This window comes from Pleurodeles waltl, unplaced genomic scaffold, assembly GCF_031143425.1.
Source record: "Pleurodeles waltl isolate 20211129_DDA unplaced genomic scaffold, aPleWal1.hap1.20221129 scaffold_67, whole genome shotgun sequence".
NCBI classification, from domain to species: domain Eukaryota; kingdom Metazoa; phylum Chordata; class Amphibia; order Caudata; family Salamandridae; genus Pleurodeles; species Pleurodeles waltl.
Genome location: NW_027150384.1, coordinates 3,115,086 through 3,187,174, shown reverse-complemented (window position 1 = coordinate 3,187,174; position 72,089 = coordinate 3,115,086). Strand labels below are relative to the sequence as shown.

The 72,089-nt window shown below is 46.4% G+C and overlaps 1 long non-coding RNA gene and 5 other non-coding genes across 6 annotated transcripts; 1 reads left to right on the top strand and 5 right to left on the bottom strand.

The window, feature by feature from the left end:
* Positions 1-24,681: 24,681 nt before the first annotated feature.
* TRNAA-UGC (transfer RNA alanine (anticodon UGC)) lies at positions 24,682-24,753 on the bottom strand. Its single transcript has one exon. It is a non-coding gene; the product is annotated as a tRNA-Ala (tRNA).
* Positions 24,754-25,439: 686 nt separating this feature from the next.
* Positions 25,440-25,525, bottom strand: TRNAY-GUA (transfer RNA tyrosine (anticodon GUA)). Its single transcript is given in 2 exon segments — positions 25,440-25,475; positions 25,489-25,525. It is a non-coding gene; the product is annotated as a tRNA-Tyr (tRNA).
* Positions 25,526-27,788: 2,263 nt separating this feature from the next.
* TRNAA-UGC (transfer RNA alanine (anticodon UGC)) lies at positions 27,789-27,860 on the bottom strand. The gene has a single exon. It is a non-coding gene; the product is annotated as a tRNA-Ala (tRNA).
* A 674-nt stretch (positions 27,861-28,534) lies between these two features.
* Positions 28,535-28,620, bottom strand: TRNAY-GUA (transfer RNA tyrosine (anticodon GUA)). Its single transcript is given in 2 exon segments — positions 28,535-28,570; positions 28,584-28,620. It is a non-coding gene; the product is annotated as a tRNA-Tyr (tRNA).
* Positions 28,621-40,187: 11,567 nt separating this feature from the next.
* LOC138278843 (uncharacterized) lies at positions 40,188-60,935 on the top strand. The gene is made up of 2 exons (XR_011200868.1): positions 40,188-40,437; positions 59,940-60,935. It is a non-coding gene; the product is annotated as an uncharacterized lncRNA (long non-coding RNA).
* Positions 55,806-55,891, bottom strand: TRNAY-GUA (transfer RNA tyrosine (anticodon GUA)). The gene is given in 2 exon segments: positions 55,806-55,841; positions 55,855-55,891. It is a non-coding gene; the product is annotated as a tRNA-Tyr (tRNA).
* Positions 60,936-72,089: the final 11,154 nt, after the last annotated feature.

Here is a 72,089-nt window from a genome sequence, read left to right as displayed (position 1 = left end):
AAGCACATTGTGAGAATTCCATGTTTTTCCTGTGGTCCCGTATGGGGAAACACAGCTTCCAGCTGATTTGTTTTGTGCGCTATCCGGAACAGAATTTTCTCTTGTTCTGTGGGTACCTTACCCATGATAGAATGTACTGTTTGTGGATTAATCCCAGTAGTAGCCAATTGGTATCCAGCAGGTGCTGGTGGTGCTGGACGCGCTGGTGTAGTATTCAGAGTTCGCCTTACGAACTGAACAAGACGTCTGTAAAGTGTTACCATATCAATATATAAGTTGCACAGATCAGCAGCCTGCATGTTTTGTATACGTGGATGAGGTGTGTACGTGGCAAACATAGGCCACGTTGGTCCGTCATTACCTAAGGGACCTAATCTTACGTGTTGTATTACATGTGGTAGGGCGCCATTAAACCAGTTCTGATGCTCCTGGTAAGTGAGCGGTATTTCATGATACTGGTATGCTTGGTACCGTTGAGGTACATTTGCAATTCTGTATGTGTGAAATGTGAACGTAGTGTTGTCTTCCTCAGGAAAGTGAACCCAGGAGTAAAATGTTTCTGTTTGATAAACTGCACTAGCTTCCACTATGAATGTAACATCGCCGTCCTCTTCTCTTAAGCCATGCCCCACTAAATATAGTGTTAATGCTTGTCTAACATTCTCAGGAATGTCTATGGTGTTAGCCATGTTGTGAAATGCGTAAAGAGATGGATCACCCAGTTGGGAGTAAAGTCCTTTTAATAGTTCGGGCACGAACAACCAACAGCCTAATTAGGTGCTCCCTGTTCAGCTGAGGAGGATCTTCGCCAAGACCATGGACGTCTCTGTATAATGGTACTTAGGGTACCTGTTGTATGTGAGACAGTGATAGTCAGGGTATGTGTACATTAGTGCCTAAACACCATAGTTGGTGGTGCCATGTCGTAGTTTGACTCTTGTTCTAGGCAAGACTGCTGGTTTAAAGATGACAGTACATATGTTTGTAGGTGACCATGCCTGTCTTACAACCTTTCGCAACTGTCGTCCCAACCCTCCCGGCTCACAAGCAGTACCTCACCAAAAACCCAAATAGTAAAAGGTGATTTATGGCAGCCTTTACGCATGGACTCAAGAGTGTAACATCTCAGGGAGTGTTGTAGTTAAACGGAGATTACCCCTTTCTCACATGTTTTCAATAGGTTTTATTAACAAAACTGCAATCTATGATAAGTTGCATGGGCTGCAACGATAAGGATAATGAATGATCCAAGGAACAGAATTGTAAAGATATGAGTCATTTATATAAAGACCCCCACCATCTTGCAATAACATGGAATGACATGAGGTGTGAAATATGTCCTAATACCCTAATAATGTGAACCTAATCTCTAACCTCAAGAGAGCTAGGTATGTTAAACCTAATCTGCCAATGTGGTGTCCATGAGAAGAGCCCCCCAACCCTCATTACCTTGGAATAAGGTCTCTAGCTCAGACTCCGTAGGGACACAACTGGGTCAGCGTTAAGGCGACGTGCAGCATCAATAGCAGCTATGGCATCTGGTCGGAATCCCTCTATCTGTCTAATTGAGGTGCATTTATACAGATCTGCTCAGACTCTTGACATAGGTCTTTTCCCTAACAACATGCTTGGGACGGCAATTTATGTAAACAATTCCCTCAAAGGCGTGAAGAGGGAAAGTACCTAATGTGAATACCTACAGTTTGTTTATCTCTGTTGCTTGATAGTGACGCCTTAGTGCAGTGGCACTGATAACATGAAATTAAAACATTGGCCTAACTAGAAACAAGGCAGACATCTTGAGATATATAATTAAATAAATGTGCTAAAATAGAGCAAACTAAGTAGGTTAAAAGTCACTGGGTGACGGGGGGCACAAGTATACAAGCCAGAAGGCTGAACTCCTGCTACCCATCAAAACAAGATAGGATTCACTACACAACCAATATTCATAGCCTTCTATAACCGAATGGGAAACAAAGGAATCTGAATAAATACATTTTTCACAATGGGCCTCAATGTGCTTTGCAGGGCTAGCATCAACATTTTTTAGGCTAATCCTGCAAAGCTCTGGACTAGTGTCAAAAATGTTGACGCTAGTTCCCCTAATTACTGCCATGGTGTGCAGTATCTTAGATATGGGTCACACATGGTGGCGTTAGGGAAGCGCTAAGGGGTGCAGGAAAAGTGGTGCTGCACTGGGTGCAGCACCACATTTCTTAAATCCGGCCCTTAGTTTTAGGCCAATTGAACAGTGTTATATCCGCATGCTTAGACTGGGCGCGTGGAGGGAATGTAGAATGAGGGGATGGCGTGATGGAAGCGAATGAGGAGAGACGGTTTCTGTGGGAGGTGGAGGTTGGGATGCTTTCTCTTCCAACGAACATTATTTCTCCACAATAAATATCAGAAACTCTTACCTTGCGCTCTGCTTCCAGTGTTTATTTAGCCACGGTATTGGCATTCAACACTGGCAACGAGGGACTTTCCTTCGCGTCTTTCAGGAGGCATCCCGACCCTGCGACCAGTACCTCGGCGGAAACAGTCTTTCTTTCTGATGTTACACCGTAACTGTGACTGGCCCCTTTCGCCCTTTTCATACTTTGGAGGGAAATAGTTTTCTTTAACGGTGTTTTACTTCTCGCTGCCGTTACGGTGTTTTCTGCTCGAGCGTCGTCACGTGCTTGGACTTCAGCCTCAAGCTCCCGGTTTCCAGGACAACGCGTCACGCCGTCATTGACTCTAACGCGCTTCAGCGGAGCGTCTGGTTTCCAGGGCAATGGCTCTCTGACTTCAACACGCTTCACCTCAGCGTCTGGTTTCCAGGGCAACTCCACACGCCACTTTCATTCCAATCTGCTATTGACTTTACATGCAGCGCAGCACAGTTTAGACACTTATACACCCAAACTCTACTTTCATGCAGCAGCAGCATTAGAGCTTATGTCCAGTGGAACATATGTGACAAGTTCTCCTTCTTTTGGATTTCTACAAACTGAGCCCGGTGTCCTGCTTTCAGAATACAAAGGAAACGCAGTAGTTTTACATTTCATTTCTAATTTCAGCCTGTTGATTTTGTTCTTCTGCGACAGGCACGCAATTTTCAACTGCGACAGGCACGCAAACTTACTTCTTTTGAACCTAACATCAGCCTGTTGATTTCGTTCTTCTGCGACAGGCATGGATTTTCTACTGCAACAGGCACTCAAACTCACTTCTTTTGAGACGCTGAATTGAGACAGTACATTTCTTAGTTTTTTTTTGTCTCCTCTTTTCTCCGCTAATAATGCAGAATGTTGCTGCTTCTCCTTTCTTTCTCTCAACTCCGGGTGATCCCCCAATCAAGTGGGGCAAGTGGAAGAAAGTGTTTGAGAGGTATTCTAGAGTTTGTGGGACTTCGCTTAGTACTGAGGGGAGAACTGCCCTATCACTTCATTGTCTAGGTACAGAGGGTCAAGAAGTTTTTGACCATCTCCCTGACATTCCTGACAGTGAAGCCATCAGTCTAACTGAGTATGAAATTTGTATTAGGAAATTGGACTTGCATTATTTACTGAAGCTCAGCACTATTTTAGAGAGGTACTATTTCGGTAGGAGACTGCAGTTTGATTTTACTGATTTAAGACATTTGGCTTCCTCATGCAAGTTTGGTTCTTCTATTGATGAACTAATTTGTGACCAATTTATGCTAGGTTGTAAAATTGATATAATATGTGATGAGTTATGGTTGTTGGATGATCCCCATCTAGATAAGGTGATTGTACTTGCGAAAAGAATCAAACACTCCTTGAAATGTGTTGAGGTTATGAAGAAACATGATAAGGAAGTGTCTGTGGTGAGGAACGGTAAACTTAAAAGTCCTACTCAGGGTATCGTCAAGAGGAAAACAAATTTCAGGTGTGGTAAAGAGGGGCATTTTGCTAATGATAGGGTTTGTCCAGCTATTAACAGTTCCTGTTCTTACTGCAAGAAGAAGGGTAATTTTGCTGCGGTGTGTAATCAACGGAAGTCTAAACAAACTGTAAACGCCATTGATAATCACACGGAAGATGTTAATGATTTCCAGTGTGGTCAAATTGTGTTACAGGTACCTGACTGCGGCGTCAAGGGCCCTGTAGATTATGTTTTGGTGGAAGGGGCAAAGACCTTGATGCTCTTTGATTCCGGTGCCAAAATCACAATAGTATCTAACCAGTTTTTCCAGGAACAACTAAGAGGGAAGGTCCTATTATCTGAACCTGATATTAGACCATGCGCATATGGTGGAGAACCAACAGAGTTGCATGGTTACTTTCTAGGCTTGCTCGAGTATGGTCAATGTTTTGCTTCGGGCAACATCTATGTTTCAAAAAAAGGGGACAGCATAATTAGTTGGTGGCATCAAAGAGATTTGAGGGTCATGCTTGACCCCAACAGTTCTCCTCCTATAATTCTTAAAGAGCAGTCTTGTGTTGGAGAAGTGAGAAATGTGAATTCTGATATGGTGACTGCTCTTTATTGTGACTTTGGAGACCTTTTCAGTGACAAAATAGGTTGTATGAGAGGATATGCCCACAAGATTAAGTTGCTTCCTGGTTCCATTCCTTTCCGCAGTAAGGTTCGGAGTGTACCTTTCTCCGTAAGGGATGACCTTCAGGCTGAGTTAACAAAATTAAAAGACCAAGGAGTAATAGAGGAAGTAGAAGGCACAGAGTGGTTGGCTCCCATTGTTATTGCAAGAAAAGCCAATAACAAGATTAGACTTTGTGTGGATCTTTACAAGCTCAACAAGTGTGTTGTGGTCAACAGGTATCCTCTTCCCAATATTTCCGAATTGCTGTCCATAGTCCCAGGAGCTAAAGTTTTTTCTACAATTGACCTCACTTCAGCTTATCATCAAATTGAATTAGATGGGTCGTGTAGGAACTATACAGCTTTTATTACTCCCTATGGTACTTTTATATTTGTTCGGTTCCCTTTGGTCTAATTTCTGCTGCCTCTATATTTCAAAGATTGATGGAACGTGTGTTGAAAGGAATATGTGTTGTGTGTGTACCAGGATGACATACTGGTATATGGTAGAGATACTGAGGAACATGAGGCGAGACTTAAAGAGGTTCTAGGTAGAATAATGGGATGTGGTTTGACTATAAAAGCTGATAAATGTAGGTTTGGTGTGAATACCATTGATTATTTAGGGCACACCATTTCTGGTGAAGGCGTATTGCCCAAGAAAGAACTGGTTGACTCCATTTGTTGCCTTTCTTCCCCCACCTCGAAAGAAGAATTAATGCGATTCCTTGGCATGGCTGAATTCTACAATAAGTTTGTCAAGAATTTTGCCAGTTCTTGTTTCAATATGAGGAGTTTGTTAAAGAGAGGGGCTGAGTATACCTGGAATGAGAAATGTGAGATGGAGTTTTGTGATCTCAAAGAGTCACTCGCAGTGGCACCTGCATCAAGAATTTTAATCCAAACCTCTGTTCCATTTTGACCACTGATTTCAGTGGTAAAGGTTTAGGGGCTGTCCTACATCAAGGAGGGTTGAATCCTGAAAACACCATTGCGTTCATTTCTAGAAGTCTTAAAGGCGCTGAGACCAAGTATTCCGTAATAGAGAGGGAGGCTCTCACTGTCTTTTGGGCCATTAAGAAATTGAAGAAGTTTTTGTGGGGAGGCTCTTTTGTCGTGAGATCTGATCACAAGCCATTATGTGAAGTCTTTTATTCCAAGGTGATTGATGCGGTATCCAGTAGAATCACTAAATGGATTGTTGGACTACAGGAGTATGATTTTGTTGTAGAATATGTTCCTGACTCTTACAATCTGCCGGCTGATGTCTTATCCAGATTAGTTCCCGCGGAAGCTAAGGACCAAAGAGATGAGAACTTGGATGATGAGTTGGAATGTTTTGATGGTGTGTGTGAGATTAATTTTGAAATAATCCTGGAATCCAAATGGCGTGAAGAGATCTTGGAAGATGTTGTCTTGCAAGAGGTCATCAAGTTGTTACGAGATGGTTGGAAGACAAAAAATCAAGGTAGTGATGGAAGTAGTGAATTTTGGAATGTAAGGAATGAACTAGTGTGTGGTGATGATCTACTAATGAGGGGTACAAGATTGGTTCCTCCCTCAAAGGTGAGAGCTCAATTGATAAATCAAGCTCACGACAGTCACATGGGCATTTCAAAGACTAAAGAGAGGTTACGTTCCTCCTATTGGTGGCCGGGTATGGATATTCAGGCTGAGAGGGTTGTGAGAGATTGCCTTCTGTGTGCTGTGAGTGAGAAAGCCTTGAAACCTAGGGTCCAACCCATGGTGAATAGGGATGCACGACAGGTCAGAGGCAAGACATTGCTTTAGACATTTCTGGACCCATTCATGGTAGTAGTATGACTGAATATGTGATTGTGGCTATTGACATGTATTCGAGGTGGCCTGAGGTATGTTTTACTGGGAGCATTGAGATGAACAAAGTGATGGAGTTCATTAAGGATTTGATAATCAAAGAAGGCATTGCCTCTACTCTCCTCACAGATAATGGGGTGCCGTTAGTTTCTGGAGAAATGAATGATTTTTTGAATGGATGTGGAATTAAACACAAACTGTGTGCCCTGTACCATCCAGAATGTAATGGCATGGTAGAACGTTTCAATTGAGTCCTCAAAGAAACTATCTCCATTGCTAAAAACAATCAATTGAATTGGAAGAAGGAGGTGTTGAAAAAGGTCTATGTATATAGACACACTCGTCACTCGTCTACGGGTCAGACACCTTTTGCTCTGTTTCGGGATAGGCGTGGTAACACTGGTTTGGAACCCAATTGAGTCAATTATCTCCTTGATGGCAGAGGTAGAGTGGTGATGAATGATAGTTGGATGCAGAGGGAACAGGAGAAGAAGGTGAAGAGTAAAATTAATTTTGATAAGACACATGCAGTGAAGAAAACTGTGATTAAGGTTGATGATTGGGTTCTTATCAAGAATCCTCTCATGAAAAGCAAACTGGCTGGTCCTGTGAAGGTTGTGAAACTATTTACCAATGCCGTGAAAACTGATGACAATAGAATTTGGAATTTGAATAGAGTTGTTAAGTATGGCGGTGATCACAATGACTTGTATAAAGATGATATGCATAGAAATGCTTTTGATAATTCCTCAGAGAATCCAGACTTAAGGAGACTGAAAGATTCCGCTGAAGCTTCGCCAAGGAGTTTGGGAGTGAGGAGATCAAACAGACTTGTCAAGCTACCTTCGCATCTCAAGAACTATGACCTGTTGTACAGAGTTTATGTTTTTTGATTTTTTTTTTTTTTTTGTCTCACATTGAGGGAGGGAGAGGTGTTATATCTGCGTGCTTAGAATGGGCACGTGGAGGGAATGTAGAATGAGGGGGTGGCGTGATGTAAGCGAATGAGGAAAGACGGTTGCTGTGGGAGGTGGAGGTTGGGATGATTTCTCTTCCGACTAACATGATTTCTCCACAATAAATATCGGAAACTCTTACCTTGTGTCAGGATACTTCAATTCGATTTCCTCAGAAGCAGAAGATAACTCCTCAGTCCCGACCCGAGCTACTCACAACGAATATTAATCCTTCGTGCTGAGTACCCCGGAGGGGGAAAGGGGAATGGGATGGTAGAGAGACTGCCACAGAGATGATGAACGCCAGTACTCAGTCTGCCTCTTCACATCTAAGATTGGATACAGCACCTGCAAGAGTCACAGTCGCAATTACTAGGGACATACAACATCAGTTTTTCACTTTCTACTCTCAACACTTAATTCTCTTTAATTCTATTATTTCTTCACTCACCCTGAGTTCTCTGCAGCCTTGCTTCTCTCTATAAATGATAGCTCTTCTTAAAAAATGCTTATTACTGATTCTGGAAGAACTTCTCAACCTTTGTTAGAGATTGGTTTTATGTTGCTATATATATATATATATAGTTGGTGATAATGCGTTCTTCAAATCAGCTGATGTTATTTAATTTCTCCTGTCGTATTGTGACTTCTATCAATACTTGTATTTGTAAATGCTTGTTTATTAAAGTTTGTTTCTCCTTTCTTACTTCGACATTTGTTGATAACTTGTATTTGTAAATGCTTGTTTATTACAGTTAGTTTCTCCTTCCTTACTTCGACATCTGTCGATAACTTGTAGTTGTAAATGCTTGTTTATTTAAGTTTGTTTCTCTTTTAAACTCTATTTTGGTTTATTACCATTCAATTTGTAAATGCTTATTTGTTAACAGTTCGTTTCTCCTTTAAACTTGGCCTTTGTTTATAACCTTGACATTTGTAGATACTTGCTCTTTTAAAGTTCGTTTTTTCTTTGACTTTAATATCTTAAACAAGAACCTTGTAAACATAGGGTTAATTCATACATTAACTCTGTAGCCTTGCCGACTTCCACGGAAACGGTCTACTATCAAACTCTTCGAATAAACCTTGACAATATTTATCCGTTTTCTGTAATATAATCTTCAAATGTAATTTTACCTCACAGGAGTTTCTGTTCTAAAGCGCGCTCTCTCTCCACACAGCTGATTCCTGTCAGACCTCAGTTGAAGTGCAAGGCTTCCAGCTGGAGAGCTCGTAACCTAGCAACCAACCGATTGCAAGACTAGAACTGTAACTAACCTTCAGGACTCACAGCGGCCGTCTTGGATCTTCTCTTCTTGATTCTTCCTTTGAAATAAGCGCAAGATTACTCTGCAAACCTTCTTCCAGTTTGGGCTTTGCTGTCTCCACTGAGGATATCTCTTTGCTTTTCTCATGCACTTCTTTGATTTGACTTGGCAAGTTTGTGTGGTCATGACACCTTGCGCTCTGCTTCCAGTGTTTGTTTAGCCACGGTATTGGCCTGCAACAAACAGCTTATGTGATGTTGATACGGGTGCTGCAGAAGACGCTGAAGAATTTGAAAAGGGATCTTTGGTGTTGGCAAAGTACCCAAAAGCAGTTCATGCCAACACTGGAGCCAGTGTCAGAGAAGGAGAATTGGCAAATGTATCCATTGGTGGTTTATAGTACATGATTCCATCCGTTTGTGTTGAATTTGAGTAATATAGCTCGAACTTTAGGCATTTCTTATCGTAGATGCAGTGACAGGTACTAATTAAAAGTTCATTTTCCACCCACCCCAAGCTCAGAGAAGTGTCATCACTGTTGTTTAAAATTTGTAGAGGTACATCCTGATTGGCAGTGAGAGGGGTTCAGGAACTACCCTGGAGTTCTCGTGGTTTGCTCTGCAGGACTGGCCACATGGTGTAACTTGACATTGTAAATTGAAACAAAGAGGTTTCCATAGAACCAGGCAGCGGTGGTAGTATGACAGCTCTGTTACCATGTATTCCCAGGAGCGGAACCGGTGCTTGATATAAAGGGCCAAAATAATTTTTTACAGCAATCTTTTCTCATACTAGATCCCTAGCCTTTGGAATCCAGCCAGTTGGTGTTCTTGGTGAATCCTTCATTCCCAAGGTGGCAGCACATGTAGATGTGTTTTCATCACAGAACTGCTGTAATTCCTCAAGACAGTGACACGTTCATTTATGTCAAAAGGTGTGTTTGCCGCTACTGCACCAGAGCCATCAAGATCTGGCACACACATAGTTATGCCAAACAATACCTCATATGGGGTACGCCCTCCAAAAGACCTTCCAGGCAGATTATTAAGTGCTCTGTGAACTCCATACAGGTGGTTAAGCCAACTACGACCCATACCTAGTACTCTTGTTGTAAAGGATTGCTTTAAGTCTCGGTTTTTCCAACCCACAACCATGCTTCCTTCGGGTTGGTAGGGAGACGAGAAATGGAGTTGAACACCCATTGTTGCCATGGTGTGCCTGAATGCCCTAGAGGCAAAGGCAAGGCCCTGGACTAATGGAATGCCACAACTGCATATGTCCCGATGAAGACTTGCAGAACTTTAATAACAGTTTGAGCATCAGCTGATCGTTGTGTCCATACCCATGTGAGCCATCAAGATCTGGGACATACAGAAGTATGCCGAACAATACCTCATATGGGGTACGCCCTCCCAAAGACCATCCATGCCGATTATTAAGTCCTCTCTGAACTACATACAGCTGGTTAAGCCAACTACGACCCATACCTAGTACTCTTGTTGTTAAGGATTGCTTTAAGTCTCAGTTTTTCCAACCCACAACCAGGATTCCCTTGGGATGGTAGGGAGACGAGAAATGGAGTTGAACACCCATTGTCGCTATGGTGTCCCTGAATGCCCTAGAGTCCCTAGAGGAAAAGGCAGGGCCCTGGTCTAATGGAATGCCGCAACTGCATATCTCCCCATGAAGACTTGCAAATCTTTAATAACAGTTTGAGCATCAGCTGATCGTTGTGTCCATAACCATAGAAATTTGAAGCAAGAGTCAACAGCGACTAATACGTATTTGTATGCACCATCAGTTGTTAGGGCACCACAGTGGTCCAGGTGCACATATTGTAGTGGTTTGTTGGAAATTAGCAGAGGTATCTGCAGTGGGCACTTCACAGTGGACTCTTTGACTTGTTGGCAGATGTCCCAACAAAGGATATACTGTTTGGTCTGCTTATACAGACCTGGCCACCAGTAGATTTTTGGAAGTAAGGAAATAGTAGCCGTCACACAGGAATGGGCAGAAGCAACCCCTTGTGCTCTGCTTTTATGAGATTTAATCTTTGGTCTTGGTTGGGGATTACACGATCACCTACCCCTGGTATTGTTGCTAATGCAATGTTTTGGGTGCTTAGACCGTATGAATATTTAGCTGATACGCCTTTGGCAAGGACTTGCCATCAGCTGAAGCTTTCACTGCAGCTAGTGTTTCATCATCCAGCCTCACATGAGAGCGAGTAATCGTAGCAGCAGAAGCCGTTGCTACTGCTGACTCAGCTGCTTCATCAGCCAAGGTGTTTCCTACAACATGTATATTTACACGTTGATGGCCCAATGTGTGTACTACATGGACGTTTGGTAACGTTTCCTTCAGATCTGCTACTGTCCCCCACAAAAATCTGTGTTTGATGATTTCCCCTTTGTAATCTCTGAACTGATTTTGGCGTCAGTAATGCAGATATTTATTAAAGGACTGTACGCAATAGTACGAATCACACACAAACAGTGTCAATAGTTCAGGATCTGTATATTCCAGTGAAAATATTAGAGCCTTAGAGATTTACGCTAATCCTGCAAAGGTCCGAATTAGTGTAAAAAATGTTGATGGTAGTTCGCTAACTACCGCCATGGTGCAGTGGATCTTCGATACAGCGCACACATGGTGGCATTAGGCGGATGCTAAGGGGAGCAAGAAAAGTGGCTCTGCACTGGGTGCTGCACCACTTATCTTAAATCTGGCACAAAGTGTTCAGCAGTGGAATACAAATGTGATTTGTATGCTATTGGAGCGTTATCACCATCATTGAATCTTGTTGTGAGACTCTTGCTGTTTGAACGAGACTGCTGGGTTCGAGGTGGCAGTACCACCGCTTTTGGGTGACTGAGTCATTCCTTCATCAGTTGGTGGCTGTCGTTCCTACCCCTCTGGCTTGGTAGCAGCACCCCACCCAACCCAGAAAGGAAGAGTGATTTGTGCCAGCCTATCGAATGACACTCAGATGACCTCTCAGGGAAGTCGCGGTGAACGGATCTTACACCTTTCTCTCATTGGCAAAAGGTCTCATACACACACAGGCAATATAGAGATGCAGGATGGTTTTCACTACATTTATTGAAAAGACTGCAATCTCTGATAAAATATATGATAAAATATATGAGGTGCAATCATTAGGATAATGAGGAATAATAAAACTAGGATTGTGATGATTAGTGAGAAAAGGATGAAGAATCCCAATATAATGCAATAAACATGTATTTAGAATTCCTACCTAATGCCTAGAATCTAGCTCCTTAGCTAGAGCACAGCAATGTGTCCATACATACTCTATGAGAGTAGCACCATCCCCATTACCTTAAAAAGAAGGTCTGTCTTCCGTCTCCTTTGCTGGCATTTAGAGACAAGGTGGAGGTCCGCTGTAAGGTAGCATGCAGCATAGATGGAAATCCAGTCTGGAACAACCCCTCTCAGCCCTCCATTGGCCTACATGGTGTTTTTATAGGAACACGTTTTCTTCTGCGAAATAGGCTTGACGTTGGCATGTGGTTAAGTGTTAGACTGCACATTCATGTGGTGGCAATACCAAACATTATCTTGTGTTGGTCTCGTACTATTCCCTGTCAACCTTGAGCAAGGAACATGATGAGAAATGTTGTGCATAGTAATAATAAAAACGTTCTCACAGAATAGCAACTTATTATGGAAAATACAACATCGTCACTAAAAGCAAGCTATTCTAAAATGAATAAAAAATAATAATGAAAACACAGCATATTATCTAAGTAACAGGGCACAGACCACAGGCCGAAGCTGAAATGTATGTGCCTGAGTAAGGTACTACAATGAACCCACAACAGTCTTACACAGGTGATTCTGATGGCACCAGCAATTACTCTGATGACCAAGTTTGTTTTGTTATCATGTTTTGCTTCAAGCTGCAATGCTCTAAGGATGCATGTATGTTCAACTGTTCAATATTTGCTAGAAAAGTCTGAAAGTATTAAATCATAAAGTGGTTTTATATGTTGTGCGTGATCTGGAACGTATGTTCTGCTAAAATTGAAAAAGCCCAACAATAATTGTAGCTTTTTAATAGTGTTTGGTGGTTGTAACGATGTACTTTTTTTCAGAAAGTGGGGCGCCAGGCTCTTTCCTTCATGTGATTACTTGTATCTCAGAAACAGGACACTGAGAAAAGCAATTTTTGTCTTCTTGAAATTAAATTTGTAGCCTAGTTCAGCAAATCCCACCACAATGCGATCCACCCATCTTAGGTATGTGACAATGTCATCATCTGTAAGATAGATATCATCTACATAGGACAACGCCTCAGGTCAATATTGTGCAATATTGACGTTAAACACACTGAAAACAATCCAGGACTATTCTTACACTCCTGTGGGAGTCAACAAAATGTTCTTTGAGAGCCAAGTGCATCTAAGGGGCTTAGATTCCATCTTATAGGTGCTAGATTTTGGTAGAAACAAACGTTGGAAATATCCATGGTTGTTCTGTATTTTTGTGCACTATATTTTTAATAAGTGCTGTGCTGTGTGCATTTTTTATAGCAAATGTGCATGTGTGACTGTTTAAATGTCTGTAATCTGAGACTATTCTATATGAATGGCCCGGCTTAGCTACTGGGAACAAAGGTTGTTCATTGGTGATACGCAGGTTTCTATTACACCCTGTGTGAGAAATTAGGTCTTTGGTTGGCAGTCAGGATACCCCCTGTCCAAGCAAGGACCCTCACTATAGTCAGGGTAAAGGAGAATCACCCTATGGTAACCCCGCTCACCTCCTTGGTAGCTTGGCACAAGCAGGTAGGCTTAACTTCAGAAGGAAGGTGTAAGTATTTGTACCAACACACACAGTAACCCAGAGAAAACACTACAAAATGAGACAACACAGGTTTAGAAAAATAGATAATATTTAGCTAAAGAAAACAGTGAGAACACTGTTAGCGCACAAAAGTACCTGGGTAGGGTCAAAATAAAGCCGCCCGGGCGAGTGTATGTAGAAAAAGGCTAGTAATGCGTAGATTTCTCACCCTCAAGCGAGAACGTGCGTCGTTCCTCTTTGGGTCAGGTCAGCATGCATCGTTTCTTCTCTCCCGCAAGAGAGGCATGCGTTGATCTGGACGGGCACCTCAAGGCCGGGCAGGCTTTGTGTTTATTTTCCGCACCCAGCGCTGTTTCGTCGAACCCGGTCGCATGGTGTCAAGAAACAGCGCTGCGTGGGGGCTTGCTTCGTTAACAGCAGTCACTGTGGGTGATGCGCATTATTTCTTCAGCCGTGTTGCATCGATCTCCCAGCCACGATGCAGGTGAAGCGCCGATTTTAGCCTCAAGGCCGTCGGCGCATCGTTTCTCAGCCGTGAGGCGGGTGGTGCATCAAGTTTAACCGCCTGGTGGTGTTTGCGTGGATTTCTGTCCTTTTCACCAGCTGCACCTTTCAGGGGCCCCAAGACAGATTAGGGTACCACTTGGCAGGAAGGACTCTCAGAAGAAAGTTCAGGTGCTGGCAGAGAGATGTCCCTGAGACTTCAACAACAAGAGGCAAACTCAGTTCAAGCCCTTGGAGATTCTTCACCAGGGGGAAGTCGCACAAAAGTCAGTCTTTGTCCTCTCTCAGGCAGAAGCAGCTACTGCAGCAGGCCAACCTAGCAAAGCACAGTCACAGGCAAAGGGGCAGTGCTCCTCCTCCATCTTCCAGCTCTTCTCCTTGGCAAAGGTTCCTCTCGGTTCCAGAAATAATCTAATTTAAGGGGACTGGGTGCTCTTCTTACACCCCTTTCTGCCTATGAAGTACGACTACTTCAAAGAGAAGACTTTGTTGTTTACAAGATCCTGCCTTGCCCAGGCCAGGCTCCAGACACACACCAGAGGGATGGAGACTGCATTGTGTGAAAGCAGGCACAGCCCCTTCAGGTGTGAATGACCACTCCTCCTCTCCCCTCCAGCACAGGTGGCTTATCAGGATATGCAGGCTACACCCCAGCTCCCTTTGTGTCACTGTCTAGAGAGAGGTGCAAACAGCCCAACTGTCAAACTGACCCAGACAGGAAAACCACAAACAAGTCACAGCATAGTTTAAGCAAGAAAATGCTTACTTTCTAAAAGTGGCATTTTCAAACACACAATCTACTATACTAAAATATGTATTTTAAAATTGTGAGTTCAGAGACCCTAAACTCCACATTTCTATCTGCTCCCAAACAGAATCTGTACTTTAATAATATTTAAAGGCAGCCCCATGTTAATCTATGAGAGAGATAGGCCTTGCACAGTGAAAACCGAATTTGGCAGTGTTTCACTGCCAGGACATACAAAACACAATTAATATATGTCCTACCTTCAACATACACTGCACCCTGCCCATGTGGCTACCTAGGGCCTACATTAAGGGTTCCTTAAATGTAAGAAAATGGAAGGTTTAGGTCTGGCAAGTGGGTACACTTGCCAAGTAAAATTGGCAGTTTAAGCTGCACACACAGACATTGCAGTGGCAGGTCTGAGACATGTTTGCAGGGCTACTTGTATGGGTGGCACAACTAGTGCTGCAGGCCCACTAGTAGCATTTGATTTACAGGCCCTGGGCACCTCTAGTGCACTTTTCTATGGACTTACTAGTAAATCAAATATGCCAATCATGGAAAATCAATCAACAGTACAATTTACACAGTGAGCATATGCACTTTAGCACTGGTTAAAGTGTCCAGAGTCCTAAAGCCAGCAAAAACAGGTCAGAAAAAAATAGAAGGAAGGGGGCAAAAAAATTGGAGATGGCCCTGCAGAAGGGAAAAAGTCCAACACCCTGGTACTGAAGATGTGTAAGTAGTTCTCTCACTGGTGCTTTAGCCTCATGTTTAACGGGGTATTGTGGTTGAGGTTTTGGTGTCAATCTAATGGGTATCAAATGGTAGGAGGAGCCTTTATTGCATCCTACATGATTGTGATACAGTGCTGGAGCTTGTGCTAATGCCCAATCTACTGTGTAAGCTTTTCCTAATTCTTCAGGAACAAGGAATGAGAATGGCAGCATGATGACAACTTCCCCTTATGGGAGTCTATAGACAAATTCAGCTGGCCAATCATTTTCTGCCATGAGGATATCATAACTCAATGTTAATCTTCCCCAAAATACTACTTGTGTGCTCTGTCTTTCTCTATTTCTATTTTCGCTTTGTAAACCCTGTCCGGACGGGGGGGCGAATGGGGGAGATATGCCTGTCAGCAGTTTTGACTTCTAATAAGTTGTTAGTAGCTGTCACATCCAGAAGCTCTTGAAGATTCTGGTGAACGTTTGTGACCCCTGCCGTGCTATCTAGCTGAGTCACTGCCCACGTCCGGTTCTTGAGTAAAGTTCTCATTCTGTGTGGCATTTTTAACTGAAATTTCTGCCTCTTTTTTCTTTTTTAATTGTTGTTTCTGTTGGGGGAGTTTCTCGTCCTTGTTTATGGAAACTTCAGATGAGCGTTGTGAGTCTTTTCTCGGTTTCAAACACTCGTTTTGTTGTTCTGAATGCCCTCCTCTCTCACTGCGTTTATCCGGTGAGTCCTGAAAGGAATGAGAGTGGCGTATATCAGTATATTGGTATCTATCAGGAGTTTTTAAAGTGTCCCTATTTCTAAAATTATAGCATTTCTCTGATGTCTCCAAACGCTGAGATCCTCGTCTTTGTTTTAGACTCTCTTTATTCTGTTTTTGTTTATCCCAGAATTTTTAGAACTCTCTATGAATTGCTTGGTAGAATCCTTATTGTATTTACCTTGTAGTTGTGGTTTATCTGGTCTGGCTCCCAGACTATCCTGGCCTATACTAGTATGTTTCTTTGCGATTATCTTTGGCAGCTCACGTTGTTGATCCTGTACGAGAACATCCCATAGCCGCTGGCGTACTGCCAATGCTCCTGCTTCCTTTTTAAGATTACTCAATATTATTGAGGATACTGTGGTAAAATTGCCCATTAATTGCTTCCCCAAGTCTAGGGCCCGGTTAGGCCCGAATTCATCTTGAATCTGCTTTAACACTTCCAGAAGATTTGCAGGTGTTTGTGTACCATGTACAGTAGTGTAGCTGTGCAGTTGTCCACTGATGGAAGTATCACCAATGGCAAGCACATTGCGAGAATTCTATTTTTACCTTGGGGTCCTGTATAGGAAAAAACTTCCTCCAAAGCGTGTATTTTTTGTGCTAACAAAACTGAATTTCTTCACATTTGGTGGGTACCTTACTCATAATTGAATGCACAGTGGCAGGGTTAATGCCCACTGTGGCCACATGTGGGTGCACTGAAGCAGCCTTTGCTGGGGAGGTGTTTAAAGTTTGCATTACAAATTGTATTAAGCATCTATACATTTCTACTAAATTAGTGTAGAGGCGGCACACTTCTGCTACTGTCAGTGTACCTGCATTTGGGTGTGGTGTATGGGTAGTCAATTCCGACCAAGTACAACCGTCATTACTTAAAGGACCTAATCTAAAATTCGGTGGTACATGTGGTAGGACGCCATCAGGGCAATTTTGGTGTTCTTGATAAGATAGTGATATTTCTAAATACACATAAGGTCTATAATGTGCGGGTGCATTTGCTGGAGTGTAGTGATGAAATGTGTGTGGGTTCTCATCTGCTGCTGAAAAGGTGACCCAAGAATAGAACATTTCAATTCTGTATGCAGCATGAACCTCAACAACAAATGTAACTTCTCCTCCTTCATGTGTGAGGCTATTTTTTATTAAATGTGTTGTGTGGGGGAGTCTCATGTTTGCTGCAAGTGCGACCCGTTGTTGGTAAACCATGTTTAAGGTAATATTGTTCAGAGACAGAAACACCAATTGAGGAGATCCTTATGAAAGTTGAAGCTTGAACAACCTACAGCGTAAAGTAGATGCAACCTATCTAGCTGAGGTGGATATTCCCTAATACCAAGGAGGTCTCCGTGTAAGGTAATTAGAACGAGACTCCAGGATTTTGGGCAGCAGCACCACTGAGCGTGGGGGACTGAGTCTGATCCACATCGTATGATAGCTGTATGATAGCTGTCCACCTAAACCTTTTGGCAGCTACCAGCACCTCACCAGAACCTGAGAGTGAAGGTGATTTGTGGCAACCTATCGCATGACAAAGACTCCTCAGGGAAAGTAATGCTGGACTAGACCTTACCTCTTTCTCTCAGTTATACACGTCTCAGACATGCAAAGACAAACAGAAGCAGGATTTGGTTCAATACATTTGATTGAAGCAACTGCATTCTATGTAAAAAGGCGTGTATTGCGTTTATCAGGATAATGAAACACAACACTATTAGCACGGTGACCTGAAAAGTGAAGCAGAGAAGAAGTCCCAAAATACTGTGACAATCTTGATTCTAAAATCCCTACCTGAATTACTAAGATTCTACATGAGAGCGATAGCAGTGATAGCTCTTATCTGCAGGTCTAGTCCCTGAAGGGAAACACAATCTCCATACATGTGCTACAGGTAGAGAAGAGGTCTGTTGATCTGCTGGAAGAACGGGAGTCCTCCCACTTGGATGAAGAGATGGCGCACAGTTTCAGCAGAAACCGCGACAACAACATGCGGCATAAGATGGCTGGCTGGGTGGAATGTCCCCTCTGATGTGGTGAGCATAGTGTGGTGTTTTATAATAAAACGTACTGTTTGTTCTAAGAATTTTCCTGATGTGACAACATGTATTTTTCTGTGTAGGATAGACATTGTACTCTTTGGACTGGCAATACCAGGTAAACTATTGTGTGCAGCCTTGGGTTGAGCACAGGATGAAAATGTTGTCTGAAGAAATGAATAACAAATTCTCAACTAAAAAAAACCTGTGTAAAATGCCTGGAGCTAAACTAATGTGCCTGTGTAAATGCTAAAATAACCTTGTGACACAACTTTGATAAGGTGCAGAGACTCACAGTAGGTACAAGGCCTCCAAGGTGTAGAGACTCACAATAGGTACAAGGCCTCCAAGGTGCAGAGACTCACAGCCGGTAAATCACCACCAAAGGGCAGGCACTATGATGGGAACACACAAGTCAGTCTCTTAACTTGGTTCCTAGGAGATTCACTTCAATCTCTGGAAGCAGGGGTTCATAGTGGTGATGGGACACTAAATACAAGTTGTCACAGTGATGTCACACTTGCCCGCCTCACCCATGTAGTGTTTTGTTGCTCTCGATCATGCCATTTTGGATGTTCTGCTTCTTCCAGTCAGAAAGAGCAGCAATGCAGAGACTCTGGTGTCCGCCTAGCTTAGCAGCAGTAAATATCTCTTGGCAATGCACTGCACAACTGGGGCTCGGCCTCTGGCACTGCAAGATTCTCAGTGCTCCAGGAACTGTGCCTCATTATTGAGCAGTGCTCAGCTCATAGTTTTTGTCCTTGCTGATAGGAGTATGAACCTTATCCATCAAAAGCAGACAACCATAGACTTGATGGAGCATTTCTTGTATGCTCTCAACTTGAGGTTGACTGTCTTTTTCCCTGAAGGATTAACCAGGAAGTTAGGCAACAATCACACATCGAAATTTACAGTGTAACTAATTTGGCCACACAATGAAAACCCAAATGGGTAATAAAGGTAAAGGGTTTTATTACAAATTGTCTCTCACGATAATATAAACAAATCTCAAAAATATGCTGTAGAGACACAGAATAACCAACCATGGGGTAACCAAATCTTCTGAAGAAATTTAGAAGTGTCAGCATAAGGCAAATCAATAGTTCAGTGACAGCACTACAAAAGATTAACAAAAGAATCTGATGTTGTGAAAACAGATGGAAATCCTTTGTAAGTAAATGCCTCCTTGGCATGGTTACCCCCTGACTTTTTGCCTTTGCTGATGCCAAGTTATGATTTAAAAGTGTGCTGAGGCCTGCTAACCAGGCCCCAGCACCAGTGTTCTTTCCCTAACCTGTACCTCTGTTTCCACAATTGGCACACCCTGGCATCCAGGTAAGTCCCTTGTAACTGGTACCCCTGGTACCAAGGGCCCTGACACCAGGGAAGGTCTCTAAGGGCTGCAGCATGTCTTATGCCACCCTGGAGACCCCTCACTCAGCACAGACACACTGCTTGCCAGCTTGTGTGTGCTGGTGGGGAGAAAATGAATAAGTCGACATGGCACTCCCCTCAGGGTGCCATGCCAACCTCACACTGCCTATGGCATAGATAAGTCACCCCTCTAGCAGGCCTTACAGCCCTAAGGCAGGGTGCACTATACCATAGGTGAGGGCATAGGTGCATGAGCACTATGCCCCTACAGTGTCTAAGCAAAACCTTAGACATTGTAAGTGCAGGGTAGCCTTAAGAGTATATGGTCTGGGAGTCTGTCAAACACGAACTCCACAGCACCATAATGGCTACACTGAAAACTGGGAAGTTTGGTATCAAACTTCTCAGCACAATAAATGCACACTGATGCCAGTGTACATTTTATCGTGAAATACACTCCAGAGAGCATCTTAGAGATGCCCCCTGAAAACAAACCCGACTTCCAGTGTGGACTGACTAGTTTTACCAGCCTGCCACACACCAGACATGTTGCTGGCCACATGGGGAGAGTGCCTTTGTCAATCTGTGGCTAGTAACAAAGCCTGTACTGGGTGGAGGTGCTTCTCACCTCCCCCTGCAGGAACTGTAACATCTGGCGGTGAGCCTCAAAGGCTCACCCCCTTTGTTACAGCACCCCAGGGCACTCCAGCTAGTGGAGTTGCCCGCCCCCTCCGGCCCCACTTTTGGCGGCAAGGCCAGAGGCGATCATGAGAAAAACAAGGAGGAGTCACTGGCCAGTCAGGACAGCCCCTAAGGTGTCCTGAGCTGAGGTGACTCTGACTTTTAGAAAAATCCTCTATCTTGCAGATGGAGGAGTCCCCCAATAGGATTAGGGATGTGCCCCCCTCCCCTCAGGGAGGAGGCACAAAGAGGGTGTAGCCACCCTCAGGGCTAGTGGCCATTGGCTACTAACCCCCCAGACCTAAACACACCCCTAAATTGAGTATTTAGGGGCTCCCAGAACCTAGCAAGATAGATTCCTGCAACCTAAGACGAAGGAGGACTGCTGACCTGAAAGCCCTGCAGAGAAGAAGGAGACACCAACTGCTTTGGCCCCAGCTCTACCGGCCTGTCTCCCCACTTCAAGAAAACTGCAACAGCAACGCGTTCCCCAGGGTCCAGTGACTTCTGAAGCCTCAGAGGACTACCCTGCATCTAACAGGACCAAGAACTCCCGAGGACAGCGGCCCTGTTCCACAAAGACTGCAACTTTGCAACAAAGAAGCAACTTTTAAAGACAACACGTTTCCCGCCGGAAGCGTGAGACTTTGCACTCTGCACCCGACACCCCCGGCTCGACCTGCGGAGAAACAACACTACAGGGAGGACTCCCCGGCGACTGCGAGCCCGTGAGTAGCCAGAGTTGACCCCCCTGAGCCCTCACAGCGACGCCTGCAGAGGGAATCCAGAGGATCCCCCTGACCGCGACTGCCTGCTTTAAAGAACCCGACGCCTGGTAAAGACACTGCACCCGCAGCCCCCAGGACCTGAAGGATCCGACCTCCAGTGCAGAAGCGACCCCCAGGTGGCCCTCTCCCTTGCCCATGTGGTAGCTACCCCGCTGAAGAGACCCCTGGGTCTCCCATTGAACTCCATTGCAAACCAGACGCCTGTTTGCACTCTGCACCCGGCCGCCCCCGTGCCGCTGAGGGTGTACTTTTTGTGCTGATTTGTGTCCCCCCCAGTGCCCTACAAAACCCCCCTGGTCTGCCCTCCGAAGTCACGGGTACTTACCTGCTGGCAGACTGGAACCGGGGCACCCCCTTCTCCATTGAAGCCTATGTGTTTTGGTCACCACTTTGACCTCTGAACCTGACCAGCCCTAAGCTGCTGGTGTGGTAACTTTGGGGTTGCTCTGAACCCCCAACGGTGGGCTACCTTGGACCCAACTTTGAACCCTGTAGGTGGTTTACTTACCTGCAAAACTACAAACACTTACTTCCCCCAGGAACTGTTGAAAATTGCACTGTCTAGTTTCAAAACAGCTTATTGCCATTTGTGTGAAAACTGTATATGATATTTTGCTAATTCAAAGTTCCTAAAGTTCCTAAGTGAACTACCTTTCATTTGAAGTATTACTTGTAAATCTTGGACCTGTGGTTCTTTAAATAAACTAAGAAAAGATATTTTTCTATACAAAAACCTATTGGCCTGGAATTGTCTTTGAGTGTGTGTTCTCATTTATTTCCTGTGTGTGTACAACAAATGCTTAACACTACCCTCTGATAAGCCTACTGCTCGACCACACTACCACAAAATAGAGCATTAGAATTATCTCTTTTTGCCACTATCTAATCTCCAAAGGGAACCCTTGGACTCTGTGCATGCTATTTCTTACTTTGAAATAGTACATACAGAGCCAACTTCCTACATCCTTCAAAGAGCCTAGATTATTGCAAAAATGTAATTCCATGTAAGGACATAAGGGGAAAAGGTGAGGAGCAAAAATAGGACAAAAAGGATTTGGAAAAATGAAAAAGAAACCGGAAGGGAAGGAGTCAGCATCTCAGAAGCTTGGTCAAGAGTCTTCTTCATAGAAATTCAAGTGTAAGCCTGAGCCACACTCAAAGAAGCATGGGGGACGAAGGGATAGTCAGAGGTCTGTACCTCTCAAAGTCCAAGGAAATCTAAGCTGCAGTCATCCATTGTGAGTGTGCAAAAAGTCCATCAGGTAGCACCCCTCGGATCTTACTATCACATGCTTCGTTGTATTCTCATGTCCAACGGTAACTTGTAACATCATCACTCGATTCCACAGCAGTCCTCAGAACGTGGTTGTCCTTGGTCTTCTGGACATCATTTGCAACATGTATGAATATGGGACAATCATCCTTTCTCTCGCTGTCTCTGTGTCAAGGTTCTGCTCCCAGACTCTCTATGAGTAAAACAATAGCACATCTATTCCCAAACCAACATTTCGTGAGAGTGCTCCTGCAATGAAATGACATGTTAGCTGAAAACCAAAAACAGTTTCTCATGTTAAAGAAATTCAGTCCTAGGAATGTCAAGTTAATAATAATATTCACTAATGCACTTTTGATAGCAAACTATACCGTGCACCTATTAATTCTGCATTCATATAATGTCACATATTCAATTTTAATTTCGCATTGCAGTTAATATAAATGAAATACAACTGTTAATAAATGTACTTCAATATAATGGTGAACTACATTTCTCAATGTTAGCCATAAACATTAGTGCACACATTATATAGATTCTTATCATTTCTAGTGCAAATACATTCAAGTAACATAAGAATGATTATATAAATGTATCATGTGATCATATGTCACTTAATAAATGAAGGTACTCAAAATGCATTTCTCTTACTACTACAGTGAATGCACTTCATACTTGAGTTTATGTGCCCCACTTTACATTAGAATATTGGAATGTCAGGAGCTCCATTGAAAACAATGGAGTGCTCTGGGCTTCTAATGGTTGGTAGAAGCCTAGAGCTCCACCATTCCGGTGTTGTCAGGTTCATAGCTGTTGCTATGAACAAAGGCTTCACCGAGCCAAAGGGGATTCCAGTCCCCTTGGGCTCGGTGAGGCCTTTGTCTTATTTATTAAAACATTCTTCCCTCTAGTGGCGGAATGTTCTAATAGCCTTGTAGCCCTCCATAGCTGGGCTATACCGGCCTTAAAGTGCTGCTCCCTTGTTAAAGGACCTCGCCTTCGGCTCGGGCCTTTAACACTATAGCGGGCCTTTAATGGACAGTATAGCCTGCTACAGTGGGCTATAAGGCTATATTAGTTCAATATTAGTTCACACATTATGCTCTATTTTATGGTCACATATAGATCAACATTGTGACGTCAGGGGTTGCAGCAAATCTAGTCTTCACCAGACTGCATGTAGTAATCACATTCCTCCACGGACCCAGTACTGGGGCTGTTGGCTCAAATCCAACTGTTCAGATAAATTAGAACTTCATCTCAAATTTTAGAGCACTCTGTACACTGAACGTTTATTGATCGTGTGTGCCACAACTCCATGGCAACAAATCAGAGGAAAACTGGAACTCCTATTCTGTGATTACTTCTAGATACCTCCTGTAGCCAGGCAGGTGTTGTTGCTGGCAGCACAGACCTGAGCCTGTGGGCATGGGCAGTGACCCCATTCCTTTGGTGCAGGTGTGCAGCAGTGGCCCTACCTTTGGGTCCCTGTGTTGCTTTGCTGTTGACACATTCTGCTGCACATAGAGAAAGAGGAAAATGCCTCCCAGGATTGTTTTTGTGCAGGAAGGTGTCCCTTCCAGCACAAAAATAATCCCACATTCACGCACACACTCTTCCACCGTGGTGCAAGGGTGCTTGCGTTGGCGCTAGGCAGCTAAGAGAGCACCAGCCCAGGGTGAAAACAAGAAGTGCGCCTTCTGCCATAGATACCGCACATTCCTGCCCTTTCGCTTTGACACCGGGCAGCGCAGCACGGTGACTATGCCCTGTGCCAAATCCCCATAAATATGCCCCTTAGTTTATGTGTTTATGCCGCACCCCTTCCGGAGGCGCCCACTTTTCCATCCCACCTAAAATCCCTGTGTTCTCTTCCCTCTTCCTAGTTTATAATGTCATTCAGGGGGGGGAGACCAGGAAGTGTCCCTCAGTGGAGGGGGCGACGTCAGCCCCACAGCTGCGTCATGGCGCGTTACAGGCCTGGTAGGTACATTAATAAATGCTTCTAGTGTAGTTGGGGGCACTTAATTTCGCTACAGACAGTTCTTTAAATGGGCCGGTGCTGTCCGTACTGAGTCCTGGCACTTTTTTTTATTTTGAGAGGGAGAGCACCTGCACTTCTCAAGAAAGAAGCAGGTACTGTGGTGCAGAGAACCTGCTCTTAGATCACCACAGAAGGATACAAAGCACTTTGCGGGTTGTTCTATGAGCCCACTGCATGCACCGCTCTCTCACTAACACTGAAAGATAATTTCACATTTTGCGAAAGACAGAATTAAAGTTACATGAACAAGTTACATTCTAAACTCCGAACTGAAAAAAAATAACACACTGTAACTGGAGATGCCGGGGATTGAACCCGGGGCCTCATACATGCAAAGCATGCGCTCTACCACTGAGCTACATCCCCTGGTGCAGGATGTGGGAGTCGGTGTTATTCTCAGCTCAGTGCACAGGGTGTCTCGGTATTTCCTTCCGCTCCTGGTTTTCTGGCCGGACCCCCGAGGCGCGTCCCCCGCACCGCTTCCCACACACACTCCCTCTCCTTCCCCATCCGCCGCTGCCTCCGGCTCCTGCTCCACACCTTCTGCCCGCCCAGGCTCCGGGGAGCCTCGCACCGTGCCAGCCGAGGGACAGGGGGGACAGAGGTCCCCGTTACTTCCAAGCCCCCCCTCCTGCACTCACTCTCTGCACCCCCTCCTGCACTCACTCTCTGCACCCCCTCCTGCACTCACTCTCTGCAACCCCCTCCTGCACTCACTCTCTGCACCCCCTCCTGCACTCACTCTCTGCAACCCCTCCTGCACTCACTCTCTGCAACCCCTCCTGCACTCACTCTCTGCAACCCCTCCTGCACTCACTCTCTGCACCCCCTCCTGCACTCACTCTCTGCACCCCCTCTTCTGCCCACCATCCCCCGCCCTCCTCTCGTGCACTCCCCCCACTAACCACGAGCTGCCCGGGGAGGAGGGGGGAAGTTACACACGCACCTTACCGGGTAATTAATGAGAAACCTTACAATGTGCCGGGTTGATAATGGTCTCACAGTATAAGAAAGACGGTAGAAGCAAAAAAAACTATAAAAAGAAAAAAATGTCCTTCGAGCCGGATTTGAACCAGCGACCTAAGGATATCAGCTTCACCACTACAGTCCTCCGCTCTACCAACTGAGCTATCGAAGGTACACGCTGATCACGGGTGCCTCATGTTTTGTACTCATTCACGCACACCTGGTGATCCTGCTGAAGCATTGGAGCTGTAGATCTGTGTTTTAGAAAATGAATTGAACACCAGATGACTCCAGAACAACTAACACACACACTCGGGCATGGACTTTACTTTCATTCACCAAACTAATGCATTTTGGGAGTTGTAGTCCTTCACTTCTTCTGATACAATTGAATAAACACATCTGAAAACAATGGCTTGTGATTCAAACAGGGGTCAAAGTGCATTGAAAAAAATATGAGAACAGTGATGCTGCGACCATTAAGGTGCGTTCAGTGAGTGTGGGTGACCGGGTGTGAAAAAAAATTGAAACCTCCTGTTCGTTTTTTGGTCTTTCACCTTCAGGTATCTACATATAAAATAACATGCAGCTTAAATGTAAAATAAATTTAGTTAAAATATTTTTACTGCCACGATGTCCCAGCCTCTGACAGAAAGCACTGTGAATATGTCAGCCATTATTTTAAACTTGCATTATACACACTATAACAAAGACTGCTACAAAATGTGCAAAAGCAGTTAAGATAAAATGGTGATTCCAAAATGTAGATTTTAGCAAGTTCAGACTGTACATAATGCAGTTTTTATATATATATATATAACAGTCCTTTAAAAGCACACACTTGACAGCTCAGCTAGTAACTCCCTTGCAATACCACTCCAAAACTATCAGTCTGTGTATTCAGGAAACTCCAGTGGCTCCATCAGTTAAAGCCAATACTTGCATTTCTTTCAGGCCAGCAGGCAGCCTGGCAGGGAGACTTGTTTTTTATTTAGATATTGCCTTAGGGTCTCCTTTTTGATTTCAGAAAGTGAAGATATTCTTCCAAACAGAACAGTGGCATCAGGTTAGAGGGGAATAGAGCAATCAAATTAATGGTGAGGAGGTACGGAGAATTCCTTAGTTTTCTGAATGAACTGGAGCTTCCTGTATGCCGCTAATGGTACCACATTCAGTTCCCTTGGTCCTGGAAGTTTCCTTAGGAGCCCATCAGTCTTCTGTGACGTAACAAAATTGATGACAAATTTGGAAAAACAAGAATATGGTTCAAGTCTATTGTGGCTGGTCAGCCAAGGAAGTCCTAAGATCATAATGTGGTTAGGAGAGGTGATGAGGTCAAAAGATAGGATCTCTTGATGTTTTCCAAAGGCCAACCTTAAGGGAGTGGTCATCTCTTTACCAGGTCCAGAGATCAATGCTTTCTATCTACTGCATGGACCTCATCAGGGGATTGCTTGGGGACTTGGGATATTTGCCATTCTTGTGGCCATGTTTGAGCCAGGTACAACAAATAAGGCCAACACCTTTTCATTCTGTCCATTAGGAAGTTCCAGAAGTATGGCCAAGAGGAACAGGGGAGTAACCAGTTCTCTGGAGGAACAAGTACAAGGGTTTCCTGACTTTCCCATTCTCCCCCTTCTGACAGAGGACAGGATCTAGAATTTCCCTGAACTTTCTGTAGACTTGTGGGACAAATGGGGATTAGATGACCAGAAGAGATGCAGCACATACATTATCCCTGCCTGCTTCTATGTTCTCGTTCTGCCACAGACAAAGCTTCGCAAGCTAGCCCAATTTGCATAGGCTCCTCTCCTGAAGATGAAGGATTCTCGGGAACAGGAGTGTCAGTCTTTAGATCTCTGAGAGAAGTCGTTGCTGGGGTTTGCTGAACCAGTGCCCTCAGCCTTTCATATCTGAGTTCATGGAGTCGGTGTTCAATGGACAGGGCCTGATCCATTAACGCTGCCATTGTTTCTGCAACGGGCGAATGTACCAGTTCATCTTTTATTTTCTCAGAAAAGCCCCAGTGAAAGAGAGTAACCAGAGTTTGGGAATAACCATGGAAAAAAGGCCATTTCCAACAACAGTGCTTTAAATTGGCCGGTACTCTGTGCAACTGAGTCCTGGCACTTTTTTATTTTGAGAGGGAGAGCCCTGCACTTCTTAATAAAAACATAATACTTTTAATTGGAGAGTACCAGCACTTATCAGAAACAAGCAGGTACTGTGGTGCAGAGTACCTACCCCTACATTTTCCCATTTCAAGCGCTGGCTGTAAATCACCACAGAAGGATGCAAAGCACTTTGCGGGTTGTTCTTTGTGTCCACTGCATGCACCTCTCTCTCACTAACACTGAAAGATAATTTCACATTTTGCGAAAGACAGAATTAAAGTTACATGCATTGATGCTCAAAATTGACAACAAAAATGCTAATGGAGATGCCGGGGATTGAACCCGGGGCCTCATACATGCAAAGCATGCGCTCTACCACTGAGCTACATCCCCTGGTGCAGGATGTGGGAGTCGGTGTTATTCTCAGGTCAGTGCACAGGGTGTCTCGGTATTTCCTTCCGCTCCTGGTTTTCTGGCCGGACCCCCGAGGCGCGTCCCCCGCACCGCTTCCCACACACACTCCCTCTCCTTCCCCATCCGCCGCTGCCTCCGGCTCCTGCTCCACACCTTCTGCCCGCCCAGGCTTCGGGGAGCCTCGCACCGTGCCAGCCGAGGGACAGGGGGGACAGAGGTCCCCGTTACTTCCAAGCCCCCCCTCCTGCACTCACTCTCTGCAACCCCCTCCTGCACTCACTCTCTGCACCCCCTCCTGCACTCACTCTCTGCACCCCCTCCTGCACTCACTCTCTGCACCCCCTCATGCACTCACTCTCTGCACCCCCTCCTGCACTCACTCTCTGCAACCCCTCCTGCACTCACTCTCTGCAACCCCCTCCTGCACTCACTCTCTGCACCCCCTCCTGCACTCACTCTCTGCACCCCCTCTTCTGCCCACCATCCCCCGCCCTCCTCTCGTGCACTCCCCCCACTAACCACGAGCTGCCCGGGGAGGGGGGGGGAAGTTACACACGCACCTTAGCGGGTAATTAATGAGAAACCTTAGAATGTGCCGGGTTGATAATGGTCTCACATTATAAGAAAGACGGTAGAAGCAATAAAAAAAAATGTCCTTCGAGCCGGATTTGAACCAGCGACCTAAGGATATCAGCTTTTCCACTACAGTCCTCCGCTCTACCAACTGAGCTATCGAAGGCGCTGGAGAGCTACCGCGGACCCCTCTCTTTACCGCGTGCAGTGACACCGCGGGAATATGAAAACCTTGTATTTACTCCCCCCGCCCATGAGCACATAGTTTACCGAGCAAGTGCTTGAGAGCTCTTCGGGTGCTTCCAGGTGCTGTAACCACAAGCAGTTAATGCTCCACAATTTAAAGCTCTGTAAGGTCCCCATACAATTGGGTACAAAAGACTTAAAGCAGCAGTCTACATTGAGAACAGCCACATTTGTAAACGAAAAGCAATTCTGTGTCAGGACCAGGATCCAATTAGGCTTCTCAATCTTTACTGCTCCATAAACAGCAGCCAATAAGAAAACAGTAAAAACAGAAAACACACTATAAACCATGAGGCTTTAACCACGCCTCTCATATGACCCACCAATAGTAGCCCAACACAGTCTACAACAGAGGTCTAAACCTTTTGATGCCGGGACCCCCTCTCAAAATGTTTTAAGTGAAAGGACCCCCTCTAACACAAATTTCTAGAACCTGGTACTCCTCATCATTGACAATCATAAACTGCTCCAGTTTACCTGATTTTGCATATCTAAGGTAGCGTAAAAATTCATGGGTGTTGCATGGGACCACCCACCACAACGCCCATGGAACGCCTTCTTGACGCAAAGTAAGGCAACGCAAGGACTTGCGCTGCCTTGTCTTACTCCATATCTATGAGGCCATTCAAAGCCATGCAGGGTGGCTTTGCGTCACCTCATACATATGATTGACGGGCCTGTGTCGCTGGAGCATAAAAAAAGTGATGCTCCAGTAGCGCAACCTTCTCATAAATAAACCCCAAAATATTCTGTACGTTTTTTTAGTCTTTCACCATCAGGTACATATAAAATGACAGCCAGCTTAAATGATAAATAAATAAAAGAAAGTTGTTACTCATTGGGAAATGCCCTGTAGTGCATTAGGAAACCTTTATTAGTTAATGTACCGCAGAGGTCTGTGTGTAACCAGTCAGCAACAGAATTAAATCTTGGTCGGTGCAGTGGAGAATAGTGACTTGAGTATTTTTAGTGCCACAAGGTCACAGCCTGTGACAGAAAGCAATTTGAATATGTAAGGCATTATTTTATACTTGGGTTGTGAACACTGGCACAAAAGCGTTTTTAGCTGTCTGTGTGTCTTTATTTCACAGCACAGGAGACTCAGTAAATCAAAGTTCAGCTGAGGCATTTTAATGATGGGAAGAAGTGAGGCCGGGGGAATACGCGACCCCCTGCCCATGTCTCCATGGCCCCCCTGGGGGTTCTAACCCCTAGATTGAAGACTTCTGGTCTAGAACATAGAGAGGCACCATCTGACTTCCTCTTTCTTTGCTACTCCGCAGTCAAGCTCAGTGCCTCTCTATTTAGTTTTATGGTCATTACATGAGAGTTACTTTGTATCACGATATTCATACTTGCCGGTTTGTTTGATTTTCTGCGCAGCAACACACCACTTTTGTCTCACGACCCCTTGGGTCAAGGCTTTTCAGTTTCTAAGCAAGTGCGTGTTGAGTCTAGTTTCTCGATACACCTTTTTCCGAACCCCTCTTCTGACCTCTCCCCGCTTTTGGCTTCAGGCTCCCTCAGCCCCGTAGCACCGTCTGCTCTTTTCAGCTGGACCTTTCCTGTCCAGGCAGCTCACTGCTTGGCTTTCCTAGGCCCGCCACAGTGTGAAGACGCGCAGCGTAGCCCAATTGGGCTACATGTGCATGCTGTTTCCGGGAGGGGCAACCGTGACGCTCCACACGCTCGGCCGACCTCTCTACATGCGGCAAGATGCCTCTCCCCGGGCTGCAATAACAAGGGATTTCCTTCACGTAGAACACCGCAGAGGATCAGTTTGTCTGCATAACAGGGACATTTTCATAGCCATTTAATCCCTCGAGATTATATAGTAATTTTTGGAACCATTCCTCTTCTGTCTGTGTCCAGCTTCACTCCCACCGACGTCCCGGACCTAAAGAAGGCTGGGGCTGCCATATTTGGATTAGTTCATTCTGTATTTAACTCTTGCACCCCTGAGTTATCTTGATTCAGAGTTGGAGGACCCTTGCTTTCCCTTTGGGACTGTATTTGGTGGAATTTGCCACTACTATGTCTGACTATGAGTCCTATCAGCAGGGCCTTGAGCTATATGGCTCTTATGAAGATGAAGATTATTATTTGACCCCTGCATGGAACAAGTAATAGACTCCTCTGTTAAAAAATCACTAGATAAGACGATTTCCTCAGCACTTCAGCCTTTATCCAAACCTCTGGATGAGATTTCAGGGCCTATAGTCCCCTCTCCCTCCTGGGGATCTCTCTTCCACTCCTTCTAAAACCCTGGCCAAACTGTCCCAGCCGTCTCTCCCCGAACATACATAAACAGCATATTCTGCCCCTAAAAAGACTATCCCTCTGTTCTCCTCCCCACCTTCGGATTCTGATTCCGACTCTTCAGCTTCTTCACAAGAATCCAGTAAGACTCATAAACGATCCAAGAAATGCATACATTCCCCCTCCCCTTCCACCCCTTCCCACTTCACTTTTGAACCCTCTGACTGGGCTCCGGCCCCAGAAGTGGCAGAATACATGAGAATGAGGTGAGATCCAGATTAAAATCCGAATGCCCTTGACCTGACCTCTCTCATAAGATGGCTGTCACCCCTGAAACTGAGGGCACCATGGTGACTTTCCTTAAAAAGTACTTTGTTGTACTTTGTTGGCCCTAAGAAGGGTATAGATAGGGCCATAAGGACATGTCAGGACAAGCTCCTGGATGTTTCTGGCCCATTGGCCAAGATTCTAGAGCTGGCACTTCAAGCCAAGGAAACAGGAGCATCCATTCACTCAGATGTGCTGGCCGGATGGACACAATGAGCCATCTGTTTCTTCGGCAATGCGAACTGTGCCCTGGCCTCTGAAAGACTTACATCTGTCTTACTTCGCATTGACCCTCAACTTGTTGACTTTGCGCCTGCCGAAGCAGGTCCTGTTGCCGAGGGGTAGTTGTTTAATGATCACTTCATAAAAAACATTGAGAAATTCGTGAGCACTTTCACTTAGTTAGACAAGTCCCAATCATCCCTCAAGCGTATGTTCAATCCCCTTTTTGGAAGGGCTGGTCGTTTTTGAGGACGCCCGACCGGCTGGGGCTATCAACAAAGTCCTTTGAGAGGAACCCATCCAAGGTGCAGAGGATATTCTCAAGATCCAGCACAAGCAGGTTTCTACCATCCCAGAGCTGGAGGTGCACGAGGCTGCAGCTTCTGGGGCTCTGGCAGAGGTTAGAGAGCCATTGAAAGCTCCCCCACAAGTAACAAACCCTTTTTTTCCTTCTCTTCCTTTGGGGGGCCGACTCACGCACTTTATTCACAATTAGGTCAACATTTCCTCAGATGTCTGGTTGTTAAACAGAGTTCAAGGTTATGCCATAGAGTTAACTGCTACCCTTCATCAACTAAATCCCCCCCTCTCCTTTTTTCCCAACAAGACAGCTCCTTTATCGACTGCAAAATTCGAGAACTGCTAGCAAAACAGGCTACCGCCCTCACCTTTAACACCCAAATGGTTTCTGCAGCAATGTTTTTCTAGTGCAAAAGAAAGGAGGCGGTCAGAGGTTGGTCCTCAACCTCAGGAATTTCAATCCTTTTGTGGTTTACCGCCATTTCAAGATGGAGGGTATCCACCTGTTGAGAGATCTCCTCCAGGAGAGATATTGGATGGTCCATCTCGATCTCAAGATTGCTTATTTAATGGTTACCATTGCTCCTTCCCACCGGAAGTTTCTGCAATTCCACTGGAGAGACAAATGGTACGAATATCTGACTCTCCCATTTGACCTATCTTCAGCCCCATGGGTTTTCAACAAACATTTGTGAAACGGTTGTGGAACACCTGTGCGGCATCACCTCGACTATATGATTCTTTTAGCACAGGACCAATCTCTTCTGCTAAATCATCTGTTGTGGACAGTATCTTTATTGCAAAATCCGGGCTTAGTGATCAATCTCAAAAAATCTTCCATGATCTCTTCCCAACAACAGGAGTTTTTGGGGTTTCAGGTGGACTCGGTCAAGGTCCAGCTGCTGATCCCTCTGCAGAAAATGAAGTCGATCAAGAGAGAGTTGAGGGTGACACTGTCAAATCAGGCGGTCTCTTTGAGGTCCCTGGCTCGTATTGTGGGGTTACTTGCTTCCTCTATTTAGGCAGTATTTCCGGGGCCTTTGCATTACAGGGCCTTACAGAGATTAAAGATTCATTATCTTCAACAGGGTCTTTCTTACAATCACCTGATCCCCTTATCTCTCAAAGCCCAGGAGGAGTTCCATTGGTGGCTCTCCCACATGGAGGCCTGGAATGGCACAGCCATCTTCGGAGCCTCTTCGGAGGTGGTGACAGAAATCAATGCTAGCTGGTGGGTCTGGGGAGCGAGATGTGGACAATTTTCGACAGATGGTAGGTGATCGTCCGAGGAATTACGGCTCCCCATCAATAGCCTGGAGCTCTTAGCAGGCTCCTTCACCATCAGGTCCCACTCCACTATCAAGAGCAACTGTTGCATCCTTTTGAGGATGGACAATGTGTCAGGGGTTCGTTACAGCAACCGTCTGGGAGGGACCAAGTCACGCCTGTTGGTGACCACTGCCAGGGAGTTCTGGCACTTTTGCCTGTCGCAAAAGATTATGATGCTGGTGGAATTCCTTCTGGGGAAGGACAACCCTGTGGCAGATTGGAGCTCTCAGTTCCTGATGGACTCCAGCGGACTTTCTTATTTCCAGGCAGACTAAATGTATATCTACATCTGTTGATTATCTGGCATTTCCACACAACGATAATCTTTGTGTGGTCAAGTGTTTAAAAGTGTATGAAGAACATACTGCTAGTTATAGAAATGATCCCTTAGGTCCTTTTCTGATTGCAATTCAGAAGCCTTTTCACCCAGTGTCAGTTGCTACCTTGGCTCGTTGGGTCCATTGGGGTATGCAGGCATCAATGTATCTGTGTATGGTGCACATTCCACCAGGGGAGCCATGGCTTCAAAAGCTTTTATTTTGGGTTCTAGGTTGGAAGATATTCTTCGTGCAGCTGATTGGTCAAATGATTTCGTGTTTAAACTGTTTTATTACAAACCAATTGTACATGTTTCTTCTTAGGTTTTTGATCAGCTTTGAACCAGCATAATCGGAGCCTCTGGTCCTGACATAGAATACAACATTTTCTAGCTTTGCAACAAGAATTTTAGATTCTATTAAGGACATGGAGGCAAGGATTATCCCACCCGTTGGCAAAAGTGATCTTGCAGAGTTTAATAGTGCTTGCATTACATTGATCTGTTAATTTGTATTTTGCCCTCACTCAAATTTAGCGTGTTGGGGCCGAATTTCAAACTCATATTTTCTTTCTTTTTAGGAACTGATTCTAAACAGACGTAATGCTTCGTGGATCTCCTGTTCTCTGTTGATTGCAGGGGTCGGTTACTAGGTTCGGCTGGAGTTGAAGACATCCTTGGTGTTTCTGGTCGGATCCCTTCATCTTCAATAGCCGTATTTGGACTGTTTTGCAAAGAAAGAGGAAGTCAGATGGTGCCTCCCTATTTTGTAGACTGTGTTGGGCTACTTGTGGTGGGTTATATGAAAGTCATGGTTCAAATCCTCATGGTTTATAGTGTGTTTTCTGTTTTTACTGTTTTCTTATTGGCTGCTGTTTATGGAGTAGTAAAATATTGAGAAGCATAATCCTCGCCTCCTTGTCCTCAATAGAATCTAAAATTCTTGTTGCAAAGCTAGAAACTTTTGTAGTCTCCCACATGAAATTGTGATATCTGTAGAGTCACAGCCTCAGTGACAAAACTGAGGTGCAGATGCTACCATCCAGGGTCCGAGCCAGAGGGGGATTCCTGGGACACCTCCCTGTGCTCCACACTGTTAGTGGAGCCCCACCAGAGTCACGTGCTTTAGCTAATAGAGAGTGTGCCTGCTAGGCGAGGTCAAGAGTGGTGTGACGGGACCCATCCTGGCAGCACACATGAATCTATAATAGTGTGTTCTAGTATTTATTGCACAGTGCGAGCACCCACTAGCCCGCATCAGTCAGCGACATAAACCTGCCGATGAGGGAGTCCCGCAGTGCCTCAACAGCACCAGAAACCGCACTACTGTCCATGCGGAGTCGCTATCATTGAGCAGACAGCCCCGCTTCCTCGAAGCGGCCCTACTAGTCTGCATCTCGCGCTCCCTCCAGAGGCGGCAGAGGAAGGTGTGGCCTGCCTGCCCGGAGCACCTTGCTGTTCAAGTGCCACACACTCACCTCTCGTTCCTGTGAGCGCCATCTCCGGTATTCAGCGACTCGACAGGGGCCCACCCAAGCTGGAACTACTCGCTGTGCATCAGCCCACAGAGCAGGTGAGCCTAACACTGTGTTGTTTGCCCTCCATCCCCAGGCCCATTAGCCCCCTTTGATGCTGCCTCCCATCAGTGCAACACTCCATTATCAAAAAAAAGAAAAAGAAGGAGAGAAGGCAAGCAATGATTAAAACAGCTCACCATACAGCAATAATAACACTAGCTAAAGAGAGATCCACAAAACTGCGAAATTGCGCCATACCCTCAGAGGGCACCAGTAGATCCTACGGCCTACCACTCATGTGCACAACGTGTGCCATCGGACGGCATGACCACACCCCAACTGCTGCCAAAACGCCAAGTTAGCTAAAACCGAGTACGATATCCACCATACCAGCAATAGAGCCTTTCATCATTGAGGGCACATCCTCAGCTCATGCCTCCAGGTGGAAGGATTGGGTGAAAAGAGCACTACTATTTTTTGAAGCTACAAAAGTAGAGAATGCACAGAAATGATCAATGAACTGGGTAGAAAGCACATACATAGGATCTCCAAAACAATCAACAAAGCCGCCCCCAAAACTCACCTCACTCTGATTGCAGCCCTCAATGCTCATTTCGATCTCATGACTAACACTGATTATGAAAGATTTGTATTTTGCCAGGCGCGGCAGCAAGCAGAGCACTCAATAGACACCTTTACATGAGGCTGAAAGAACTAGCCAGCACGTGCTGATTCACAGATGAAAATGAGGAAAACAGAGGACAAATAATACAACGGTGTGCTTCGGCGAAATTGCGAGAAAGAATCCTAGAGGAGTCAGGGAGTCTCTAGCTGACATACTGACAATGGCAAGAACAAAAGAACTGAACAAGGCCAGAGCATCACATATGGAGGCTGCATTACATGGACCAGTGAAAGTAGAACCAGTAAACGCAATCACACCGACACCCAGCAAACCCAGACCCAGGCGAGGTAGCGCCGCATCCAGGACATGCGGCTACCGTAGAGGGCCAACCCATTGCCCTGCGAACTGCCCAGCGAGGCGGAAAAGATGCGCCGGGTGTGAGAAGATTAATCATTTCCTAAAAGCATGCAGAGCGACAAAAGGACGCACCCGGAGTTCAACCGTCAACACCGCCTCCGAGGTGCAGGCCCAAAACAGTGACATGGATGACGATCATGAAAGAGAACACTCCATACACTCCATTTTCACAGTGGGCACAGCATTCCACACCACACGTCGACTACCCAGATGCATTATACAAGTGGGGGATCACTCAAACCCAGCAGTATTAGACACAGGAGCCTCTAAAAACATAATGGTGGTCATTACAACCCTGGCGGTCGGTGTTAAAGCAGCGTTAAAACCGCCAACAGGCCGGCGAAAAAAAAATTGAATCACGACCATGGCGGAAACCGCCAACATAGACAGCCACTTTAACACTCCGACCGCCACGGCGGTACAAACAAACACCGCGGCGGTAACCGCCAACAGACAGGCAGAAGACAGTGTACCGCCCACAGTATTACAACAGGCCAATCCGCCACCTTTTCCGGGGTGGATTCACAACAAACAAAAACACGGCGGAAACGGGACTTGGAAGGGAAAACGCTCACCTCTACACACCCCACGAGGAACCAGGACACCATGGAGCCAGAACTCCATATTCTCCCTGCCATTGTCTTCCTGCTCCTCTACCAGCAGCACGAACGCCGGCGGCGAAGACCACGGTGAGGACTCCACCTACGACACATGGGAGGGGGGAGGAAAAAGAGAGTGACACACACACGCAACACCCCCACCCCCACCCTACCCACTACAACACACACACTAATACATATTGATACATTACAGTTACACCCATCAACCCCCCCCCCCCCCGGAAGAATGCAAAGACAAAAGAAAATGATTTTAACGTTTGTAATCTATTAAAATCCAGTACTCAAAAATATATATACACTATAAACAAATATGTACACCAATAATACAAGTCCAGGTATTGCACCATTAAAGTCCGTGGACCACTGAGCCCAAAATGCATGGCGAGGCCCACACTCAATACCCGATCAAAACGGAGAGAACACTGCAGGGGCATCAGATAGAAATACAACAGGTACCTCAGGGGGAAGGGAAGGGGGGGCACCTCAGCCAGATGAGTGCGCGATGCCAGATCCACGAGGGGACTCCATGCCCACTGCTGTATCCTGGGGAGTGCAAAGCCACAGTCTCTCAAGTCTCTCCAGTGGGTGGGTTGCCCACTACTTAATCCTGGGGAGTGCAAAGCCACAGTCTCACAAGTCTTTTCAGTGGGTGGGTTGCCCACTGCTTTATCCTGGGGAGTGCAAAGCCACAGTCTCACAAGTGAATAACAGTGTCCACTGGTTCTGGAGGGGGCTTTGTGCCCAGAATGCTTCATCCTGCTTGTGGCGGCCTCAGTAGCCGGAGTTTTTGGCGCTCATTGGCCTGTGGTGCTGGTGACGGCGGTGTCCTTGGCAGCTAGTGAAGTGATCCCCAAACTTGAAAAAATCATAGCCACCCACGGCCTGATGCAAGAAATAAGGACGGACAATGGACCTCCGTTTCAGGGTCAAGAGATAGCTTCTTACCTAACTTTGCTGGGAATCATCCACAAGAAAATAACCCCACTCTGGCCCCAGGCCAACAGAGAGGTTGAGAGGTTCATGAGAACTCTAAAAAAGATCGTTGGAACTGCTACAGCCTGCCAAAAAACCCCGACCTAGCCATCTACTTGTTTCTTTGAAACTACCGCCTCACCCCTCACGCCTCCACCGGGCATTCACCAGGGCATCTTTCAATGGGGCTAGTGGTCGGAGACTCCATTCTACACCACCTGAAATGGACACCTTATCCAATTGATGATTAAAGGACCCAATGACAATCGTACGACGTCAAGGCACCCTCGTTTTTGCCCTACGTGGGACTGAGGAATTTACTAGAAACATATCCGCATTCAAGTGCTACTACCCTGTGGTATCCCTGTCAAGTCCATCACCAAGAACGGAGCCATCCCCTATTAGCCCGGCATGCCCCACGGTGGACACCTAGATGCCCCTCAGTCAGACAATAGCACATACCCAAGAGGAGGTCCCAACGCCGCCACAGGATGACTGCATGAGAGAACCACTGCTCGTGCCATCTGAGCCCAAGGCAGACCACGCCACCAACACCGGCTACGCCCTACGACAAAACCCTGCACTGTTCACCAGGCTGATGAACTATGTGACCTGAAAACAACCAAGCTCACTCATTTGGCCCCTAACAAGCTGCTGTTGACTTCCCCATGGGCAGCTGTTGTGTATGTGCATCCTGTTTTATGTTTTGCTTAAATTTGATGAGGAATGTATAGTTGCAGCCCCAGTGACACAACTGAGGTACAGATGCTACCATCCAGGGTCCGAGCCAGAAGGGATTCCTGGGACACCTCCCCGTGCTGCGCACTGTTAGTGGAGCCCCCCCCCGAGTCACGTGATGTATCTAATTAAGAGTGCGCCTGCTAGGCGAGGTCGGGAGTGGTGTGGCGGGACCAGTCTGTTGCAGTTATAGATATCAAGCCAGACATGGTAAGTCTCTGGGCATGTTTATTAGTAAACAATATATAGGAGCCACCTTAAACAATAACAAAACATTTTCTATATTATTCTTTTTCTTTTTAAGACTCCACCATAAAGTACGTGAGAGACTCCACCAAAAAGTTTGTGAGTCCCTAAACATGACGTCTCACACATCTGATCTTAGCTTCCACAGTAAAAAAAAAATCTGGGTAGACCTGTGTACACACATCTCCCCAGAGTCCGTGGCTCCCCTTTGGGTACTTGAACTAAACAAATCTTTGACCTGTACAGTAGGACCGTTATTGCAACCTCTTTCACATTCTTTACTACAATCACTCTCACATTCAACACCTTGGGAAGAGTCTTCAGATATCTTTACAACCTTGGACAAATTCCACCACCGACCTCCATCAACCATTACTGCATTGCCACAAATTGTTTTCACCCTAACAGGTTCACTAAAACAAGCATCACCTTTTTTAACAAACATACTTTTCTTTATCCGCACTAAATCCCCCGGGCAAATCATACGCAATTTGGTGGCTTTGATGAAGTCGTATCGCTTCTTCATACGTTCCTGTCCTAAATCCACATTTTCCTTTCACTCATTCCCTTACCTTTCATTGAACTTGCTAACCAGGACGGACACAAAATGGAAGTTGGTTTGCGACCTCTTAACGCTTCAAAAGGAGACACCTTAGTCAAGGAATCAGGTGTAGAACGATAAAACCATAACATGGTCTTAACTGCCTCTTGGATGTCAAAATGATTGTGTCTAGCCCATTTTTTGCAATCCCCAATCACTCTATTCATTCATCTATTCTGTTGAGTTGATCCCAGAATGCTCCAAACTGGCATTGTGCACCCAATTTCCGAAGTGCACTAACAAACTCATCAATTGACTCACTCTGCAACTGGGATCTCATGAAAAATTTGTGGCGTAATACGACGAGGCTCGGCTGTTTGTCAAATCTCAGAACAAGTTTTTTTACTGTTTCCTGGTATTCGTCCAACTCTTCGCCTTCTGCAACTTCAACATCAGGGAGATGTTTTAAAGTTTTTCGGCCTTTAAAGCCTAAGGAGTGCAGTAACAGAATTTATTTTCTCTCAGGTCTGTAGCGTGAGGCACCAATAGCACCCAAATAAGTCTCAAATGTGTCAAACCATTGAGACCATAAAACTGGAGGTTCTCCAGGTGACTCTAAAAATGGCGGAGGGGCAGTCACAGATTGCATAGTGCTGGACACGTTATATCTTTGTTTTTTAATACACTTTGATTTGTGTATTATGGAGTAATGTCTGCAAAACCAGTGTGAAACTGCACTCCAAATATGTATAGCAGCAAATAATGCAGGTAAATGTCTAAGCGACCGGCAAAGGTGCTCTCCACTATGTTCTGAATATGCAGCGTTAAATATAGTCACCAAAATAAAACGGATGTTAACCAAATGAAATGAGAGACACGGCAAGGATTTCAGGCGTTGCCTAGCAACAGATCCACACAATGAGGCTCTTCCGTAAGAGCTCTCCTGTTGCTAGGTTACCCAGTAAGAAGCTCATAGCGTATGCTGCTTTCGATGAGAACGCGCACGCACACTCTGCTCGCGCACACTCTGCTCGCGCACACTCTGCTCGCGCAGGCAGTGAGTGTGGCAGCACGCGCTTAGTAAGATTGTCAGCCAAAAGTCATAAAATACAACTTCCGATGAAGTCCCAAAATGGATCTCACCGCTTCAGAAAGCAAGATAACTCCTTCCACGTCGTCCGTTCCGCGTTTTTTCCGGGAAGTGCAGAGACGTGCTAGTATCAGTAACTTGAATGCGCAGGTCCTGAGGTGGCTCCAACAGCTCGTCGCCAAAACTATGTTGCAGCTATAGATATCAAGCCAGACTTGGTAAGTGACTGGGCACGATTATTAGTTAACAATATATAGGAGCCACCTTGAACACGGCATGTCGTCCCTCCACCAACCGCCGGTCCTCTGTCTCCCGTCTCCCCGACAACCCCCGCACGAGCCCATTCCAAGCCCTGCATTCCAATAGCTCCGCATTCCAATAAGCATAACACAGTCCTGACAGCACAGATGAATCTATAATAGTGTGTTACAGTATTTATTGCACCACGCGATAGGCTGCGCAAGTACGAGCTAGCCCGCGTCAGCCAGCGACATAACGATATCACCCAAGCATTGACCCTCCAGGGAGGGTGAAGTCAGGACTGCAGGCCGGTGATCCCACTGAAGCAACGGAGATGTAGGTCTGTTTTTTAGAGGATGAATGGTCAACACCAGATGACTCCAGTACAACTAACACACGCACTCCAGGCATGGCCTTTCCTTCACCAAACTAGTGCATTTTGGGACTTGAAGTCCCTGTTCACTTCTTATGGTACAATTGAAGGCACACATCTGAAAACAATGGCGTGTGATACAAACAGCGGTTGAAGTGCATAAAAAAAATATGAAAACGGTGATGCTGTGTGCATTATGGCGGGGTCAGTGAGCGTGAGTGCCAGGGTGCAACTAAAAAGGAAACATCCTGTTAGTTTTTTTGGTCTTTCACCTTCAGGTAGCTATATATAAAATAATGCGCAGCTTAAATGTAGAATACATTTAGTAAAAATATTAGTAAAATATCTTTAGTGCTACGAGGTCTCACCCTGTGACAGAAAGCACTGTGCATTTGTCAGGCATTATTTTAAACTTGCATTACTCACAGTATAAGATAGAATGCTACAAAATGTGCAAAAGGATTTAAGATAAAATGGTGCTTCTGAAATGTTTAATAGTTTTTAGACTGTACATAGTCCATTTTTTATATATATAACAGTTCTTCAAAATCACCCACTTGACAGCTCAGCTAGTAACTCCCTTGCAATACCACTCCAAAACTATCAGTCTGTGTATTCAGGAAACTCCACTGGCTCCATCAGTTTAAGCCACTACTTGCATTTCTTTCAGGCCAGCAGGCAGCCTGACAGGAAGACTTGTTTTTTTATATAGATATTGCATTAGGGTCTAATTTTCAATTACAGAAAGTGAATATATTCTTCCAAACAGAACCGTGGCACCAGGTTAGAGGGGATTAGAGCAATCAAATTCATGGTGAGGAAATAAGGAGCTTTCCGTAGGTTTCTGATTGAACTAGACCTCTCTGTATGAAGCTAATGGTTGGTACGACATTCAGTGTCCTTGGTCTTGTTAGTTTCCTTAGGAGCCCATCAGTCTTCTGTGACGTAACAAAACTGATGGCAAATTTGGAAAGACAAGGATATGGATCAAGTCTTCCAGATGAACTGATGTACAGATTGTGGCCATCAGCCAAGGAAGTCCTAAGATCATAACGTGGTTAGGAGAGGTGATGAGGTCAAAAGATAGGATCTCTTGATGATTTCCAAAGGTCAACCATAAGGGAGGGGTCATCTCTTTACCAGGTCCAGAGATCAATGGTTTTCCATCTACTGCATGGACCTGATCAGGGGATTCCTTGGGGACTTGGGGTATTTGCCTTTCTTGTGCCCATGTTTCATACAGGTACAACCAGCGTGTCCCAGTGCCCAATAAGGCCAACACATTTTCATTCTCTGTTAGGAAGTTCCAGTAGTATGGCCAAGAGGGGCTCGGAGTAACCAGTTCTCTGGAGGACCAAATAGAAGGGTTTCCTGACTTGTCCATCCTCTCCCCTCTTACAGAGGACTGGATCTGGTGTTTCCCGGAACTTTCTGTAGACTTGTGGGACAATTGGGGATTAGATGACCAGAGGAGCTGTAGTACATATATAATCCCTGCTTTCTTCTATATTCTAGTTCTGCCACAGACAAAGCTCTGAGAGCTAGCCCATTTTGCATAGCCTCCTCTCCTGAAGATGAAGAATTTTCAGAAACAGGAGTGTCAATCTTTAGAGCACTGAGATAAGTCGTTCCTGAGGTTTGCTGAACAAGGGCCCTGCACCTCTCATATCTGCATTCATTGACTCGTTGTTCAATGGCCTGCTCCATTAACCCTGCCATTGTTTCTGCACCCGGTGAATGTACCAGTTAATCTTTTATTTTCTCATGAAGGCCCACGTGAAAGAGAATAACCACAGTCCGTTCCACCCATGTCGCTCTAACCCTTTCGGCTAGCTACCAGCTCCTCACCAGAACACGAGAGTAAAGGTGATTTGTGCCAGCCTATTGCATGACACTCCAAGGCTGCTCAGGGAAAATCGTGGTGGAGCACATCTACGCCTTTCTCTCAGTTATACATGTCTCATACATGACTAACAGAAGCAGGATTTGGTTCAATGTGTTTTATTGGAGCAACTGCATTCTATCTAAAAATGCATGAATTGCAGTTACCAGAATAATGAAACTCAAATTAGCACAGTGACTAGAAAAGTGAAACAGAGGAAAAGTCCCACCATACTATCACTATAGTGAATCTAAAATCCCTTCTTGCACTACCAAGATTCTACATGGGAGCAATAGCAGTGTTAGCCCTAATTTGCCACCTAGTTCCTGAAAGGAAACACAATCCCCACACCTGTGCTATAGGTAGAGAAGAGGTCTGCTGGGAGTCCTCCCACTTGGATGAAGAGAAGACACAGAGTTTCAGCAGAAACTGCAACAGCGACGTGCGGCATAAGATGACTCGCTGGGTGCAATGTCCCCTCTGATGTGATGAGGATAGTGTGGTGCTTTATAATAAAACATGTTGCTGTTCTAAGAACTGCCCTGATGTGACAACATGTATTTTTCTGTGTCGGATAGGCATTGTACTCTTTGGACCGGCAATACCAGGTAAACTATTGTGTGCAGCCTTGGGTTGAGCACGGAATGAAAATGTTCTCCAAAGAAAATAATAACAAATTCTGCATGGAAGGGCAACTGATAAAATAAAAATGAAACATCTCCACTAAAATGAAGCTGTGCTAAAATGACCGGAGTTAAAATAATGTGCCAGTGTAAATGCTAAAATGACCTCATGACACAGCTCTAATAAGATGCAGAGACTCACAGTAGGTACAAGGCCTCGAAGGTGCAGAGACTCACAGTAGGTACAAGGCCACCAAGGTGCAGAGACTCACAGCCGATAAGTCACCACCAAAGGGCAGTCACTATGATGGGAACACAAAGTCTCTTAACTTGGTTCCTAGGAGATTCACTTCAATCTCTGGAAGCAGGGGTTCATAGTGGTGATGGGACACTAAAGACAAGTTGTCACAATGATGTCACACTTGCCGGCCTCACCCATGTACTGTAGTATATTGTTCTTGATCATGCCATTTTGGATGTTCAGCTTCTTCTGGTCAGAAAAAGCATCAATGCAGAGACTCAGGTCTCCGCCTAGCTTAGCAGCAGTAAATATTGCTCTAGGCACTGTGCCTCCTTATTGAACAGGGCTCCACTCATAGAACTTGTCCTTGGTGATAAAAGTATGAACCTTACCCATCAAAAGCAGACAACCATAGACTTGACAGAGCATTTCTTATATGATCTTATCTTGAGGTCGACTGCCTTTTTCCCTGACAGGGATTAACCAGGAAGTTAGGCAACCATCAAACATCAAAATGTATAGTGTAACCAATTTGCCCACACAGTGAAAACTCAAATGGGTAATAAAGTTAAAGGATTTTATTACTAATTGACACTCAGGTTAATGTAAACAAATCTCAAAATAATGCTGTAGAGATACAGATTAATATAGAAAAACCATAGGGTAATCAAACCTTCTGAAGAAATTTAGAAGTGTTAGCAAAAGGCAAACCAATAGTTCAGTGACAGCAATAGAAAATATTAACAAAAGAATTGAATGTTCTGAAAACAGATGGTAATCCTTCAAAAAGCCTACATTATTCCAAAAATGTAATTCCATGTAAGGACATGAGGGCAAAAGGTGAGGAGCAAAAATAGGACAAAAAGGATTTGGAAAAATGAAAAAGAAACTGGAACGGAAGGGAAGGGAAGGAGTCACCAACTCAGATGCTCAGTAAAGAGTCTTCTTCAGTGAAATTCAAGTGTAAGCCTGAAAGAAGCATGGGGGACAAAGGCGTAGTCAGAGGTCTGTACTTCTCAAAGTCCAAGGAAATCTAAACTACAATCATCCAGTGCGAGTGTGCAAAAAGTCCATCAGGTAGCACCCCTCGGATCTTACTATCACGTGCTCCATTGTATTCTCTTGTCCCACTGTAACTTATAACATCATCAATCAATCCCACAGCAGTCCTGGGAACGTGGTTGTTCTTGGTCTTCTGGACATCATTTGCAAAATGTATGAATAAGGGACAATCATCCTTTCTCTCGGGGTCTCAGTGTCAAGGTTCTGCTCCCAGACTCTCTGGGAGTAAAACAATAGCACATCTATTCTCAAATTAACATTTTGTGAGAGTGCTCCTACAATGAAATGACACATTAGCAGAAAACTAAAAACAGTTTCTCATGTTAAAGAAATTCAGTCCTAGGAATGTCTAGTTAATAATAATATTCACTAATGCTTTTTTTATATCAAACTATACCGCGCACCTCTTAATTTTGCATTCATATAATGTCACGTATTAATTCAATTTAAATTTCACATTGCAGTTAAAATAACTGAAATACAACTGTTAATAAATATACATTATATAAATTGTTATAATTTCTAGTGCAAATACATTAAAATAACATAAGACTGATTATATAAATGTATCATGTGATCATATGTCACTTAATAAATTAACCGGTTCTGTGCTCAGGACGTAATGGTTACGTCCTGAAGCACAGTGCTGCTGTGCCCAGGACGTAACCATTACGTCCTGGTCACAGAGCCCAGAGGGAGCGCTAGCGCTCCCTCTGTGGGGTTCCCCAAGTCAAGGATGGAAGGGGAAGCCCTTCCCCTTCCACCCACCCCGACCCCACCCACCCCCCCTGTGACGTCAGTGCGCGATCGTGCGCTGAATGTCACAGAGCCTCCCCCATAGCGCTGGAAGCTCAGCTTCCAGCGTGATCAAAAGAGAAATGCTTTGCATTTCTCTTTCGATCACGTGGGGGAGGCCCGGAGAGGCTTCAAAGGGAAGGAAATGTATTTCCTTCCCTTTGAAGTCTCTCCAAGCGTTTCAAAAGCCGGATTGCTTGCAATCCGGCTTTTGAAACGCCCACTAGACACCAGGGATTTATTTATTTTTTTGAAATTGTCATAAGGGAGCGACTCCTTGGGCAAGGGTCGCTCCCAGGGGGGGCATTTTTTGGGAAGGCCTTTTCTGCCCCCCCTGGGGGCAGATCGGCCTATAATTAAGCCGATCTGCCTCCAGTGGGGGCAGAAAGGGGGGCCCCCAGAGGGGCACCAGGGATATATATTTTTTTTCTTTTGTTTTTGTTCATGTTTTTTTTTTAGGTGTGGGGAGCGACCCCTTAGGCAAGGGTCACTCCCCTAGGGGGCAAATTATATTTAGGCCATTTCTGCCCCCCTTGGGGGCAGATTGGCCTATTTGATGAGGCCAATCTGCCCCCTAGGGGGACAGAAACCACTAGACACCAGGGAGTTTTTTTTTTTTTACGTGAATTTCACGCAAGGGGAGCGACCCCTTAGGCAAGGGTCGCTCCCCGGGGGGGAAATTATTTTAGGCCATTTCTGCCCCCCCGGGGGGTAGATCAGCCTATTTTGATTAGGCTGATCTGCCCCCAAGGGGGGCAGAAACCATTAGGCACCAGGGTTTTTTTGTTTTACAGATGGGGAGCGACCCCTTGGACAAGGGTCGTTCCCCTGGAGGGGGAAATTTTATTTAGGCCATTTCTGCCCCCTTTGGGGCAGAAACCACTAGGCACCGGGGATTTTTTTTTTGGCGCCAATGTCACGCAGGTGGAGCGACCCCGTAGGCAAGGGTCGCTCCCGGGGGGGAGTGGGGGGGCAAATTTATTTTAGGCCATTTCTGCCCCCCCCTGGGGGCAGATCGGCCTATAGTCATTAGGCCGATCTGCCCCCAGGGGTGGGCAGAATCCTCTAGGCGCCAGGGCAAATTATTTTTTTGTGTTTTTTTGTTTTTTGTTTGTTTTTTTAGAGATGGGGAGCGACCCATTAGGCAAGGGTCGCTCCCCTGGGGGGCAAATTGTATTTAGACCATTTCTGCCCCCCTTGGGGGCAGATTGGCCAATTTTAGGTCAATCTGCCCCCAAGGGGGCAGAAACCACTAGGCACCGGGGATTTTTTTTTTGCGCCAATGTCACGCAGGGGGAGCGACCCCGTAGGCAAGGGTCGCTCCCGGGGAGGGGTTGGGGGTGTGGAGGGTCAAATTTATTTTAGGCCATTTCTGCCCCCCCTGGGGGCAGATCGGCCTATAGTCATTAGGCCGATCTGCCCCCAGGGGTGGGCAGAATCCTCTAGGCGCCAGGGCAAATTATTTTTTTGTGTTTTTTTGTTTTTTGTTTGTTTTTTTAGAGATGGGGAGCGACCCATTAGGCAAGGGTCGCTCCCCTGGGGGGCAAATTGTATTTAGACCATTTCTGCCCCCCTTGGGGGCAGATTGGCCAATTTTAGGTCAATCTGCCCCCAAGGGGGCAGAAACCACTAGGCACCGGGGATTTTTTTTTTGCGCCAATGTCACTCAGGGGGAGCGACCCCGTAGGCAAGGGTCGCTCCCGGGGAGGGGTTGGGGGTGTGGAGGGTCAAATTTATTTTAGGCCATTTCTGCCCCCCCTGGGGGCAGATCGGCCTATTGTTATTAGGCCGATCTGCCCCCAGGGGGGGCAGAAACCTCTAGGCGCCAGGGCAAAAAAAAAATTGTGTTTTTTTTTATTTGTTTTTTTTTTTAGAGATGGGGAGCGCCCCATTAGGCACGGGTCGCTCCCCTGGGGGCAAATTGTATTTAGACCATTTCTGCCCCCCTTGGGGGCAGATTGGCCGATTTTAGGTCAATCTGCCACCAAGGGGGCAGAAACCACTAGGCACCGGGGATTTTTTTTTTTGGCGCCAATGTCACGCAGGCGGAGCGACCCCGTAGGCAAGGGTCGCTCCCGGGGGAGGGGGGGTTTGGGACAAATTAATTTTAGGCCATTTCTGCCTCCCCTGGGGCCGGCTGAGCTAGAGGCCAAAATCCACAGGTAGGCACTGTTTTCTATGAAAAAATGTGATGTGTCCACGTTGTGTTTTGGGCCATTTCCTGTCGCGGGCGCTAGGCCTACCCACACAAGTGAGGTATCATTTATATCGGGAGATGTGGGGGAATGCTGCATGGAAGGAAATTTGTGGCTCCTCTCAGATTCCAGAACTTTCTGTCACCGAAATGTGAGGAAAACTTGTTTTTTTAGCCAAATTTTGAGGTTTGCAAAGGATTCTGGGTAACAGAACCTGGTCAGAGCCCCACAAGTCACCCCATCATGGATTCCCCTGGGTTTCTAGTTTTCAAAAATGCGCTGGTTTGCTAGGTTTACCCAGCTGCCAGCTGAGCTAGAGGCCAAAATCCACAGGTAGGCACTGTTTTCTATGAAAAAATGTGATGTGTCCACGTTGTGTTTTGGGGAATTTCCTGTCACGGGCGCTAGGCCTACCCACACAAGTGAGGTATAATTTTTATCGGGACGCTTGGGGGAACGCTGGGTGGGAGGACATTTGTGGCTCCTCTCAGATTCCAGAACTTCCTGTCACCGAAATGTGAGGAAAACATGTTTTTTAGCCAAATTTTGAGGTTTGCAAAGGGGGTAACAGAACCTGGTCAGAGCCCCACAAGTCACCCCTTCTTGGATTCCCCTAGGTCTCTAGTTTTCAAACATGCACAGGTTTGGTAGGTTTCCCTAGGTGCCGGCTGAGCTAGAGGCCAAAATCTACAGGTAGGCACTTAGCAAAAAACACCTCTGTTTGCTTTCAAAAAATGTGATGTGTCCACGTTGCGTTTTGGGGCATTTCCTTTTCGCGGGCGCTATGCCTACCCACACAAGTGAGGTATCATTTTTATCGGAAAACTTGGAAATTTGTGGCTCCTCTCTGATTCCAAAACTTTCTGCCACCAAAATGTGAGGAAAACATGTTTTTTCAGCCAACTTTTGAGGTTTGCAAAGGATTCTGGGTAACAGAACCTGATCAGAGCCCCACAAGTCATCCCATCTTGGATTCCCCTAGGTCTCTAGTTTTCAAAAATGCACAGGTATGGTAGGTTTCCCTAGGTGCCGGCTGAGCTAGAGGCCAAAATCTACAGGTAGACACTTTGCAAAAAACACCTCTGTTTTCTTTCAAAAAATTTGATCAGTCCACGTTGCGTTTTGGGGCATTTCCTGTCGCGGGCGCTAGGCCTACCCACACAAGTGAGGTATCATTTTTATCGGGAGACTTGGAAATTTGTGGCTCCTCTCTGATTCCAAAACTTTCTGTCACCAAAATGTGAGGAAAATGTGTTTTTTTAGCCAAATTTTGAGGTTTGCAAAGGATTCTGGGTAACAGAACCTGGTCAGAGCCCCACAAGCCACCCCATCTTGGATTCCCCTAGGTCTCTCATTTTCAAAAATGCACAGGTTTGGTAGGTTTCCCTAGGTGCCGACTGAGCTAGAGGCCAAAATCTACAGGTAGGCACTTTGCAAAAAACACCTCTGTTTTCTTTCAAAAAATGTGATGTGTCCACGTTGCGTTTTGGGGCATTTCCTGTCGCGGGCGCTAGGCCTACCCACACAAGTGAGGTATAATTTTTATCGGGAAACTCGGAAATTTGTGGCTCCTCTCTGATTCCAAAACTTTCTGTCACCAAAATGTGAGGAAAATGTGTTTTTTTAGCCAAATTTTGAGGTTTGCAAAGGATTCTGGGTAACAAAACCTGGTCAGAGCCCCACAAGCCACCACATCTTGGATTCCCCTAGGTCTCTAGTTTTCAAAAATGCACAGGTTTGGTAGGTTTCCCCAGGTGCCGGCTGAGCTAGAGGCCAAAATCTACAGGTAGGCACTTTGCAAAAAACACCTCTGTTTTCTTTCAAAACATTTGATGTGTCCACATTGCGTTTTGGGGCATTTCCTGTCACGGGCGCTAGGCCTACCCACACAAGTGAGGTATCATTTTTATCAGGAGACTTGGGGGAACGCTGGGTGGAAGGAAATTTGTGGCTCCTCTCTGATTCCAGAACTTTCTGGCACCAAAATGTGAGGAAAACGTGTTTTTTTTAGCCAAATATTGAGGTTTGCAAAGGATTCTGGGTAACAGAACCTGGTCAGAGCCCCACAAGTCACCCCATCTTGGATTCCCCTAGGTCTCTAGTTTTCAAAAATGCACAGGTTTGGTAGGTTTCCCTATGTGCCGGCTGAGCTAGAGGCCAAAATCTACAGGTAGGCACTTTGCAAAAAACACCTCTGTTTTCTTTAAAAAAATGTGATCTGTCCACGTTGCGTTTTGGGGCATTTCCTGTCACGGGCGCTAGGCCTACCCACACAAGTGAGGTATAATTTTTATCGGGAGACTTAGGGGAACATAGATTAGCAAAACAAGTGTTATTGCCCCTTGTCTTTCTCTACATTTTTTCCTTCCAATTATAAGAGAGTGTGTAAAAAAGACATCTATTTGAGAAATGCCCTGTAATTCACATGCTAGTATGGTCACCCTGGAATTCAGAGATGTGCAAATAACCACTGCTCCTCAACACCTTATCTTGTGCCCTTTTTGGAAATACAAAGGTTTTCTTGATAGCTATTTTTCACTCTTTATATTTCAGCAAATGAATTGCTGTAAACCCGGTATAGAATGAAAAAGCACGGCAGGGTGCAGCTCATTTATTGGCTCTGGGTACCTAGGGTTCTTGATGAACCTACAAGCCCTATATATCCCCGCAACCAGAGGAGTCCAGCAGACGTAACGGTATATTGCTTTCGAAAATCTGACATTGCAGGAAAATGTAACAGAGTAAAACGCAGAGAAAAATTGACGTTTTTTTCACCTCAATTTCAATATTTTTCTTTTTCAGTTGTTATTTTCTGTAGGAAACCCTTGTAGCATCTACACAAATGACCCCTTGCTGAATTCAGAATTTTGTCTACTTTTCAGAAATGGTTAGGTTTCTGGGATCAAGCAGTGGTTTCATGCCCATTTCTGTCACTGACTGGAAGGAGGCTGAAAGCACAAAATATTGTAAAAATGGGGTATGTCCCAGTAAAATGCCAAATTGGTTTTCTGATTCAAGTCTGTCTGTTCCTGAAAGCTGGGAAGCTGGTGATTTTAGCACTGCAAACCCTTTGTTGATGCCATTTTCAGGGGAAAAAACCCAAGCCTTCTTCTGCAGCCACTTTTTCCCCTTTTTTTGAAAAAAACGAAATGTTCACTTAATTTTGGCTAATTTCTTGGCCTCATTCAGGGGAACCCACAAAGTCTAGGTACCTCTAGAATCCCTAGGATGCTGGAAAAAAGGACGCACATTTGGCTTGGCTAGCTTATGTGGACAAAAAGTTATGAGGGCCTAAGCGCAAATTGCCCCAAATAGCCAAAAAAAGGCTCGGCACAGGAGGGGGAAAGGCCTGGCAGCGAAGGGGTTAAGGTACTCAAAATACATTTCTCCTACTGCTACAGTGAATGCACTTCGTACTTGAGTTTAAGTGCCCCACTATACATTAGATTATTGAAATGTTGGGAGCTTAATTGAAAACTATGGAGTGCTCCGGGCTTCTAATGGCTGGTAGAAGCCTAGAGCTCCACCATTCCAATGTTGTCTGGTTCATAACTGTTGCTATGAACAAAGGCCTCACCGAGCCCAAGGGGATTCCAATCCCCATCAGACTTGGTGAGGCCTTTGTTTTATTTATTGAAACATTCTTCTCTCTAGTGGCAGAATGTTCTAATGGCCTTGTAGCCCTCCGTAGCAGGGCTATACCGACATTAAAGTGCTGCTCCCTTCGGCTCGGGCCTTTAACACTATAGCGGGCCTTTAATGGACGTATAGCCCGCTCTAAGGCTATATTAGTTCAATATTAGTTCACACATTATGCTCTATATTATGGTCACATATAGATCAACATTGTGACATTAGGGGTTGCAGAAAATCTAGTCTTCACTAGACTGCATGTAGTAATCACATTCCTCCACGGACCCAGTACTGGGGCTGTTGGCTCAAATCCAACTGTTCAGATAAATTAGAACTTCATCCCAAATTTCAGAGCACTCTGAACACTGAACATTTATTGATCGTGTATGCCACAAGTCCATGGCAACAAATCACAGGAAAACTGGAATTCCTATTCTGTGATTACTTCTAGATACCTCCTGTAGCCAGGCAGGTGTTGCTGGCAGCACAGACCTGAGCCTGTGGGCATGGGCAGTGACCCCGTTCCTTTGGTGCAGGTGTGCAGCAGTGGCCCTACCTTTGGGTCTCTGTATTGCTTTGCTGTTGACACATTCTGCTGCATGTAGGGAAAGAGGAAAATGCCTCCCAGGATTGTTTTTGTGCAGGAAGGTGTCCCTTCCAGCACAAAAATAATCCCGCATTCACGCACACACTCTTCCACCGTGGTACAAGGGTGCTTGCGTTGGTGCTAGGCAGCTAAGAGAGCGCCAGCCCAGGGGGAAAACAAGAAGTGCGCCTTCTGCCATAGATACCGCACATTCCAGCCCTTTCACTCACTTTGACACAAGGAAGTGCAGCACGGTGACTATGCCGAATGCCAAATCCCCATAAATATGCCCCTTAGTTTACATGTTTAAGCTGCACCCCTTGCGGATGCGCCCACTTTTCCATCCCACCAAAATCCCTGTGTTCTCTTCCCTCTTCCTAGTTTATAATGTCCTTCAGGGGAGGAGACCAGGAAGTATCCATCAATGGAGGGGGCGACGTCAGCCACACACAGCTGCATTTTGGCACGTTACCAGTCAAGTAGGTACAATAATAAATCTTTCTAGTGTAGTCGGGTGCACTTAATTTTCCTATAGATAGTTGTTAGTAATGGGGTCTCTAGTTGGCAGTCGGTTTGCACCCTGTCCAAGAAGGGACCCTTATTCTAGTTAGGATAAGGGAGCTACCCACTCAGATAACCCCTGCTCACCTCCTTGGTAGCTTGGCACGAGCAGTCAGGCTTATCTCAGAAGCAATGTGCAAAACACTTGCACATAAAACACAGTGATACAGTGAAAACACTACAAGAGGACACCACACCAGTTTTAGAAAAATAGCCAATATTTATCTGTGTAAAACAAGACCAACATACAGTGCTAAAGATATGAATTTTGTAAGATTTATCATAAAAATACAGGGGCATATTTATACTCTGTTTGCGCCGGAATTGCGTCGTTTTTTTTTACGCAATTCCGACGCAAAACTAACTCCATATTTATACTTTGGCGTTAGACGCATCTAGCGCCAAAGTCCATGGAGTTTGCGTAATTTTTTAGCGTGGACACCTACTTTGTGTTAAGGATATGCAAGGTAGGCGTTCCCGTCTAAAAAATTGACTCCGAGGCATGTGTGCCGTATTTACACTCCCGGGCAAAATTCACGCCCGGGAGTGGGCGGGTCAAAAAAAATGACGTCCGGCCGCTTTTGCGCCGTTTTTTAACGCCTGGTCAGGGCAGGCGATAAGGGACCTGTGGGCTCGGAAGGAGCCCAGAGGTGCCCTCCCAAGCCCCCAGGGACACCCCCTGCCACTCTTGCCCACCCCAGGAGGACACCCAAGGCTGGAGGGACCCATCCCAGGGACATTAAGGTAAGTTGGGGTAAGTATTTTTTATTTATTTTTTTGTGGCATAGGGAGGCCTGATTTGTGCCCCCCTACATGCCACTATGCCCAATGACCATGCCCAGGGGACATAAGTCCCCTGGGCATGGCCATTGGGCAAAGGGGCATGACTCCTGTCTTTGCTAAGACAGGAGTCATTTCAATGGGGGTTGGGAGTCGAAAAAAATGGAGCAAAACGGGTTGAGGCGAAAAATTTGCCTCAGCCTGACTTGCCCCATTTTTTGGCGCCCAAGCTCCATATCCCCCTACACCGGCGCTGCCTGGTGTACGTCGTTTTTTTTCACGCACACCAGGCAGCGCCGGCGGCTAACGCCGGCTAACGTCATTGAATAAATACGGCACCCGCATGGCGCTTCAGAATGGCGTTAGCCGGCGCTAATTTTTTTGACGCAAAACTGCGTTAGTGCAGTTTTGCGTCAAAAAGTATAAATATGGCCCACAGTTCCTTGAAGTAGATAGCTCCACATGGGGCTATCACAGCGTCATGATCACCAAAACCAACAGTTCAGGACAGCCGCAGCGTTACGGGCCAACTACGGTGTCGGGAAGACCTGCAAAACAGTACCTGTGGAATTGCAGGGTGTAGAGATCCTCACTGTGAGTTCCAGAGTGCAGTGTCACTGACGTTGGGGTGTCGGTTCCGTAGTTGGTGGGGGGGTCATCGGGCCCATGAAGTCACACGCTTGCAGATCAAACTCCGGGCTGATGAAGTCAGGAGCGCTGGAGTGGATGGCATCTGGCTGCGGTGCAAAGTGGGACGATGCAACGTGAGGTACCAACAGGTCATGGTGCAGGCAGCGGCTCAGTGACGCCATTCAGCAGATTTGGTGAGACCAGGGCTGCCATGTGAAGCAGGCGGTGCAATGTGCAGTTTTACCAGGTCACGGTGCAGCCAGCAGCGTGGTCGTTGCTGAAGCTCTGTTGTCAGTAGGCCCAAGCCAGCGGTGCGGGACGGGACGATGTTTTGTGACCCTCGCGAGCGGTGTCCACAGGCCACGGTGCAGGCAGGAGTGCCTGGTGACGACACTGGAGTCGATGGGGCTGGTGTGGGTGGACCGGGGCTGCGGTGCGAGAGGGTGCTTTGTGTACCTCACAAGCGGTGTCCACAGGCCACGGTGCAGGCAGCGACGCAGGTGTCAGCAGGAGCGGTGTCGTTGGGGATACCCAGGCTGCGGTGTGAGCAGGTGATGTCGGAGTGTGGGGCCCACAGGTCACGGTGCGAGCAGCGGCTCGGTGAAGTTGTCCGATGATGGCGTCGGTGAGACCAGGGTCGCGGTGCAAAGCGGGGCAGTGCAGCTCCGTCCGGCGTCAGCAGGTCATGGTGCAGCCCAGCGACGTTGACGGCATGGCAGTGTTTTTTCTCCTTGAACAGCACAAAACACACAGTTCATTGTGCTGTAGGAAGAGGAAACTGATGTCTTTGATATCCCTGAGACTTCCAAAAGGAGGCAAGCTCTACTCCAAGCACTTTAAGAACTTCCTCAAGCAGGACACACAGCAAAGTTCACCCTTTGCTCTCTTGTCAGGCAGAAGCAGCAACTGCAGGCAAGTCCAGCAAAGCAACACAGCAAAGGGACAGTACTCCTCCAGCTCTTCTCCTGGGCAGAGGTTCCTCATGATTCCAGAAAGATTCTAAAAGTCTGGGGTTTTCGGTCTTCTTCTCATACCCTGTTCTGCCTTTGAAGTTGGCAAACTTCAAAGCAAAGTCTCAAGGGTATGCAAGATCCTTCTTTGTCCAGGCCAGGCCCCAGACGTACACCAGGGGGTCGGAGACTGCATTGTGTGAGGGCAGGCACAGTCCTTTCAGCCACCACTCCTCCCTCCCCTCTAGCTCAGCTGGCTCATCATGATATGCAGGCTACACCCGCCCCCTTTGTGTCACTGTCGGGAGAGGTGCAAAACAGCCCAACTGTCAAACTGACCCAGACAGACAATCCACAAACAGGCAGCGTCACAGAATGGTTTAAGCAAGAAAATGCCTACTTTCTAAAAGTGGCATTTTAAAACAGACAATTTGAAAACCAACTTCACTAAACAATGTATTTTTTTATTGTGAGTTCAGAGACCGTAAACTACACATTTTCATCTGCTCTCAAAGGGAAACTGCGCTTTAAGGATAGTTAAAGGCAGCCCCCATGTTAAACTATGAGAGAGATAGGCCTTGCACAGTGAAAACTGAAATTAGCAGTATGTCACTGTTAGGACATAAAAACACACTAGTATATGTCCTACCTTAAACATACACTGCACCCTGCCCATGGGGCTGCACAAGGCCTTCCTTAGGGGTGCCTCACATGTAGTAAAAGGGAAGGTTTAGGCTGGCAAGTGGGTACACTTGCCAAGTCGAATTGGCAGTTTAAAACTGCACACACAGACACTGCAGTGGCGGTCTGAGACATGATTACAGGGCTACTAATGTGGTTGGCACAACCAATTCTGCAGGCCCACTAGTAGCATTTGATTTACAGGCACTGGGCACCTCTAGTGCACTTTACTAGGGACTTATTAGCAAATAAAATATGCCAATCATGGATAAACCAATCATTAGTACAATTTATATGGAGAGCACTTGCACTTTAGCACTGATTAGCAGTGCACTCTCTGCACAGAAAAAAATGTCCTTCGAGCCGGATTTGAACCAGCGACCTAAGGATCTCTGACTTTGCACTACAGTCCTCCGCTCTACCAACTGAGCTATCGAAGGGGCTGGGATACTGCACCTGACCCGGTTTTTTTCTCCATCTCATGCAAGCACACCTGCTGATCCCACTGCAGCAATGGAGATGCAGGTCTGTGTTTTAGAAAATGAGTGACCATCAGATGACTCCAGGACAACTAACACAAGCACGCCGGGCATGGCCTTTCCTTTCCTTCACCAAACTAATGCATTGTGGGAGTTGTAGTTCTTCACTTCTTAGGATACAATTGAACGCACACACCTGAAAACAATGGTGTGTGATTCAAACAGGGGTCGAAGTGTATTAAAAAATACGGGAACAGTGATGCTGCGCCCATTATGGTGCGTTCAGTCAGTGTGGGTGCCCGGGTGCAACAAAAAAATTAAACATCCCGTTCGTTTTTTTTGTCTTTCACCTCCACGTGCAGCTTAAATGTAAGATAAATTTAGTTAAAATAATTTTTGTGCCACGAGGTCCCACCCTGTGACAGAAAGCACTGTGAATACGTCAGTCATTTTTTAAAAACTTTATTACACACAGTATAAGAAAGACTGCTACAAAATGTGCAAAAGCGGTTAAGATAAAATGGTGCTTCCAAAATGTAGATTTTAGCAACGTTCAGACTGTACATAATGCAGTTTTTATATATGTATATCAGTCCTTTAAAAGCACACACGTGACAGCTCAGCTAGTAACTCCCTTGCAATATCACTCCAAAACTATCAGTCTGTGTCATCAGGAAGCTCCAGAGGCTCCATCAGTTAAAGCCAATACCTGCATTTCTTTCAGGCCAGCAGGCAGCCTGGCAGGAAGACTTGTTTTTTATTTAGATATTGCCTTAGGGTCTCCTTTTCGATTTCAGAAAGTGAAGATATTCTTCCAAACAGAACAGTGGCACTAGGTTCGAGGGGTATCGAGCAGTCCAATTCATGGCGAGGAGGTAAGGAGACTTCCTCAGGTTTCTGAATGAACTGGAGTTCCGTGTATGATGCTAGTGGTACCACATTCAGTTCCCTTGGTCTTGGAAGTTTCCTTAGGAGCCCAACAGTCTTCTGTGACGTAACAACATTGATGACAAAATTGGGAAAACAAGGATATGGTTCAAGTCTTCCAACTGAATTGATGTGCGGATTGTGGCCGATAAGGCAAGGAAGTCCTAAGATCATCACATGGTTATTAGAGGTCAAAAGATAGGATCTTTTGATGTGTTCTAAAGGCCAACCTTAAGGGAGGGGTCATCTCTTTACCAGGTCCAGAGTTCAATGGTTTTCCGTCTATTTTATGGACCTGATCAGGGGATTCCTTGGGGACTTGGGGTATTCGCCTTTCTTGTGCCCATGTTTCATCCATATACAACCCGCTTGCCCCACTGTCCAATAAGGCCAACACCTTTTCATTCTGTCCATTAGGAAGTTCCAGAAGTATGGCCAAGAGAAACAGGGGAGTAACCACTCTGGAGCAACAACTAGAAGGTTTTCGTGACTTTTCCATCCTCTCCCCTCTTTCAGAGGACAAGATCTGGTGTTTCCCGGAACTATCTGAAGACTTGTGGGACAATTGGGGTTTAGATGACCAGAAGAGCTGCAGTACATATATAATCCCTGCTTTGTTCTATATTTTCGTTCTGCCACAGACAAAGATCCGCAAGCTATCCAAGTCTGCATAGGCTCCTCTCCTGAAGATGAAGGATTTTCGGAAACAGGAGTGTCAATCTTTAGAGCACTGAGTCAAGCAATTCCTTGGGTTTGCTGAAAAAGGGCGCTACGCCTTTCATATCTGCGCTCATTGAGTCGGTGTTCAATAGACAAGGCCTGATAAATTAACAATGCCATTGTTTCCGCTCCCGGGGAATGTACCAGTTCATCTTTTATTTTCTCTTGAAGGCCCTAGGGAACGAGAATAATCAGAATCTGTTCCGCCCATGTAGTTTCAGCTGATAACTTGTGGAAGTGAGTGATGTATTGCAGAACATCTGGATTGCCCTGCTGAATGTCACAAAGAGCTTCTTCAGCCGAAGTCTCTAAACCAGGACTTTCAATCATCCATTTAAAGGCTGTGGGAAAGGTTGAATAGTCAGAAAGGCTCAGGTCTTCTGCGGCTGCCAAAGGGGTTGCCCATGCTAATGCCAGGCCTGATCGGGTGCTGATCAGATACCCCATATTGGCTCTATCCAGAGTAAACTGGCCCGGACAGAAGGCAAAGAATACTGTTAGGGAGTCTAGAAATTCTTTTAATTTGATTGGCTCTCCAGGAAAACGAATGGTTGCTGGAGAAATTAATGAAACAACAGATGCTTTAGCAGTAAGGCTTGACGTAGGGCCAAGTTTTCATTTGGCAGTTGTTGCAATTCCTAAGCTTGTTGTTGAACTGTCTGAAACACAGCTTGTGCAGAATTCACCCGACGAGCCTGAGGTAATTCTTGTGAAACGTCCATACTTCCACGGTCTGAGCATGTAACTGGGCAATGCAGTCTGTCAGGGTCTCAGCAGACAGACTTCTATTCGCAGCTTTGGAGCGATGGGAAAATATGGAGTCCAGGTTTTGACTGTCCTTGTCTGCCAAAGGTAGGGGCAAACCCTTCTGGCAGCCTTGATGCTGCCAACAGTGGAATGTATAAGCAGATCGTGCCCTTCAGAAGGAAAAACCCAGAATGGGAAAAAACCTCTGATAGCGTTCAGAGGCGCCCAGGAGGCTGATGAGGACTGATGGAAGAAGACCAGGACTGCAGCAAGGCTCAGAAGGCGCAGATAGCGCTAGTGGAAATGCCAGAACCAGGAGAATAGAAAGGTTCAGAAGGGAAGCAACAGGAGTACGGATCACCAGCAGGAGCAAAGAGACAGCAGGAGCAATAAAACACCAGCAGGAGCAATGAAACTCTAGCAGGAGCGAGGAGACAGCAGGAGCAATGAATCACCATCAGGACGAGGAGACACCAAGGAGAGCGAGGAGACACCAGCAGGAGCAAAGACACATCAGCAGGAGCTAGAAGTGTTCCAACACAAAGGAGAAAGACAATTCTGCTTCTTATATACTAAAAACCAGGAAGTGACATAGAGGAAGAAGTGAGGCCGCCATGATGGATTGGAAAATGGTGGCAGGAATACATGATGGAGCCTCATTGATGGATTGGTTAAGTAAAAACCCTTTCCAGGAATTCTGGGAAGAAGAAATTAGAGACAGCAAGAACATGGCCCCCAAGGAGAGGAATGCCTCCAGCCCAGCTGACAAGTAAGGCGTGTAATGGCCCTCGGCGGCTCCTTGCAGGACATCCCAGGCTGCAGGTAAGTGTTTAGGGCATTCCACTGGGCAGAACGCCAGGGAGGCAGTGGCGGGAGCTGCAGGTTGTGCTGCGACCTGTGGCGTGACAGAAGGAGAAAGACGAAAAACAGTGAAAAAGAAAGAAAGCAGGAAAGAAAAAGAACCCGAAAGAGAGAGATGAAGAAGATGAGAGTGTATTGTGGTGGATGAAAGAGGCATCGGGTGAAATCAAGACTAGCAGCTGTGTTTTCAACGTACCCGACAGCACCAGCATTGACTTTGAGGAAGTCTTTCAGCCTCTGCACCTATCCTTTTACAAAATAAGCACTGAATTAGGGTAATATAGTTCATGATTTTGATAATATTATGGCATTTATAATATTTCTATTTAATATAGACCTTCTAGGCATGTTCCATCACAAAATGGGGGGGGCCGGGACACAGTTAATTAGATTAGGCTCATAGCTAAATCCAGGTTCTTCTTGTTTACCATGGATTTTGTAGACCAAAAGTATCTTACAGTTTGAAGTACTCTCTCCCACAATGCCGGTGGTTCTCTGCCAGGAAGCTGACGTTGCAGCAGATATGCTAATATGAGAATATGCTAATGAGTTGCGTATAATGACTAATGAGAACATTTGACATTTGATTAACAGTAATTGAAAATAATGTGTAATGTGTAAAATGTGTCCACGGGAGTGGTCACCATCTGTGTTATCAGTACTAAAATAATGTGAAAATGTTTAATAATTTGTACTAATGTGTTATAATGAGAGATATAAATTTATGTTATGATGATTCATGTCCTTAATTTAGCTATATCAGAGGCCTAGTTGGCGCTGGGCCTTGCTTGCTTAAACATGGAGACGAGATGAGCTGCCGTAGACTGGAACTGAAGAAAAGAGACCTTGAACTGCACAGAGTTCACCATGAAACACCACTAGAAAAAAATTGCAAACTCACCAACGGACAGGAGACGATCAGAACAAATTGATACAATTATGTGTAGACTAGGCTAAATGTACTTTCCCAGGATTCAAACATTAGAGCTACAGACTGAGACTTGGGAGAAACAATTTCGTTTCCCGAAGAAACCGGATGATGTACTCATCGACAAGAGGACCAATCATGTTGATGGAACTTGACTCTCAAAATAACGTAGACAAGTGGTAAACAACATTTATAGGTTATAGTCATAACCCCTGATAAGGTTGACCAATGCGCAAATTGTGGGACGGACTGAGAGACCCTAATAAAAAGTCATGACATGAGGGGAAGAATCAGAACGGAGGGCGGAGAACAGAGAGGCGAAAGTTGATGACGTCAGGAGACGCTGTCCGAAGTGCTGAAACTTGGGCTTGCTTCCTGTGAGCCCGAGTCTTGTTGATGACTGATGGCCTGGAGACGAAGACTGACTCGTTGCTGATCTATCTTGGATAGGTAGCTATAACCTGACTGACTAATGAATGCTTTTTCTTTCTAGGTACCAACTGTGCTGTTTTAAATGTTTTTCTCTTTTTTTCCAAATTAATGATTTTGACTAAATTGTTTTTTTCGCATGAAGACCCACATGCTGATGCTAATTTGGAGATAGGTAGGCTGACAAGGGTGACTTAGACTGACTGACTTATATTGCTGAATTATTTGATTGCTCATGAATTGCTATGCTTTGTTTAACGTTGGTTGCATATTAATAAAGTGCTGCGAAGCCATTGCTTATGTTGATAGTAAAAATTGGAAATCATGATATTGTTGAATAAAGGTTTATGACTAGAGTTGTAACTAATAGGGAATAAACAGAACTAACTTTCATATGAGTGATGGTGGTTTTTCTGATTAGATTAGTTCATGGAATTTTAAGTTGCTGGACGATCCAAAAGATTCATCGACCTATACACGTCCCCTTGTAAGTTTACTTACTTACGACAAGGCGCGCTAGCACTGACTTGGCAGGAAGAGGCGAGGATCACAGTCAGTGCTGCACAATTCAGAGCAGCAATGGACTGGATTTGTGGTGTCATGCAGCCTTTGTGGTTGAAGTGAACTATTCTGCACTATTTAAAAAGTGGTGACACGAAGACATGGTTGTAAGATTCAGTGTACTGCTATAACCAGACTCATAGTTGACTGTGTTCGCACCTGAGGGAAGTGACATAATCTCTGGCTTCTGCCGTTCCTCATAACAGGATGCTAAGCCATGATCAGCAGCTGTCGTAGGACTATCGTTGTAGGAAAGAGACTGCTGGAATTAGGGTGGGGATACCACCAAGCATGGGGGACTGAGTCTGAGCCGCACTGTAAGATAGCTGTCGGTCTAACCCTTTCGGCTACCTACCAGCTCCTCACCAGAACACGAGAGTAAAGGTGATTTGTGGCAGCCTATTGCATGACACTCCGAGGCTGCTCAGGGAAAATTGTGGTGGAACACGTCTACGCCTTTTTCTCAGTTATTCATGTCTCATACATGACTAACAGAAGCAAGATTTGGTTCAATGTGTTTTATTGGAGCGACTGCATTCTATCTAAAAAGACATGAATTGCAATTACCAGGATGATGAAACTCAACACTATTAGCGCAGTGACTAGAAAAGTGAAACAGAGGAAAAGTCCACATCATACTATCACAATAGTGAATTTAAAATGCCTACTTGCACTACTAAGATTCTGCATGAGAGCAAAAGCAGTGTTAGCCCTAATTTGCCACCTAGTTCCTGAAAGGAAACCCAATTCCCATACCTGTGCTATAGGTAGACAAGAGGTCTGTTGGTCTGCTGGGAGTCCTCTCACATGAATGAAAAGAAGACGCAGAGTTTCAGCAGAAGCTGCGATGACAATGTGCAGCATAAGATGGCTGGCTGGAATGTCCCTTCGGATGTGGTGGGGGCAGTGTGGTGTTTTATAATAAAACATGTTGTTGTTCTAAGAACAGCCCTGACGTGACAACACATATTTTTCTGTGTAGGGTAGATATTGTACTCTTTGGACTGCCAACACCTGGTAAACTATTGTGTGCAGTCTTGGGCTGAGCACAGAATGAAAATGTTGGGCAAAGAAATGAAGAACAAATTCTGCATGGAAGGGCAACTGATCAAAATAATAAAACATCTCCACTAAAATGAATCTGTGCTAAAATAATAAGAGGAATAAACATGACATGTAACTAGATGAAAGGGCACAGGCCCAGGACTAAAATAATGTGCCTGTGTAAATGCTAAAACCAGGAAACCCTCCCCATTGTTCGCGCAAAAGTGCAGAAGACTACAATAAAATCATAATATTAAAATTACCATTCCTACATTAGCTCCTAAAAGCAAACTAAAATATACCAAAAAAAGAGATAAAAAATGTCCATGCTGGCAAGAACAACAGACCATAGTAGAGTCAAATTAAGAAGGCAAAATGAGAGAAGATCAACAATAATCGCGGTCCTTTAAAAAATTGCTAGCGTCATAAATTGTTAATAAATCCAGGAAAGACATCACCTCGGCAGGTGATAGTATGGTTGGTTGACAAGGAAAGCGAGGGAGCACTCATGTTCCTAAGCTCCAGCCATAGCTATGGCCAAGGCAGCAGCATTCCGAGCAGTGCCAGATGTTGTAGCACCGAAAGCCACTTCATCCACAAGGGGCCGCTCATAGAAAACTTCTTGTACCAACCGCAATCTCAATGTGCACGTCTGGTAATGAACCCTCATCGAGAACACCAACAGACCTTCTGCGTGCAAAGAAGATACGTACTGCATGGTAAGACACACTTCAGGTGCATGTTCGAATGGACCCCACAAACATCTAAAGATGGGCTGCGTGCAATTCAAAACCAGTCTGAATGACAAAGATCAGTTGGACTCCAGTTCCTTCAAGAGTGGTGCTCCAAAATACTGCATCATTTGTTCACGACACAATTGGGCTGGTACAAGAGCCATCAGTCCTCCTTGTTGAGATAGGGCAGCCATTTTGAAGGAAAAGTAGTAACAGCAACATGTAGCTAATTAATGCCAAACTAACAGGGAATCCCACAAAAACACTTAAAAAAATTGAGTGTATGGCTGAAGGTATTACGTCAAAGATAGAAGAGAATATGCTGACAAATCTAGAGCCGATAGCCTTAAAGAAATGTATAATCCCAGTGGTATTAGATGTGTTAAAAATGCAACATATTGGTGCACCGAAATGTTTTGGAAAGTTGGTATTTAAACGGGACTGTATTGCTGCGGATGACCTAGTCACTTGGAGAGCATAGGTCTAGCAGGCAGATGTGAGTGCCATGTGCTTTTGAAAAAATAAAGCCTTCAGTCTGCTCAGCCTGTCAAAATTTACATTTGAAGAAGCAATGTGAGGCCACATTTCTGCTACTTTTATCTTTCACGTCGGGGAAAAAGTATAGTTCCCGCAACAGGTCACAATTTGGGAGACCAAAACTAAGTAGGCAATTCCAGCTCCCATCCCATAACAGCTTTCTTCATTCAGCATCACATAACTCCTATTCGAGAGCACCTGGAATGCCGGACGTATCAAAGGGAAAGGAACATCCTTCAGATAACAAACAAAATTTGCTGCTGACACATTACACGTTCCATGCAAGAACAGCTGTTTGCAAATCAGTGAATGGCTCACAGAAGTCTTGCATTCGCTTTTACTAAGAAGCAACTCTTTCACACCATTGAAACACTTGTGCGTAAAAGGTAGCTCCCACTCCTCATGCATGTAACTATATCCTAACTTCTCAAATCTGCCTACAGGAATGTGCTTCAAATACGAGGTGAATTGAAGTGGTGAAATGGGCAGATTAACAACCCTGTGTATTAACCAAACTGCTGAAGGTAATTCTGCCCCAGCAGAAGGCAACTTTTCTAATTTTTAGATGTTCAGCATAATATAAGTGGCTTTTTTATTAGTCATGATTTGTTGCTTTCACACTAGGTTAAACACAGCAAATAGCCCCTTAGAGCTGACGTATTACCAGGGCACACAATCACTTTTCAGAACTTAGGCCCGTATTTATACTTTTTTTGCGCCACATTTGCGTCGTTTTTTGGCGCAAAAACGGCGCAAACTTGCAAAATGCCATTGTATTTTGTAGGTTTGCGCCGTTTTGCGTCAAAAAGCGGCGCAAATGCGGCGCTAAAAAAAGTATAAATACGGGCCTTATAGCGTCCAGCCTAACTGCATAATGGACCTAAGTTGACTCTGTCCACGGTGTAAAAATGGCATATTATTTTGTATGATGTCAATTGCAGATAAAACAATGTTGTTAAGTGTGCACATGCGGTTGTAAATAGTGTTCATACTATTATCTACAAGGGCTAAAGCTTTCTGCAAGTTATCCTGATCTATTTGCCTCAACTGGGCGGCGACTTCTTTTTGGGAAAGTTTCTAAATATCAATATATATTGCATATAAGAAGCACTTTGTGCATGATTTTCTAGGACATGACTAGAAGTCTTGAAGGTCTGTTTTTTTCTGACAGGAGACTAAGGTGTTCTTTAACAGCTCCTAGTGTGGAGGATTTCAACTATTGTTGACATAGTGTTCCCACGCTACATGTGGTGATGATACCAGAGTGTTGTGAAATGTAATGAGGGTCAGGTCCACTCCCACTAAAACACCCTGTGGAGTTTACAAAATGCACATGACAACCATTTGTGTCAAGTGGCCACAATAACCACACATTGGGACCAGAAAGTGTTGAATTAAATGTTCCATTTTGGACCCACCCGTTGAACTGTTCCTCAGTGGCATTTAAAATATTTTGCAATTTATCAAATTTAGCTGCTGATGAAATATTGGGTGCATTCAATTTCCAAATGTTCGTCACATCCAAAAAACTTGGTTGCTGTACAGTTTGATTTAAAAATATAGGAGGTCATTACAACCCTGGCGGTCGGTGTTAAAGCGGCGGTAAAACCGCCAACAGGCCGGCGGTAAAAAAAATGGAATTACGACCGTGGCGGAAACCGCCAACATAGACAGCCACTTTAACACTCCGACCGCCACGGCGGTACAAACAAACACCGCGGCGGTAACCGCCAACAGACAGGCAGAAGACAATGTATCGCCCACAGAATTACAAGCCACCAATCTGCCACCTTTTCCGGGGTGGATTCACCGCAAACAAAAACACGGCGGAAACAGGACTTCGAAGGGAAAACGCTCACCTCTACACACCCCACGAGGAACCAGGACGCCATGGAACCAGAACTTCAGATACTCCCAGCCTTTATCTTCCTGCTCCTCTACCAGGAGCACGAACGCCGGCGGCGAAGACCACGGTGAGTACTGCACCTACGACACAGGGGAGGGTGGAGGGAAAAGAAAGTGATACACACACGCAACATGCAACACCCCCAACCCCACCCTCACCCACAACACCATACACACAAATACATATTGATACATCACAGTTACACCCCCCAGTCCCCCCAGAAGAATGCAAGGACAAAAGGAAATTAGTCGAATGATTGTAATACATTAAAATACAGTAATCAAAAATATTTACATATATACACATTTACACTATGAACAATTATATACACCAAGAACACAAGTCCAAGGGATTCCAGCATCATAGTCCGTGGACCATTGGGCCCAAAAGGCATGGGCGAGGCCCACACTGAATACCCGAACAAGACGGAGAGAACACTGCAGGGGCATCAGATAGAAATAAAACAGGCACCTCAGGGGGAAGGGACGGGGGGCACCTCAGCCGGATGAGTGCACAACGCCAGCTCCACGAGGGACTACATGCCCATTGAGGTATCATGGGGAGTGCAAAGCCACAGTCTCACAAGTCTCTCCAGTGGGTGGGTTGCCCACTGCTTTATCCTGGGGAGTGCAAAGCCACAGTCTCTCAAGTCTCTACAGTAGGTGGGTTGCCCACTGTTCAATCCTGGGGAGTGCAAAGCCACAGTCTCTCAAGTCTCTACAGTGGGTGGGTTGCCCACTGTTCAATTCTGGGGAGTGCAAAGCCACAGTCTCTCAAGTGGATAACATTCTCCACTGGTTCTGGAGAGGGCTTGGTGCCCAGAGTGCTTCATCCTGCCAAGGACAGAGGTAGTGGATGTCAATCTCCACTGGTTCTGGAGGGGGCTTGGTGCCCAGAGTGCTTCATCCTGCCAAGGACAGAGGTAGTGGATGTAACTCTCCACTGGTCCTGGAGGGGGCTTGGTGCCCAGAGTGCTTCATCCTGCCTGTGGCGGCCTCAGTAGCGTAGTAATCATTGGCGCTCACTGTCCTGCGGTGGTGCTGGCGGTCTTGTCCTGGGCAGCGGGGCTGCTGCTGGCGGTCCTGTCTTGGGCAGCGGGCTGCTGCTGGTGGTCCTGTCTTGGGCAGCGGGGCTGCTGCTGGCGGTTTTGTCCTGGGCAGCGGGGCTGCTGCTGGCGGTCCTGTCTTGGGTAGCGGGGCTGCTGCTGACGGTCTTATCTTGGGCAGCGGGGCTGCTGGCGGTCTTGTCCTGGGCAGCGGGGCTGCTGGCGGTCTTGTCCTGGGCAGCGGGGCTGCTGCTGGCGGTCCTGTCTTGGGAAGCGGGGCTGCTGCTGGTGGTCTTCTCCTGGGCAGCGGGGCTGCTGCTGGCGGTCCAGTCTTGGGCAGCGGGGCTGCTGCTGGCGGTCTTGTCCTGGGCAGCGGGGCTGCTGCTGGCGGTCCTGTCTTGGGAAGCGGGGCTGCTGCTGGTGGTTTTCTCCTGGGCAGCGGGGCTGCTGCTGGCGGTCCTGTCTTGGGCAGCGGGGCTGCTGCTGGCGGTCTTGTCCTGGGCAGCGGGGCTGCTGCTGGCGGTCCTGTCTTGGGCAGCGGGGCTGCTGCCGGTCCTGTACTGGGCAGCGGGGCTGCTGCTGGCGGTCTTGTCTTGGGCAGCGGGGCTGCTGGCGGTCTTGTCCTGGGTAGTGGGGCTGCTGCTGGCGGTCTTGTCTTGGGCAGCGGGACTGCTGCTGGTGGTCTTGTCCTGGGCAGCGGGGCTGCTGCTGGTGGTCTTGTCCTGGGCAGCGGGGCTGCTGCTGGCGGTCCTGTCTTGGGCAGCGGGGCTGCTGCTGGCGGTCTTGTCTTGGGCAGCAGGGCTGCTGGCGGTCTTGTCCTAGGCAGCGGGGCTGCTGCTGGCGGTCTTCTCTGCCGTGCTGATCTTCCCAGACTTGCTGGTTTTAATGTGCCCCTTCCCCAGTTTGGATGGTGTTGCAGCTATCTCCACACTCCCAACTGTACCCCTGGGAGCGGCTTTGGTGGCTGATTTCTTTCCCCTCTTCCGCCGGGCACTGGGCAACTTTTTATGCTTGACAGGTAGGGGACTGTCCGTACTCTGGCTCCTTGCCACACTGGCTGCCCTGCAGCCTGGTGCACTCCATAATCCGGTGACTACTGGCAGCACTGGTCCCGCCGATGTTGTGGCTGAGGTGTCAGGTTGGGACCTGGAGATTCGGGCCCTAGGAGACTGAAGGGGTGGGGAGGTGAGGGAAAGATGTCAAGGTTGGCCAGGAAACATTTCTTCGGAACACTGGGACGGGTAGCTGAAGGGGCTTTGGGAGTGGAGGAAGAGGTAGTGGTTGTAGGAGGTGTACGTTTGCTGGCTTTGGGTGAAGGTGCATGAGCTGGAGGCTGTCGTGAGGTGGCTGGCTGTTGGGTGGGTGTGTGGCCGCGTTTGTGTACCTTGGGAGGTGGCCTCACAGACACACTGGGAGAGGACACAGGGGACGTGTGAATGGTAGTGTGGTGGTGACTGCACGTGAGCGGGGTGTGGTGGTGGGTGTGCAGGTGATGGAAGTAGGGGCTGAGGATGTAGTGCATGCAGGTGTGAGTGGAGACGAGACAGGGAGGGAGGAGGGAGACGAGGAGGAGGGGGACACAGTGGAGGCAGTGGATGTTGGTGTGTCTGCATGTGTGTGATGCTTGCGTGAGTGCCTGTGGGATGTGTGGAGCTTATGTTTGCCTGAGCTTCCCTTGTGTGTTGAGGTGTGTGCATGCTGGTCTGATGGTGTGCTCGGGATAGGCTGAGGTGCAGGGGTGGGGGTCTGGGTGGAGGAAGTTGGAGGGGGGAGGCTAGAGACAGGGACAATGGCTGCCATCAGGGCTGAGGCCAGAGTCTGAAATGCTCGCTGAAGGGCTGCCTGACCAGAGTGAATGCCCTCCAGGTATGCATTGGTTTGTTGCGACTGCCTCTTTACACCCTGGGTGGCATTCAAAATGCTAGACAGACCAACAGTGAGGGACCTGAGGAGGTCAATGGCCCCCTCACTGAGGGCAGCACGGGTGACTGGGGCGAAGGTGATGCCCACCCTCCTGGGTGAGCGGGCACGGGGCAAAAGCTGAGGGACTGCTGGGAGGGCGGTGCCGGTAGAGGGGTGGCGGCTGTACCTGTAGATGCGGGGGGCACAGATGGGCCCACCACCGCAAGGGAGCTCCCATCAGAGGAGGAGTCCGTATCGCTGGTGTCAGCTCCTGTCCCCACCGTGGAGCTCCCCTCGCCCTCCGTCCCACTGGTGAATTCAGACTCCGTAGTTTCGCCCTCCAGGGCCATGTGGGATGCAGCTCCCTCCTGCTCCGGTGCCACTGCTCCTCCGCCTGATGATGCTAATGCACACAAGAACAGGGAGACCACAAAAAGAGGGGGGGGAGACAGAAGAAAGACATGTTGAGTGCATGCAATACCGCTACCGTTGGCGGACACAACAGACACAGAAGCCCCCTGCACTACGCTGCGCACTTGGAGTCCACTATTCAATCCCAGGGACATGGGTTACAAGGCAATGCCCGATTTCTGCACACATGGATGTCACAGGAGCCTGACTAGGTGTAGTTGGCACTGTACACAGGTGGGGTGGGGTGCCACAGGGCCTGCCTTAAGTAGGGTCCTTGCCTACTATACTCGCCCTGGCCTAGGGGAACCCACAGCCCACCTCCCCCACCCAGACACCTACAATGTGCGCTGAATCAGCAGAATGAGAGTGTACTCACCCCCTTGTTGCTGCTGTGATCCCCTCAAGCGCCCATCCAACTCCGGGTACGCCACCGCCAGGATCCTGAACATCAGGGGGGTCATGGTGCGACGGGCGCCCCTCCCACATTGGGAGGCCATCCCCAGCTGGGCCTCCGCCGTCTTCTTGCTCCAGCCGCAAATGTCCTCCCATCTTTTCTGGCAGTGGGTGCTCCATCTGTGGTAGACCCCCAGGGTCCGGACTTCCTTGGTGATGGCACGCCAAATGTCCTTCTTCAGGTGGGCGCTGACCTACAGGAATAGTACAGGGGAAAAGGAGAAGATATTACCGCCTGCACCGTCACAGTCATTGGCCCGCATCCCTACCCTTGCCATGACGCACATGCGCTCACCGTCTTTTCATGCATGCCTCTTTCTCACCCCCCCTATCTTTCATCCACCCCACTCCACACAGGCATTGCCCATACAGCATGCTCACAGTGTACTTACCTGTTTGTCTGGAGGACCGTAGAGTAGCGTGTACTGGGGGAGGACCCCATCCACGAGTTTCTCCAACTCCTCTGTGATGAAGGCAGGGGCCCATTCCCCAGACACACGAGCCATTGTCTCTTCCAGACTGAGGTCACAGCAGCACTTGCAGTGTAGGTCCTCTCCTGTCGAAGATCAGGTATCAAGTGATTAAACAGAGAGAAAATGGCGGTCACGTCCGCGGTGGTGCGTACCGTCACCGCCGGCGTACATTGTCATTGCCTCCTGGGACCCATAGGGTCCAATGTTAACCAATGGCCGCGACGGTGTACAACGCCAGCGCAGTTAACTCATATCCCCTTGTCCCACTTTACAGGTCAGGCAGCCACCTTTTCATGGGCCCACATGGCATTATTTTTTACTGCTCCACACATATGTAGGCCTTGCCTAAACACTCATACAGGCTAATTTTGAATTGCTAATATTTTCAGAGTAAGCTGTGTTTACGTACCTCAGAGTTGGTTGGCTCTCTGTTCGCTGTTCTCCTCCATAGGCACCGTCCGCTGGGGCATGTGAGGAGATGGCGGCATCCTCGGGTGTACAGACCGCTGGTGGACCTGTCGACAATGGAGGAGCGACATGTGATCACCATCTACAGGCTTGATCGTACCACAATCCAGGAACTGTGTGCCCAGTTGGAGCCAGACCTGATGTCAGCTATCCACCATCCCACAGGAATCCCCCCTCAGGTGCAGGTGCTGTCAGTACTCCATTTCCTAGCAAGTGGGTCTTTTCAAACTACAGTGGCCATAGCATCAGGGATGTCCCAGCCTATGTTTTCCAACGTGTTGTCCAGAGTGCTGTCTGCCCTGCTGAAACACATGCGGAGCTACATCGTTTTCCCTCAGGTGGAGGATTTGCCTACAGTGAAAGGTGACTTCTATGCCCTGGGACATATCCCCAACATCATAGGTGCCATTGATGGGACACATGTGGCCTTGGTACCCCCCCGCAGGAGTGAACAGGTGTGCAGAAACCAGAAGAGTTACCATTCCATGAATGTGTAGATGGTGTGTTTGGCAGACCAATACATCTCCCATGTTAATGCCAAATTCCCTGGCTCAGTGCATGACGCTTACATCCTGCGGAATTGCAGCATTCCTTATGTGATGGGGCAACTCCAGAGGCAGCGTGTGTGGCTATTAGGTGAGCACATGGGCCCAATACAGTGAGAATAGTTGTCTGGGTCTGTGGATGTCCCTATGAGTTTGTGTGTGTCTAACAGTTGTCCCTCGCCATTTGCAGGTGACTCTGGTTACCCCTACCTGTCATGGCTACTGACCCCAGTGAGGAATCCCAGGACAAGGGCAGAGGAACACTACAATGAGGCCCATGGGTGGACTAGGAGGATTATCGGGTGGACCTTCGGCATCCTGAAGACCAGGTTCCGGTGCCTCCATATGACAGGTGGTTCCCTATTCTCCTCACCAAAGAAGGTATGCCAGATCATCGTGCTCTGCTGTATGCTTCACAACTTGGCTTTGCGACGACAGGTGCCTTTTCTGCAGGAGGATGGTCCGGATGGAGGTCTTGTGGCAGCTGTGGACCCTGTGGACAGTGAAGACGAGGAAGCAGAAGAAGAGGACATCGACAACAGGAATACAGTGATCCTGCAATACTTCCAGTGAGACACAGGTAAGAAGACAACACTGCCTGCTACATCTGATTTAAATGTACTACCTCTCTACTGTCTGTCATTTTCACCCAGTATATGGTCACTGAGTTATCACTTTCCATTACGATTTCACAGATGTGGGTCCCACTGTGTGACATCTGCTTTGTTTCCTCATGGACTATAGCTGTGTGACATAGGTATGTTGACATTACATTTGAATGAGAATTTTGCCACTGTAATTTCTAATACACTATTTCGAAATCACAGACATACTCCTGATTGTTTTTTAAGTGCTCAATATTGGAGGGGGTTGTAAAATGGTGAGGGGTGATGGTGGAGGAATGTCCATGGCAGAGTCCAGTCTATTAGTCTCACAGGTGCATTGTCCGAAGGGGCATAGGAAGTGGAGCTGGGGCAGTTTAAGAATGGACAGGGTGACAAGGTGGGACAAAAGGATGACAATCAGGGTGGTCTCATTTCTTGGCGGGGGTCTTGGCATCGTTCTCTGTCTTAGTCCTGGATCTCAGGGACCGTTAATGGGGTGGTTCTCCCTCTGCAGGGGGTGGGGTGCTGGTGTGGTGGTCCTGTGGCAGAGATGGTGGGCAGTTCATCGTCCAGGCTAGTGTCAGGGGCCCCTTGTTGTGCCACAGTGTCCCTCCTGGTGTTCACAAGTTCCTTCAGCACCCCTACAATGGTGCCCAAGGTGGAATTGATGGATTTGAGTTCCTCCCTGAAGCCCAAATACTGTTCCTCCTACAGCCGCTGGGTATCCTGAAACTTGGCCAGTACCGTTGCCATCGTCTCCTGGGAATGGTGGTATGCTCCCATGATGTTGGAGAGGGCCTCGTGGAGAGTGGGTTCCCTGGGCCTGTCCTCCCCCTGTCACACAGCAGCCCTCCCAGTTTCAG